The 64640-nt window shown below is 33.4% G+C and overlaps 3 protein-coding genes across 3 annotated transcripts in view; all 3 read right to left on the minus strand.

Moving 5' to 3' along the window:
* Window positions 1-3578: 3578 nt before the first annotated feature.
* Window positions 3579-30946, minus strand: LOC124359663 (post-GPI attachment to proteins factor 3). Its single transcript, XM_046812597.1, has 7 exons — window positions 30640-30946; window positions 23517-23668; window positions 22523-22675; window positions 21462-21586; window positions 20337-20473; window positions 13799-14003; window positions 3579-8757 (listed from the first exon to the last, which is right to left on the minus strand). Exons 1-7 carry the CDS (start codon window positions 30767-30769, stop codon window positions 8706-8708), a joined length of 954 nt encoding a protein of 317 aa, XP_046668553.1. The 5' UTR covers window positions 30770-30946; the 3' UTR covers window positions 3579-8705.
* Window positions 30947-40669: 9723 nt separating this feature from the next.
* On the minus strand, window positions 40670-44197 carry LOC124361070. The gene is made up of 2 exons (XM_046815105.1): window positions 43861-44197; window positions 40670-41019 (listed from the first exon to the last, which is right to left on the minus strand). Exons 1-2 carry the CDS (start codon window positions 44195-44197, stop codon window positions 40670-40672), a joined length of 687 nt encoding a protein of 228 aa, XP_046671061.1.
* Window positions 44198-53688: 9491 nt separating this feature from the next.
* Window positions 53689-64640, minus strand: part of LOC124361457 — a 13396-nt gene continuing 2444 nt past the window's right edge. The window contains exons 2-3 of the mRNA XM_046815507.1: window positions 59469-59884; window positions 53689-55046 (exon numbers count right to left, since the gene is read on the minus strand). Of these exons, the coding sequence (XP_046671463.1) occupies window positions 59475-59884 (410 nt within the window). The 3' untranslated portion in view covers window positions 53689-55046; window positions 59469-59474. The remainder of the gene's footprint in view (window positions 55047-59468; window positions 59885-64640) is intronic.

Here is a 64640-nt window from a genome sequence, read left to right on the forward strand (position 1 = left end):
TGATTCAGTTTCCCCTTCTTTAATTAGTAACCTGTCGGGAAACGGCACCGAGACTTTACCAACAGTTGTAGAGTAGCTCAAGTTAATATTAGATCACTGAATACAGGCTTTGAGGAGCTGTGTTCGGTGATTGAGGACTTCCAGTTTGACCTGTTGGGAATCACAGAGTCATGGTTATCTTCGGAGACCCTCTCTCATGTTTTTGATGTCCCTTGCTATTCACTCCATCGTTGTGATAGACCCACTGGTTTGGGAGATGGTGGTGGAGGTATAGTTCTCTATGTAAAACAAGAAATTAAGTTTGTTCGTCTTTATCTTCAAAATGTTGACAACCGTATTGAATACATCAGCGGTGTGGTTAATCTTAAAGGTTTGAAGCTACTTATCTGCATTGCATACAGGCCCCCAGACGTTCCTTATTCGACCTTGAGCTCCTTAATCCACGCTCTGTACATCGACGAGTCACCAGGTGTTGATTCAGTGATTTTGCTGGGTGATTTGAATGTGAATCTTCTGAACCAAAAGAGGGCAGATGTAAAATATCTCGAAAGAATTTTTCAATCAATGGGCCTTTCTCAGATTATTAAGGAGCCCACACGTGTCACAGAAAGTTCATTTTCTCTTATTGATTTGATAATTGTAGACAAGACCCTTTACCTTGACGTAGGAATGGTTGATACCTCCAACATTTTTACTCACAATGGTAGACGGATCACCGACCACAGGTTGACTTACTGTGACGTGCCTTGCAAAAAATCCAAATCCAAAGAAAAGTTTATTACATATAGGAATTTTAAAGATTTTGACGGTGATACGTTTATTGATGTTGCTTCCAATATACACTGGGATAACATAATGACTCATCGAAACGTGGATGATATCGCTAATGTGTTAACAACAAAAATAGTCCAAGTGTTTGATGAATGTGCACCCTTGGTGAGAAAAAGAATAACAAGAAAGAAAGCTCCTTGGAGAGATTCAAACATAGCATACCTTACCAAAAAGAAGAATAATAATTGTAAACATACTTATTTGTCTCTGAAAACACAGGTTTCTAGGAATGCATACTGCAGGGCTCGTAACGCACTCAATGTGGCCATACGATCAGCGAAAAGGAAGTATTTTACTGATACTTTGAATACAAAAAACTCTAAAACTTTCTGGGCTACTTTAAGAGATGGTGGTTTGATGAGGTCAGTTGAAGAAAAGGACCATTCTGTTGAACTAGAAGATTTAAATCATTACTTCTCAACTATGGGTTGTAACGGGACAGTGAGCACAGAAAAACTGAAATTCTTTAACAGTAACAAATGTGCAGGGATAGATTCTACTTTCACTTTTTCTCCTGTATCCGAAAGTAAGGTAAAGGAGTTGATGAACAGTATCACAAGTACTGCATTTGGTGTGGATGGAATATCCATAAAAATGGTTAGAGGCCTGAGTCCCTTTTGCATTGGAGCAGTTTCTCACCTGGTCAATGTATCATTGAAAACTGGCAACTTCCCTTCTAGTTGGAAGCAGAGCGTGGTGGTTCCTCTGCCAAAGAATCTCAATCCTACCTTAGTTTCAGACTTTCGACCTATCTCAATCCTTCCTGTCATCTCCAAAATACTGGAAAAAGTTGTGGCAGAACAACTAGTCTTATATTTAGAATCTGAAGGATTACTTCCTGAAACACAGTCAGGATTTAGGCAGGGTTTTAGCACTTGCTCAGCACTTCTCAATGTCATTGATGAAATTATTTCAGCTAAAGATAAGGGCCTAGAGAGTGTGATTACTTCCCTTGACTTCTCCCAAGCCTTTGACTCGGTGAATTTTGATTTGTTGCTAGCAAAGCTAAGATTTTACCAGTTTGATGATATCTCAGTTAGATGGTTTTCATCTTATTTGTCTGGGCGTACGCAACGTACAAAGGTAAACGGGAAGTTATCGACAGCACTTCCTAGGTTCGTCGGTGTTCCTCAAGGCAGTTGCTTAGGACCGATTCTCTTTCTTATATACACAGCAGATTTGAAAGATCACTTGTCACTGTTCTTTGCATTCCTACGCGGATGATTCACAGCTATTGATTTCTTTTAAACCCTCTGAAACGGCTGAGGCTGTCCGTCATGTCAATACTGATTTAGTGAGTGTAAAGAAATGGTCAGACGATCATGGTTTGCTATTGAATTCTAATAAATGTTCTGTGATGCTTGTAGACCGGTTATCTTCGAGTAGTCAGTCTGTGAATAGCTGCGCTGAACGGTGTATATTTGTGGACGGTAAGCTTTTGATGGCAAGTAATAGTCTAAAGATTCTTGGTGTTACTATTGACCCCCAACTCGATTTTTCCAATCATGTCAAAGCTATATGTAAAACAGTGACAATGAGATTAAAGGCCCTTTACAGATTAAGCACAATTTTGCCAGAATCTTCCAAGCTGGAAATTGTTCGGTCAACAATATTTCCTGCTATACATTATGATCTTCCAGCTTTTGCTTGTTGTCTGACTCAGGAAAACTTGATGATACTTACTCGTCTGCAGAACAGAGCACTGAGATTCGTTTACAATCTGAAAAAATTCGACCACATCAGCGAGTACAGATTAAATGCTAAGGTGTTGTCTATCATGGATGTCTCCGACTTGCAAACCGTCAATCTGGTCCACAAAATTCTTCAGACGGGAAAACCTGAATACCTCAGGAATAAGCTGGTATTCAGGCAAGAAATTAATGTGCGTAGTACCCGTCAGAACAGCCTATTGCACCTACCAAAGACAAAGCTGGAAACGGGGAAAAAGGGTTTTAGTTACTTTGGACCAAAGAAATACAATGCTTTGCCACCCACTTTAAAAAGTTATAGCAAGAAATTTAAGGGGAATGTGAAGGTGGTGTTTGCCTGACCCATGCATATGCATCAGGTTAGTTTAGTTTTACGTTTATTTTATGGTTTACGTTATTGTTCTCCATGTATTCTATATGTCTGACAAGAGTTTTCATGAAAAACAGTTTTTGTACTGATGGACGCTTGCTAAATAAAGACCTTATTTATTTATTTATTTTAACTTTAACAAGTTGGACCCAAAGCTTGTCCTTATATTACATCGTCAAAAAAAGATGAGAGGTGAAGAGTTACGTATAGTTCTTTAGATTTACTAGAGCGAACAAAATGCACATAACATCTTTTAGCCACACTAAGATAATAGACAAATTTAATCATTAGATTCTCATTTAATGAGGAAGATGTCATATGTGTCATCTCTTACTACCCCTTTGATAAATAACATGTTATTTCTTTTACTCAGTTCTATTGTAGTCTCTGTTCAGTGTATGATGGTTTGTGAAGTAAGTACCTTTACAGCTGTCTGCCTTTCCTACCTGCTGGTACTTCATCTAGTCATCATCTGGTACCATGTTGTACATATATTAATTAATTGAATTAACGTTATTCAATATATTACCTCTATGAATAAATAAAAAGCATTAAGCTACCTAATGCTGATCATAAAGTAAATATACATAATGAGAAACAGGATCAAAAACTTATATTATTTGCAATACTAATTTATAGGGTAAGAAGGATAAGAATTTGCACCTTTATAAAATATCAGACATGTATTTTATTACAAAAAATAAGATTGAAGGAGAGAAACACTATAATCACTTTAACAGTATGTACATGAAGTTGGTCTTTAAAATATTCATATATTCAAGAATAGATCATTACAATGTACAGTCAGACAGTATTGAACATCTTTTTATATTTCTAACAGAGGAAGTTTAAAAGTAACAATAAAAATACAGAAACATTACAACTCTATAAATATCTTAATAAATAACACACACTAACTTTTCGTGACAACAACAGGATTAAACAACCAGGATATCACTTACAAACACCAACTTGTTTATCTCATACACATTTTTATTAGAACTAGTCATTGAACAGTAAACAGTCAATAGAGAATAACAAGATTAAACATGGAAGAAAAGGATATTTAGGAAGTTTACAGTTTGCGTTTGGTAACATTTAGGGCACCAAACTGAGCCAGCTCCTTACTATTCTGCCAGTTTTGGTAATGTTTAAACAAATGTTTAGTACTTTCATTTTTTGGCAAAGATAAATTTAAGAGCGTTAATCAATTTTGCCAATTAATATTAAATGAAGGGGTTAGAGAAAAATAATGTCAAACATATTTTTTTTTAGCTTTGATGTGTTGAATATTTTAAGTTTGACTAAATCCATAAACCATGATGTTGGCAAAGAAATTAAGATTAGTTTAAAAGTATTTAGGTTAGGTATATTTGTGCAATAATCTATTAAGATAACCTTTTAAAATGCAATAATATTCTTTTTATATGCATAATTATATTACAAAACGGGTCTTCAGGGATATAGAGAGCCTACCAACATAGACTAATTCGGGAGAATATAGTGCGAAGCATTAAAATACCTTTTCACGTTTCTCATTAAAGGACATGTGAACAAAATCATTTGACATGGTTTAAGCCTCAAACCACACAATTTTTATTGGTTCAGCATTTAATTTCATGTTAACATTACTTGGTAAAAATGTATTGGCTCTAATACTAACTCAAAATAACTGGCTCTAATGCTAACTCAAAATAACAAACACTATAGTTTAGGATAAATATAATTATTCCAAGCAACATTGAACTCAAACTGTGGAAACCTGTTTAAAGGCTATTCTGAATCAATATCCGAGTCATCAATATTTTCCTCCTAAGAGGTTCCACAGAGTAATAATAAAAGCAAGAAATACACAGAGCAATCCAGTGGAGATTTTGCAAACTGTTCAGTGATGCTTGGAATTTATGGCTTTCACATAAAAACAGGCAGCTCAGTTTAGCTAAGAACGATGGTTGGCACTAATTTCCCTCCCTTCAAATTACTTATAAGTGTTAGGATATTGTCATGATTACATAGACATACTAAAAAAGCAAAAATATAGAAATGAACACAGGACTCACATTTCTTACCTAGCCAATAGTAACACTCAGATCTGGTCTTTATCTCTAACAATCTATATCTTATGAATGAGATGTCCGTAACCTATGTGAATAACCAAATGAAATGAAACAACAAAAGCATCATCCATGAACGTTTACTAATTGTTTTGTGAATTACCCTACAACCAGAGCTTTTATAAGACAAGACATCGTCCTTATTTTCTTCATCTTGTCTATAAATTCTATTCACTTATTCTAAGAATATTTATTGATAGAGAATCTTTACAATTTCAGTAGCAGCTTCTCTAAACTATAGCAATAATCACACAATGAGAATGACCCTGATTTTTAAAAATCCTGTAGTGGCAAATTTCTTCCCCAATGATTCACTTACACTCAAACTGTTCTCTCACTCTAAAAAAATTAGCTTTCATAAGCTGTATGGTTTTATTTAATAGTATCTGTGGAATTTGAAAACATGAAATATTATATTAATATATATTTTATAAGCGTTAAAGCAATTGGATAAATAAATTATACAATTTATATGGTAACATATATATTATAAATGAAGTTCGGAATTATAAGATGGTCAAAACACGACCACAGTTGTCTATTTTTGAAAATATATGGTTTATGAGGAAATAATAACCAGCAGTAAGCCATTTTACTACAAATACAAAATCAAAGATGGATTAGGCTACACTTATCGGCTGACCACAAAAGCTAACTTTTAAATTACAAACTAAAATATTATTACAATTGCAAAATATTTTAAGATATTGGTTTTTGTTAATTTTTAATATAGTAATTACGTTATTACAATTTGTTAATTAATATAACTCTTGCACTTTCTACGTAACAAGAAATAAACTGTATTTAATCTATGCAAATAATCCAATTTATTATTACATCATGATAGCACAGAGCACAAGGTAGCCAAGTTGACTGTTCTCAAAAGTATACAGCGAGCATAAATGAGTTACAGAACTATATTTTGTTTTCCGAAACGTACCTAACTATTATCGTAAAACACAATATTCAGTACAGTTATAAGTCAATCATTTTACCAAACCATGATATTATTTGGATCACTACTACTGCAGGGATTGTCATTAAAATACTGCCAGTGCCAAAGTTAAAAGAAGGCATGTACCATTCGTAACAGCATATGTATTATTATGATTAATACAGTTTCAACCCTTGGGAGTGATGTGTCTATTTTGGTCACATGTACAAAACCAAATACTAAATTTATAAAAACTCAGTATAAACTAAGCTATGAAATAACATATTGAAAATATTTTCACATTGACAATGGAATCTATAGAACATAGTAATATGTTTAAATAACTGGAATAACAGAATATGATGTTAAATATTAGCAGAATACAAACTATAAAAAGTCAATATCGGAAATTTATATACTTTTTGTACAATAGTTGATGACGCAGGAATCAAAGGGTTAAAGAAACATTAGTTTGAACTATTTTGAAAAAAATTAATATGTCCTTAAAAATGTTAGTACTCTGTCACATTAACTCATATGCGCCCATAGTTTTAAAATTGGGATAGCAGGAAAGTACATTAAGTTGCTGGAGGCAAGTAAAAAACCTCTGGATCTTAGGGTTATGTAAGTTGAGTTGAGTATAATACATCAATTCTGTCTTAATTCTAAAACTAAGTATCTATTTACACAGAACACAGATGCATGGCTATCAATAATTACAAACTATTATAGTTTTAGTTTATTTGAGGGGCAAGATTCACTAACTTAAACTTTAATGTTATAGTATAATATAATATTGAACACAATAATAATAAATTTATAAAAATAGTGTACACGTATACATGAAGATCAGCATTTTGAAGTAATATAAAATTAGATTCATAATAGTCATGAGTTTGATATATACAATATATTTGAAGAAACTATTACTAATTATAAGTTCTTTTGATCCCCGACAGGAATTTTCTGTGGTACTTATATACATACATAATTTATACATTTTCAAATACATTGAACTGCAATCTTGATTAAAAATAAATTGTAACTACACCAACATTTCCATAAAATTCTAAAAAATATATTGTTTGATACAAAATACAGAGTACCAAATTAAAGCAGCCTAGATCTTATATAGTAAGAAGTTTTTAATTAGAAAACTAAAAGAACCTCAAAATGTTGTGGGCATACTAAGTTTTCACAGTTTTTAGGCTTTCCTAAACTGAATACAATGTATTTTTGGTAAGAGCCGTGCCTATTAGAAAATATGAACAATACATAACTGCTTCTAAATGAGATAAATTTATTTTGATCTGTGATTTCTATATAGCTAACATGTAATTCTCACTTATTGATGTGGGTGTACTTTGATTACTGATATCGCTAAAATTATTTTCTTTATGGCAGCAGTGGTTCAAAATGTACTTTAAAATGACATATCACTAGTTGAACATACTGGAGTTGAGCGATATTACTGGATAATATCAATCCTTGACATTGCTCTTTGTTTGTTTAAATAGTATAAAACCTGCTTGACATAAAACAATAACATCCAATATTTGGAATACTTTTATCATAATTTGTTAAACATTTTTGACATTTCTAGTAAATTTCATATTCTGTACCATTTAACACAACAACAATTCAGCCCCAACAGATGCCTAAACAGTAGGAAAAATAGCAAAATATGTGTAGTACGTTAAGATTGTGTTATAATATTTTTGTTTTTCAAGCATCTATATCTACATGAAAGAACTTGAGTATTACCAACATTAAGGACTATTGCATTATTATGTTGATCGTAATCGTACAGAAGCAGAGCTTCAAAATATGACACAATAAAAATTAACATAGTCTTATCTTACCTTATGTTAAAAATTAACATTTAACTTTTACCATTACAAAATGGTCAAACTAACAAATAAAAATGAACACATGTGTACTTAAATAATTTAAAAGTAAAATAAAAAATATCTTTAAACGTTTAACTTAAGCCAGACCCATTGATAAATATAAAGAACTGTTGTCATAAAAATTCAGATCAAAATTAATTAAAAACAACTAACTAATAATTAGTTCCTGATATTCACAGTGTAGGGAAATATGCTCTTGGGCATCCTGTCACCACTTGTAGGAAAAAACTAACTCTTTTATTAAAAATTCTAAAGACTTCCTTGAGAGGTCAAAAACGTTGAAACTGAAACCATTGCTGAATCATGCAATATCTTTAACTTAAAACCCTGTGGTTAAATGAATTGCTTCTTCCTACAGATTTTAATATCTATTTCACAGACTATAGTGGGTAATACATTACACATAACATCAATAAATATAGTAGATCTCTTGTGGCATAAAAGCCAATATCACAATTGTTAAAGTTAACTCATCATCATCATAAATGATCCCAAGAAAGAAATCAGTCAAATTGTCGATTAAAATATAATAATGTAGCAGCAGCAAAAGATGGTATTATTTTCAATGAATGGATTCATTCACGATTTTTGTACACCAACTGCTGCTTCACCACAAGGAAAGGAAGTTAGAATAGAGCTAGTCTTGAATCTAATTTACTTATCACATAAGACGGCTAAAAGTTACTGATGTGTAATTTGTACTGCTTAAGTCTAGACTCGTTTACAGGTGGAAACGTTGGGCTAGGAGGGATTCTCTTTGCATCGTAACAATTTGATGTAGTTGCTCGGAAGACTGCTGCGACGCACCCACTTGTTCAAGATGCAGTTCAGGTTTTGTCATCTCTCCTTTAGAGTTTTCCTCAGGTGCTTGCAATCTTCTATTACAAACCTTGAACAAGTTATTCTTTTGATTAGCATAGACTGTTAGCTAAGGTTTTAACATATGTACATTTTAAAAATATGTTAAGCTACTGACAAATTTCAAACTAAAATTTAAATAATTCAATTATATTTTATAGTAGTTTATTTATTTTTCATGTATTCAAAGTTGTTAATAAATTCCTGTAATAGCAAAAAAACAAATCTCTGTCTTGAGAGTTTGAGGCTTCTTAAACTTCTTTAATGCACTCTATAAATTGTATTGTGCAAAATAATTTACCACTTATCATAGCGCATTATAAAACAAAAACCATGTACTCAACTTGTTTTAAAACTATTACGTTGCAGTTTTGCAGGTACAGTAAGAATCAGCACATGATGAAATGACAAGTAACCCGAGAATTTACACACACAAATTGTGTTGTGTTGTGTGCACACTCAATTAAAGCTCAATTAGATCTTATACTATACAAATAAAACACTGAGTTATACTATCAACTCTGAGTCTGTCAATGTACGTGTGTAATCTGACATAAGCAATAGGTAAAACTTGGAGTTGGCTCCATATTTAACACTGGAATATTGGAGTGGATTGGATTCAAAATTGTATGTGAAGAGTTGAACATTTTCATAGTGTAGTTTGTTTATTTTTATCTTTATAGTCACTCTGGAATGACTTGATGTTTTTGAAACTCACCCAGCTGTTAGTTGTTTATAACACGTTATGATACCACGTTGAACATGAGTTCTCGACAGTGATATAGTTCAATATCTTTCTAATGATTGACTTTTGGATTTATTGATGTTTAGTGAAAGTGAACACACAGTGGTAAATAATAAGTGTTATTTTATGAAAATAAATTATATAGAAGTGCTGGAGTTTGTGGAATGCTAAAAACTACTAATTTGTAGGAAAGTACCCAGTTCAAATGCCAAAGTGGAACATTACTGCAATATAAACCTAGGATTTTCACAAAACTTTAAAATAAGCAAGTAAACAAACATTATAAATCCAGTATAAAAATCAACTGAACTGTCCAGCTTTTTATAAAACTGGGAAAACATTCCTAGGGGTTTACCTCATGACCCCAAAGGAAATTAGAGAACAAGAGGATACAAATGTAATTGTTTTTGCAGAAGCCTGAGATTTGAGAGTCAAATACAAGTAATGGAGGTGCAAAGGTCCTTTTAGGTCTAAGTGCAGGGTCCTAGACTATTCATTCTCTCATAATAAAATCCTTTGGGTCAAGTGAAAATGCTGATGTATGGACTCACTAGTAGCAGTTGGCATGCCAGCACATCTTACGTGTGAGATCTGTGAAATTAGCGTAGATTTAATACTTTCCAGCATGAAGAATCCAGCATTTTAAAAGTTCAAGTTTTTCCTGTCTTTACAGTCAATCTGTAGTTAACAGTATTTTTTTTTTTTTAACTGTTAATTGTTTGTAAACAAATATCTTCAAATCGGTGAAAATATAAAAAGTTGAATTTTTTTTTATAAACATATATGCTGGCAGCAACTTGAATCCTGGTGAATATACTACCCTTAAGAAAGATGCAATTGATAAAGAGCAAAATATCAATTGCAAAATAGCTTTTGTATGAGTGCAAAATAGCTAAAACCCTTGATAAATATATAAAGAACCTTATTTTCCAGATTTAGATCTAAATTAACTCCTCATCATTTCAAAGTTCCACACATGTATGGCCTTCCTAAAATCCACAAACCTGGCATTCCTCTCTGACTAATAATTAGTTCCCGATATTCAGAGTGTAAGGAAATATCCTCTTGGGCATCATAACATCACTTGTAGAAAATACCGACTCTTTTATTAAAAATTCCAAACACTTCCTCAAGAGGTCAAAAACTTAGAAATTGGCTGAAATTGATAAGCTAGTTAACTTTGATGTTGAAAGTCTGTTTACTAATGTACCAGTTCCAGAAATATTCTAAATCACAGAAATTTGAATAACAGAAGAACAAACACTAACCAAGAGAATTACTATTCATGTAATTATGTAACTGTTAGAGGTGTGCCACTCAATAGAACTATTTTAATCTAGAGAATAAAATTTACAGTTAGGATGAGGGAATGGAATTGGGATCTCCTCTATCACCAATATCTTAATGGAAGAATTTGATAACAAATCCTTGAACTGAGTTCAAACTGAGGATAAATAAATAAATAAATAAATAAGGACTTTATTTTGGAGCGGTTTTCAACAATAATTGCTGGTTTACAAAACGACTCATGTCTTATTATAGTTCTTAAAAAATTAAAAGCTTATTTTATAGTTATTAATAAATAAAACATAATATTAGACATACAGTTATATATGGCTATATCACCTTGTATTGTACATTAAATACTTGTATATATTTTCTTTGTAGGTCGTTTCAGATACACCCTGGCCTGTTACGCTGGAGGACAGTTCATTATATAATTTGGGAGCAAAGTACGCAAATCGCTTTCTTTCAAATTCACGGCGAACGCGAGGCATCTCCAACACTTGATCCTGTCTAGTACTGCGAGATCGGACTTGAGACCTGCTTTTTAGTTATTCTCTCAGATATCCCGGCCTGCCAGTGGTCAGGATTCTGTAAACCAGGCATGAGGAGCGCAGGGTACAAGTATCAGCTACAGTCAACAAACCCAGCGATCGTCGAGCCTCCGAAACATGGTCAAACCTTCTTAAACCACATACATACCTTACACACATATATTTTGGACCCTCTGTAATTTTCCTAAATCTCCTTTAGACACAATGTTGCCATAGACAGGGAGGCAATAATCGATCACAGAGAGCACAAGAGCCCGGACAAGGCGAAGCCTGGTCTCTCTAGGAAACATGTGCCTATGCTTGTATAGCATTCTCAGTCGACCAAGTGTTCGCCGGCAAACAGCACTTACATGACCAGATAGTGTGAGGCCACTATCAAGCATGAGGCCCAAGAGCTTTGAGGATTCACACTCCTTCAGTCTGACACTGCCAAGCAACACCTCACCCACTGTCTCCGAACCCACATTGGAAGGAATCGACAACACACTACACTTTTCCTTGTTCAGTTTAATCCCATGCCTCTCAGACCAATCATGGACAATGCTTAAGTCAGCATTCAAAATGGAAACTGCTGAGTCAGCTCTTCCGGCTTCATATGAAACACACAGTTGAGCATCATCGGCGTATGAATACAAGCGACTATGTTGCAAGTCTGAACCCATAGTGGCGGAAAACAGGGTGAATAGAATGGGCCCAAGGCAACTTCCCTGTGGAACACCAGCAACTCTACTTAAAGATGAGGAGAAATCCATCCCAATTTTAACCTTTTGTCTCCTATTCACCAAATAGGAATCAAACCAAGAAACCACCTCTGGTCGAAAACCATAAAAATGCATGACAGCCAACAACATCCTGTGGTCTATTGAGTCGAATGCATGTGAAAAGTCCAGCATTGCAAGAAGAGATGCTTTCTTATCCGCCCTTGCGTGAAGCAACTCGTCACAAACGAGCAAAAGCGCAGTTGCAGTGCTATGGTCCTTCCTGAACCCAGACTGTAAGGCTGGAATGATATTCTCCGACTCCAGAAATTGTACCATTTGTGAAACAACCAGCTTCTCCATTATCTTCGACAGGGCAGGCAATACCGAAATTGGACGCAGCTCGGATACAGATGAAGGTGCTTTGACTTTGGGAAGAGGCACTACAATTGCCTCCTTCTGTGGATGTGGTGAAGATAAGTGCATAACACTTTCATCATATTCCCTCATAGAGACACTGAAATTAATGAATTTTTGTCCCAAATAAATAGCATTTCTCCTTCCAATCACCCAATAATGGAGGTAGAAGTCCAAAACAAACTATGAGTACCCTTTCTGGATGGGTGCGTAGTAAGAGTTAGGGACATCCTTAAGACTACAGCTTATCATAAGAGGACACATGTGCCAATATCTAAATCTACAATCGAACTATAAAAAATCTGTCAAAGAAGGAGTCACATACTTTTTGTTTGACAGAACAAAGAGCTTGTGCTCAGACAAAGATGCGTTAAAAGAAGAAATCAAAAACGTTGAATTGACCTCAAAATTGAATTGTGCAAAAGAAACAATAGAAAAAACCTAGAGTCAGAAAATAAAGATAGATTTATTGACATGTCAATCCCTGAAGTGATGGGATTATTGCAGAAAATTAGAAAAATTGGCAGAAAATATAATATTAGAACCGCTTTTAGAACATAAAACACTCTTAGTCTCGTAAACACCAAACCAAAAAAAATGAAACAGGACTCAAAAACTGTGTTTACTGTATAATATGTTCTTATAATAGGTAATACATACGCGAGACTAAAATATCACTAAATGTGATAATTAAAGAACATAAATAATACAAATAAGGGCCAATGAAAGTCTAGAATTGCTTAATATTGCTGATCTTAAAATCATCATGAAATGAGGTTAAGCTATAATAGACCATGAGGAGAATGTTTTCAAACACTAACTTATTAAGGTTTCATGCATAAAATTAGCAGACAAACCGCTAGGTCAGCCTCTGTTTGAGGTTAGGCCAATTTGGGTACAAATATTAAAAAAAGAACTAACTAGAAATCCAGAAAGATGTTACCAATCAAACCTCAACCAAGAAAATTACTACACACACCATGACATTAAGGACCAAAACATAGGGCTGTGGTGGCTACCTTTACCTTTCCCCTTGCTGTTTCATTATTTCAGATGCTAAGTTAAGTCATTGTTTTCTTGTTAAGTGTCTCACTTTTAACTGTGCTCGTGTGACGTGTATTGTGTACTCTTGACTTCTATTCAGTGAAAATGCCTGGGTTCATTTTCCACACAATTTTTGGGTATGATTATTTTATTTTCTTTTTTTTTCGCTTTTAGAATTAGTTTATTGCCGCATGCTGTAGGTTTTAAGTACATGTATAATTGTTGGTTTTCACGCCTGACAGAGAATATAGATTTCAATCTCAAAACTTATTGTTATGCATTTTTTAACGATTAGCGATAGCAAATGTAGAAATCCTTATATTAACAGACCTCCAAAAGAAATAAGGTATCGGTGTGGTGGAGAGGTGCCACAGAGCGTGAGCGTCGAATGCCCAGAGGTAGGGTGGAAAGTCAGAGACCTCTAGGAGTGTGGTGAGCAGGCCCAGGACCACTACAGTGGCCAGGTACTTGGAGTGGTTCACCTGCCTCCATGATGCCAGACTCCATACAGCCGAAACACCAGCACTTAGGATACCTGAAGAATATCCAACCACAGGTGGTATTAGTCCTACTGAGTGTACAAAAAATTGTATACACTGTTTTAATGATTATAGAAATTAGAAACTTTCACTGATTGCTTGAAAACTGACATCAGTCACCATTATGTAATTTAATCTGTAATCAACTTGATTAATGTTCAGTTGTCACTTGATCTGAGTAATTTGGCGATCGAAATTGTTGGAGAGGACTAGAGACATTGAAAAATGAAATTTGGAACACAATGATTAGTCATTGCCAGAAAATTTGAAACAGGTTTGAGATGCAAGGAATAGTGAAAATGTGACTAAGAAAGTGAATGAGACAAAGAAACTCCTTATAGTTAATAAAAACAGCAATGCTTACTGTTACAAAACCTACAAAATTATGATTTTCTCAGACACACATTTAAAAAGTGTGTTCATTGACTTTTATAAGCTAACGTCATATATCTCATGATATCTATATGCATGAAATAATACAATTCAGAAAGATGTTCTGTGAGTAGTTTCAGAACAAAAAGTATAACAAATAAAATATGAAGTAATATTTGTTTTGTCAAATGAAGCCAAATTTGAACTCAATCGATTAATTAACAGCCTTAACTATATTTACTATACTAATGCTAATCAACAGATAATTAAGTTGCACTCCATACAATACCAGGTTTACCAGTACGATGCAGTTTATCTTCAGCTGAAGGTCGACCAATTTGCATTCTTATAGGTTATTTATAAATTATTCTAAATATAATATAATTACATGAGTGGATAATTTCAGGATTTTTACTTCCTGTGATATTACAAGGCTAGTTTAAACAAAGATCAGAAGATTGGGACTATCTTGGCAGGGAGCAGGATAGAGTTGCCATCTGGTAGTAAAAAGATTCATATACTCATTCATACTCAGTACGCATGAAAAACTATGATAGTAGGCACTATATATCTCTCCAAAAGTGTGCTACAATTAAAAATCCTACCACTTTTTAGTTGTAAAGTAGGCTTCATAATTATTTTTTTAACAAAGAACTACAAACTGATTGAAATCCACCACCAACTTTCTGGGAATGCAATAAACTTTCTGGGAATGCAATAACGAATAAAAGCAGTGTAAGGCAGTAGTGTATTGATTTTAAAAATGACCACACCAATGTTCATGGCCAGAATTGCAATGGTTAGCCAAGCCGTTATTAAGACTCGTTGATTAAAATTAATGGAACATTCGTGAATATTGCTGCTTTACAATCACTCAACTTTCAGAACATTTCTCCCAAATTTTACAAACTATAGTTTATGAAATTGTTGTGGAGAAGCTTGTCAACCACAAATTTTGTGCCAGGTGAGTTCAAAAAGGATAAAAAATAAAAAGATCTGCTAGATTGTTATAATTCCTTGAAGAATAAACACGGGTGAAGCATATTAAATTATGAGATGAAAAGGCAATATGTGAAAAGGAAACACACATATTCTCCCAAAAAATCAAGAAAATGTCTCCAACTGTCAGCCAGTATAATAATGGTAAATATTTTTGGGACTATAAGGGTCTTATTCTGGTTGATTTCCTTGCTCAACAATCAATGCAGAAAAGTACTTAAACATTGGAGAAACTATGGCGGGTAATACGAAACAAATGTCGGGGAAAACTGAGCTCAAAACTTTTGTTTCACCTTGACAGCTCTTGGGTGATTTTGATGGGAGATGATTGATTATCATCCAAAACAGCCCAGATCTAGTATCATGTAGCTACCACCTATCAGCGATGAAGACCCGGAGACCATTGTTTACTTGCTATCAATTGGCAGATTTCTTTACAGTTGACTTGAAAAACTTGTGTCATGCTATGAAAAGTATCTCAATCTGAACAGGGATTACATATAAAATAGCTTATAAATGTAGGTAAAGGCATAGTGTAGCGGGTACAGCAGATTTTCACGGGGTACTCCCTGCCTGGCCATTGGTGGTGGTTCAGAAGTCACCTTTAAGCCGTTGGTTAAGTGTTAGAGAGGGCTTCTAAGTTATAACTTCACCTGGTAAAAAAGACATTCTTCACTTTACTTTATTTTTAATGCATATAATAATAGTTTTTCTTCTATATTGGTAATTTTTCAGAATAGAATCCATGCTACTCACAGATGTTTTTGTGAGTAAATCACACATAAATTCAATTCATTCACACGTAATTCATTGATTAATTCATTGTGTATTAGTCAAATACTTAAAGTTTCCATGAAGTTTGGTTTGTGAATAAACGTCACCATTTTGAAACTGAATATGGCATATTTTTATTCTTCACTATTATACTCAAGGATACTACTATATGTGTCCCAAATTTCAGTGATATAGCTTGAACCATTACAAATATAAAAATACAGCCTGAAAATACAACAATTTTGTATATACTGTATGTTTCCTTTGATTTTTTTTATCTTGATTCCTTGAATCCATTTCTGAAAAATTAGTTACTTATTATAGAAAACCTTGCACATGAAAAAATGTACATAACGTTCAGAATATCATGATGATAAAAACATAAAATATAGTTTGTAGCACATACTCCCAAAGAAGTATTATATATGTTATATATAAGCAAGCATTATTACAATGTGTATGTACATTCTATTCCGAAAATAATTGAATAGTAAGTAATTTATTATAAATGCATTTATTCCACCACAATGTATTTACAATATATACAAATGAAGAAGTAAGGTTCTATTCAAAGTCTTAAGAGTACCGTCTACCAATTTATAACAAAAGAACCAAAGATAAAAATAAATAAATAACTGGTTTTAATTTACAGCTATATGATTTTTGATATTATCAGAGAATCTCTTTGACAAATCATGCAAACAGGCACATACATATAAACCAGTTATCCTGCAGTTTTAATTAAATAATCACCTTCAAGCCAGATATTTGGCTACAATCACTTGGCTAGAATCATACAGGAATACTTGGCACAGTTACATAAAGCATAATTATGGAATAAAAGCATGATCAAGACGATAATGAACAAAATACAAAAGCTAAAAACATAAAAAATTGTGACCAGCAACTGAGCAGCACTAATGGCTTGAGGTTAACTTGACCAATACGACGACACATCTGTTAGTAGCTGTGACAAACAATGTGACGATAAAAATAGAGACAAGCATAATACATAAATAATTTTAACTTTAATGGCTGCTCAGTAATAGTAAAACTAATAAAAATGCATTTAAGTACTATAAATTAAAAGGGCAGAGATCCTTAGACCAAAACATTTTTATCATCATAATTATATTGCAGAAACAAAATGGATATTGATAAATGACAGAAACCATTAAAGAGTCTGTAGACAGTTTAATGTTGCTAACGTTCAATTTATTGATTTCTAAATTAAAACAGAAAAGGAAGAATATTAAAAAGTAAAATAAAAAGTTATACATAAAGTTTAAGATATTTCCTAATAATAGCAGTAATAAAAAGGACAAAAACCAAAAAGCCCCAGGTAGTAAAATTAAATAAACTATTTTACAAAACTTACAAACTTTTTGAGCCCTCAATGTATAACGATGTTAGCATGAATATTATCACTCTTGATGTAATTGCCTATACATCAATACACCTATAGAAACAATTGAAAATCAAGAATTGTAGCAAAATAAATCACTGAAAATTAAACAACAACAAATTTAATTATTAATAGTAACTAAATTTGATGAAACAATTAAAAAGATATAACAACAGGTATAGAGCAACTAATGAGTTAACTACACACAAAAAAACAAATAAACAACATGAGTATCATTCCAGAAAATGAAATAAATAAAATAGAAAATAGATGAATTGCAAATCTCTCTTGTTTGGCCTTGATGGGTTGGCCAGTCTGACAAGAGAAACGAGTCATTTGCCCGCAGAATAATTCATGGCAGAAATCAACAGGAGTCAACTTGTCTGTTTATAGTGTTTTATTCCGGACATTTGCACTGTATAGGAGGGTTGCTATTACATTTTTGGTCTAACAATAAAGAAAACCAGTATTTATAATCAAATCTAGTTTTATAATTTTTCAAAATATTCTCCCTAAAGATTAATACACTTTTCCATGTGTTTTAAACCAATTTTTTAAGCAATTTTTCCACTCCAACTGAGGAAGCTTCAAAATATTTATTTTGAACACAAAAATGACTTTCTTTTGTCCTGGAGTTAACATCAGCTATGTTGAACTCATTAAACCAGTTTTTTACAGTGCTGTAGGATGGGGGCTTTCTTGCTATATAATGTATTAAGTTCATTGATGCACTCTTGCTATAATAATCCACATCAAAAGTTATGAAAAATATCTCCATGAAAGTGTTTACGGGTCATTCCATTTTTGACAAGAGACTGCACTTTTTTGCATACAACCTCCCTAATCGCACTCAAATGACAAAATATAGTAGTTGAGGTTATGTTCAACAATGTAAAGTTTACACCGGAAATTTCAGATAATGCCCGGAACGGTCGATTTTGCCAAGGACAAAAATATAAATAGCAAACCTCGTATACACCATATTTATAATATGCTATCTGAGAATGTTATGACATAGCGATTGAACAAGTGCATGGAAACACATTTAGAGTGTGTAATCATTATTAATTGTTTGAACTATCTTAATAGTTGATTTTAATGTAGAAGTATATAAATAATTAAAAAGCAGTATCTTACATGTACAGAATACCTCAGGTTCTGGGGTATTCGTAATTAGTAGTCTGGTCAAGGGTTTATTTCCTAGGTTAGCAGACTAGAGAGAGTCCACTATATAAGAAAAAAAGATAGTTTCTGATTTGACCTTTTTTAATTGATAAAGCTTTTTAAAACCAGTATCGTTATTTCATGTCATGTCGGGTGAAATATCAAAATAACATTGTGTGCATATAATACTTGCCACACAGCAAAATCTATACCTTACATTTATGTTGCATTAGTCATGTTTTCAATTTAAATTTTTAACAAGACTTTTGCTATTCAATTTTAAACGTGATTGTTAGGAATTGACTTTGTTAAAGTCTTGTAAGAACACTGCTTACATTCTTTTGAATTTATCATCGTTTAATATACTTTACTTGATGTAATTTTAGAAATCTGTGAAGAAAATATTGCAGAGATTAGCCTTTTACCGCTATTAAGATAATCGTTGGCATTTTATTTAGAACTAGAACTACAACACTACATAATTTTTTTAAATATCAAAACAAAAACATGTATTGCATATGAATTTTATTACAATTTGTATGGCATATTATGCAGTATAACTAACAAATAATATATTTGTTCAAACATAAAATGTTACAAAAAAGGTAGTTTTTATTTATTTATGTGTTTATAAAAAAAACAAGATCAGTTACAACATATGTATCATGTTCTAGAAATTAATGTCCATAAAATGTTGGAAAAAATCAAACTAAATGAGAATCAAATAATTATTTTCCAAAATTTGTTATTAAAACCCTTGTATTTTGAAGTAAAAATTAACAACTTTCAATTGTTAATTCAATTGTCTTAGTATGTTATCTCTCATTTCACTTTTATAAAGTGTATGATAAAATTTGGCTATATTTTATAATATGGTATGGTAAGAAATCTTAAAAAAAATTAAATACACAAGATTTGGTTCAAACTCAATATTATGAAAAAAAGCATAAAAATATTTAGCTAAAGACTTATTTTTTCTTTTTTTGTTTGAAAAAATAATAGTATCTGTGTCACATTCTTTAAAAAAAGAAAAATTATAAAGCTTTGTTGGATAGTTGTAAAATAATCTTTCTCCAAATTCTTACAAATTACAGAATATGGCTCAGCAGTTAGATTACATGCAATAAGCTTAAAAAATAATATTTTAAGAAACAATTCAGTAATATATTAGTCTGTGCTGTATCCAGTCTTCAATTATTGCTAAGTTCAAAATATAGCAGATTTTATTACACATTATACCATGTTAAATACTTGTTAAATGTGTTTAGATAACTAAGACTTACAGCGAGAACAACGGGTCTTAATAATTAAGTTTTTTTTTAAATATTACTCAAAACTGTGGTGTGCTGTCATTCATACTGACTGATGACTTCTTACTTTGATTAGATCACAATGGACTCTTATCAACATCACTTTTGCTTTATAAACATAGTAAAAGCATTTTAACAGTGATGTTGTCAACTCTGGTTATTAAGGAAATAAACAAAGTCTAAGAATTTATGTGCACAAGGTGATAGGTTTACAATAAAAATATTCCAGCTGCCAATAATGTGCCTATATGTTGATAACTAGTTTTCCCAACACCACTACATTATGAGACATAAGATGAACTTACCCACGGCAATGTTGGCAGACATGTTGTACTGGTAGTCGAACTGGTCCAAGACTAGGTAGCCTGCATGGTTGATGAAGAAGGAGACACAGACTAGAGTAAATAACACCGAGAGAGGTCCTGGTGCTCTGATCAGTACCCTAAACACAATTAAATATATGAAGATCTTCATGTTTTATGTTGATAGTTTTACAAGTTTAACATTTCTGGTTTATTTTATTTTATGTGAGGTGTTGAAAAATTAAGTTTCCTTACATTTGCCCCACAATATAAATCAATACAAAGGATTACCCTAGAGCAGGGTAATTTGGTAAAGCTGTATTGGTATTGGTGATGACTGTCTCCTGGCCTTGAATTGGCCCACTTGTTATGTGCAAGCCGATAATAATGATGACATCAATCATGTTCGTGATATCGTCGATACAGATAAATGGTTGCATTCCTTTTGAAAAGCCACCAAACATTGAACAATCAGTCGTTCTTCACTTCACAACATAATAGCTCTTAAAAAATAGTTAAGCAAAAAATCCATTGACAAACTGGATACAGAGAACACAGCCGTTAGCACATCCCTTGATCTCAGTGAGACAATCAATGTTACAACCAAAAGTTTGGGATTGAAGGAATAACTCACAACTGGTACTAAAGCTGTTGAAATAATTGTAAACAGCCGGTGGAGTTGAGCGATACCACTAAAGGTGTTACAACTGTCACTAGATCCTAGCAACAGACTAAAAAGAAAGGAGTTCTCCAGGAGTTTGGTTTTGGTACTAGTGCTTTTCCCTCTGTTCATGACTGAACTTCCTAGTTACACCAGCAGTCATGTTCATTGATGACACCATTCTTCTGATAAAATATAAAGGACCAGAGGCATTGGAAGTGGATAATTCCATAACACTGAACTTAACACAAACCTATTCTTTCAGTAACGATCTGATCTTTAATAAAATAATAATGCATTTAGTCCAAAGAAAATTAAAATTTACTTCATAAATTCACTTGTCTTCCAAAAATTGAAACAAGCATCAATCAAGCCCTAAGGGACTGTTCTTAACGATAAACTAAATTGAAACCAAAATTATTGTGCATAAAATTTAGCTAACAATTTTCACTCTTGAATTTGCCTACCTCATTATCATACCATACAGAGAATAGAAGACCATTCCAAATGCTGACAAATAGTCCATCAATTCCGTGAGTGGCAGGTCTCGGGAATGGAAAATGGCAGACCATACCCAGCAGTTTATACAAACCTGAAAATGACAATAATTTTTGAGAATTTTTCTAACTAATTAAATGAGCCCAGTAATAATCAGATGTGATTTCTTCATTTTATTAAAGAACTACTTTTCTTTAAAAAAATAGTTTGCACATAAATAACATATCAATACTATCACCAATTAAATTTTGAAACAACAGAGGCAACAATAATTATTGAACTGGCAATTAATCCTACAACCCGTGGGCATGTCTTAATTAGCATATTCGCAAGGGAATTTTAAAAAAATTGGAAAAATACATTCACTACAAAATATACCACGCATTATATTATATTATTATTTTCACTAAATTACAAGAATAATAAGTAAAAACAAAACTTACAAAAAATTGTATGTATGTTAATAATCCAGTCTGCAAAATTCCAAAATTTGGAAAAATAATTTTTACATTGAAACCCATGTTTTTCTCCTTGAAGACAATATTAATTTTAAAACACTCTTAATATTCCAGATATAATGTAGATTCAGAATATATAAACTACAATTACTAAAAGACCTATAATAAAACAACTATAAATGCAAACGTTGCAATATTTATTTTTATAAATATATAAATGGCTGTTCAAAATTGAAAATTTTTAATTCAGAGATAGATCACATTGTTCCTATTTTTAAGTTAGGGTATCATACAATTTTGTAATATTTATGAGAAACATAAATTAGTGTTATTTTGAGAAAATTTCATTTAAATTCTCGTATTTATCCAAATTTACATAAGATACATTCTATTTTTAAAATTCCTGATTTTTCACCCCTGGCAGTGAAGAGTTAAATAGACAGTCAATACAAATAATCACTGTAGAACAAAATTGGTGAACTACAGGTGATCTGAGAATTAATCCTAGTATATATTAATAATGCACCAGAAACATAAAACTACTTTTATTGTACTATTGTTAGTTTACTTACACCAGCGTAAAGGAACCAGACTTTATACATGGGACTATTGGGTCTGACTTCATTTCTGAACTTGCGAAACATAACAATATGGATAGCCAGATTTAACAGAGAGAACACAACAGATGCTGGTTCTTGGAGACCCATCCATCGGATAAACGGCCACTAAAATTAGAAAAAGTAAAGTTGCATAGGATGTATAAATGGTGCGATAAGGTAAGTCCTAATCATTTTACTAAACAATGATTCACATTCTAATTGAAGAGGTGAATGAAATTTCCAAACCATTTATTTCACCACAATGTAAGGTAAAATTCTCCAGAGACCTACAATTAAACATACCTCTTAAGAAATGCATAGTTTAACACAAAACCTGAATCTTGATATTGAAACTGAATGTAATGTTTGCTAAGACTACTCATTTCTCAAAGTTCTCAGGTCAAGATGTCTTCGAGTTAATTTGTAAATCAAAACGCACCAGACGCCTGATTGTTGTGATTCTGACTTATGTGTGGTACAGTACTCTGGTCTGATTTGTTTACTTTAACTAAGATTACTTATGTGTTGGATTAGTTATTTACCTAAGGAAAAGACAATATTGCAAATATCTAAATGCACTGTTACTGATTTCTTGTATCACTAAACCATGGAAAGTGTTCGGAAAATTGTGTTTCTTTCACAATCCTTCGGTTGTCAAAATAAACGTTAAACAAAGAATTAATTTAATATACACATAGTAGAAATCCTCAAAAATTAAGATTTAATAAACAAGGGTTTACATGTTTACAATGTTAATTGTACTTAGTTTTATTTATTGCTCTCAGACCTTCTTTTTCTCTTTTTTGAAACAACAGAGCTTAACCACTCCTCACCAAACTAAAGCTGAAAAAACAAAATATTGATTTTATTATTACCACTCTTTTTAATAACAATAGAATTATTCTATACAATATTTTAACAGTACAGGGTCCAAGACAGTAAAAATATCAAATATTGTTTTCCTTACCTTCCCGTGGAACTGGGGTGGAGGCCATCCCTTCCTCTCAAAATTGTCGACAATGGCCCACATGCATCTATAGCGACAATCGTCTGAGCAACGCCACTGGATTAACCCAGCCCAGTTAAACTTGCCATCTGGCTGTTTGAAATAGTATCCGTCTGGAAAAATTAAGTGGACAGATCAATACTTGTCTTAGTTAGGCTAAGACTGAAGAATGCACATAAGAATGTGCATAAGTCAGCAACATCAATGCGCACACACATTTAACTAAAAAAAAGTAAGAAAACAAAATTTACTTATTGCAATTTTTTACTTAAAAATTAATTCTATATACAACAGCACAGCAAATAAATTCAACTTTTATATCTAATCAATTATCTTTATCAATTCAGAAAACAATTAGTGAGGAAAAATATAAATAAGCTATTGAGGAAAAAGTCATAAATGTACACTTAGGTTACATGTAATGAGATTAAGACAAGATATAAATATATTAAGTTTGGGTGAAAGTAAAGTTGGATTTAATAATAGTAAGTGTTTTAATTTTGAAATCCTAGATATTAAGTAATTTATAGTTTCAGAATGGTAGTTATATTAAGAAACAAGCCTAATTTTACTTTAAAATAGTATAACTTGAAAAGTGAGTATTATAGAGTTAGATATTATTTCTTTTCTTCTCAGCCAAACACGTTCCTGCCTATCATTATCACCATCCTGTTTCTTTAATTATTTTAATTTTTATTTCCACTTCTCAGTTGCTTGCTTGTGGTCAATGCCTGTGGCAGTACCTGTGCCGTGATGTTTTGTATTTGTTTGTTCCTAGTTTATCCAATTTTTCAGTTGACACTTTGTGTGGACTTAACATAAACTTCTTTGTAGTGTTCTCTTGCACTTGTGTGACACAGCTATGTGGTATAATTTTTAAAAACTTTTATTTGTGTTATTTTATCAGATTGCTCGTTTTAAAATGGAAGTTTCTAATTTTGTTGTGACAACACAGAAAAATATATACTGCAACACTGCTGTTACTTTTTAAAACAATTCATGATAAAAAAATACATGATAAACAAAAAGTAGATTATATATACAACCAAGATTTACAACTTTTGCAACAAAACAAAAATATGTTGTAAAAAAGAACAAATACAGCTCACCATGATCTTGTTGATACCCAATTAAGATAAAAGCTTTTCTGAGTAGCATTTTTCACTTGTTGAAGTTTTCACAAAGTAATTTCTGATGAACATGGCCTAAATATTGACACAAAAAAGATTGCATAATCTTATGCCTTGTTAAATTGTGGTCATTTTCTTAAATCTTAAATATCACAGTAAAATTGTTTTATTATCCTTAAAGGGAGTCCAAGTTGGGATCATATTAATGTTATAAATGTGAAAGTTTGTGAAGAATGATGTTTGGACCTTTGGGGATTTGTCTGTTTGGGTGTTTAGATGTTTACTACTTAATGACTCAAAATCTAATTGACAATTTTGACAAAATTTGGAATGTATATTGCTTAGATATAAGAATGACACATAGACATATTTTAAATCCGAAATACTACTTATTATAACATATTTTAACTGTTTAATATAGCCTACTTTTCAAATTAAATTGTCATTCTTAATTATAATTAGAGTGTAGTATCTGTCTAATGAGCGTATGTTTTTAAAGGTTGAATAGCTAAAATCACAAATTTTAGTATGCTATTAATTAGCTAATAATTCCTAATGCTAAGATAGTATATTCAAAGTGGTAACTGATTATTTATTTACATAAGACTAAGTTTCATACTACTTGTATATATGTACACAAAGTATACTGATAATATACATGAAATGAAATTTCAAAAAAGGAAGTCATTCAAACCAAAACGACAACCAAAACTATTCAATTCAGTTCAATTCAAAATTCTTTATTCATTTTTATGCACATGTGATACAATGAATAGTGTCAAAGTTCTAGATACTATCTAAATAATATTTACAATGTACAGCTAGTACTTAATTGCAAGCATCTTGGAAACTATAAAGAGAGGTGGATAGTTCCTCAATGGAATAGAGGGCTTTGTTGATCATGTACTCTTATTGAATAAATGCTGTATTAAAGTAACTCTCAATTACTCTTGGTGGTTTATTCTTGCACCTATTATAATAAGACATCTAGGGTGGTTTTTAATAAAGGCATGTCAGTCAAAATGCTCTACCCCCTTCTAATCAACACCACTTTGTACAACATACATTCAATATTTCAAGAAATAAAAGAAAATGAATGCATTGCTTTATGAAAATTTGTTTGAATGAACTATAAACACAGCTAAATAAGAAGTGCTTTAACAAAAATAAACTAAAGCAAAATAAATATTTATAATTTACTTACTTTATAGTTCCTGTAATATACATAACTTATTAATAGTTATTTTTTAAAAGACTTCTTATTGTTTTTCAGGTATTATCTAATTTTGTGGAAGTGGAATCATTCTTAATTAAATCAGCAAGTAACTGAGAATGTACTGTGCTTATTTTACAAGGAACCAATCCTATTTTTCTTTACATTCAACATTTTATTATGACTATAACCAAGTTTGTAAATGGACTGTGACCTAAATCTTTAAGTGTGAAGTCTCTTTATTGGTGGAATTAGCATATTATTGAGTAGTAGGCAGTAAACATTGTCAAATTTAAAGAGATCTAATATTCCATAAGGATTCTATGGAGATTTGTGAAATTCATGACCTTCATAATAGGACTCGATACACAAAATAAAAATCAAATGTCAATAGTTGAGGATAGCTTGGGACTTCAGTCGTTTCAATGGAGAAGAAAATTCTTTGATCTTGTCTTTTGATACTTCTGATTGGACTGACTTCAATTTGGTTAATACATTACTTTCCATAGGGAAATAAAACAAAACTAGAGACTGCAATCATCAATTTAGTCTGCAGCAAGCGATTGATGTGGTTTGAATTCCACACAGCACATGATGCAGCATTATCTGCAAACCATATACGTGATCTATCTAGTTAAAAGTGTGTTTTCAAGTGCATATCAACATACTGTATCTCAGTGTATGGTTACCAAGCATAACTTCATAATGGTGAGCTGCTTATTTAATTAATTGATGCAATTCTTAACAAGGTCAGAATGCTAATATAGTCTTGGCATGAATTTAGGTAGCCTACTATATCAAGGGATGTTTTCCCTTTCTGCCAGAAGTGAGGGCAACGAAGGCCACACTGATAGGCAGCAACGTTTGAAAATAAATTTTTTCGTGCCCAATCATTCAACATGGGCATCGGAAAGAACTAATCGCAAATATCCCTGGCCATCAGCAGGGGCTTCCGTACAACACTTCTAGCAAAAATATTAAAAATATTCCTTGGGATAGTATTTAACAATTAAGCTGAAATCAAAATCTTTATTGTCTTTAGGCATAGGTCTTTAGTCATTGACATGGTCATCATTTTATGTTACAAATCATAACTTGTCATAGTTAATGTTTATACTACTTAAGTAGGACTAGACTAGTGTAATATTGATGATATAAAACATCATTTTTCCAATACGTAATTCTTAAATTATAATAACATTAATAAAATATAAAATAAAATAAATTGTCAGGAAATAAAATAAATAAATCTTACATATTTAACAGACGTATAAAACATTTATTTCTGAATTTGGCATGTTTAAAAATTCATCGATACTATAGAAGGGATGAGCAGCCAACCATCTATGTAACTTACATTTAAAGAGACAAAAAGATAAATCTTTGGTTGATAGTTGTTAAGCTAAATCACATGAGCACTTCAACTCCTCTTTAGGTCGGATAAGGTAAGATACAGTGCAACAATGAACAACTTATTTCAATTCAACCCCTATTCAGTATTTATTTTCTCATGGAACAATTAAACATGAAATAGTTTAATCACGTAGTTGGAATAGAAATTGAAAATTTTGGGTATTTATTTATTTTGGGACACTTAAAATACCTTAATTTAAAATGTTCATTTTGTAGAGTACTATAGTAAATGATATATATAAATTGTGTGTAAATAGTAAACACATTGAAGTTGATACCACAATTTCTCACAATCACTAATTTTTATTGATAGATTAGCCTATTAGTATTCAGTTTAAGGAAACTCAACTTTTTCTCTAAAAAATGAACAGAACTCCTGCTATATTGTGTATTACTGTATAAAGGGAACATTTAGGGTGGGAAATCACGAAATAAGAAAATTACTGTGGTTTGCTCGGATAGACAGATTGGCTCTGAGGTAGGACAGTTCGCCATCAGTTAGGTTGGACAGTCCTTGAGTAGGTCCAACAGTAGTTAGGATAAATGATTTTTTTTTCATTAGTTTATTTTCAATAGTAACACTCAAATTATAAACTATAGCCTATTTTTAGGTACGTCTTCGAATAGGTCCGACAGTCAGATATTTGTTAGCTTAGTATATTTTTTGTGTTGGCTAACCTTTCATATCGGTCACCCTGATGCCTCTCCTCCTATCCTGTTAATCCTCCACCCAGAATCCTATTACCTCTTGGTGCCCTAGTTTGTTGATGTTAATCCTATAAGCAGCAGTCAAAAACTTAATAAATGGCAGGCTGATTTTGGTCTTATTGTAAAGGTTGGGGAGACTTTAATAAGCAGCCCACACTCATTATTCAATTGGTTATTATCGAACTATTCAATATATTATCCAAATGTGATATTATATATTAATTGTACAAAACGAGAATTATAATACATTTACAACAAGAATAATACATTTTACCAACATAAATTTAACAATAACATTACAAAATAAAAAATCCAATTATGGCCTAGACCAACATATCAGAAATCATTACAGTATTTATAGATTATACGGATAGCAGTGAGCAACTGTTTTGTGAAGACAACTTACATGCATATCTAAAAATTTATCACATAATTTCTACATATTCATTGTCATTTTCAAATTTTAAACAAATTACTGTGGTATCTTCTTGCAGTTTATTGTTTACATAACAAATGACTGTAACTAATGTGTAGGACTCACATGTTTTGTTAAATAAAGTGTAATATTGAGTTATTCATTCAGATAAAAACAACCGAATAAAGAATGCAGGCCACTTATTAGTCTACCTCAGGGATGTATCAATTCTATTAGAGAATATACAAATGGCCAGACTTTCACCAGATATTATGAATGGAAGTCTGAATGTAGAGAATTAATAGATAGGGACATGGTACTTTGGAAATATCTGGAAACCTCTATTTTTAGTAGAGTTATTCTTACCGGAGACCTAAAATAATTATTAGAAAGAACAGACTTTATTTGAAATACTACGAAATTATATGTCCTTATGATGATTTCTGCCTGGTCTCCAAAAAGGAAGCGATGTCGGCAAAAAGGAGGCCACTCTGTCTCTATGTAGTATTTGTTGTAAGTTATAAAGTAGATAAATACATATCCGTATTGTAAATAAGTTTATGAGCGGTAACATGACCTGGTCTTGAATTTAGGTACTATCATATCCTCTATTACTTGAGGTCGGGAAAGTACCGATTGGAAATGACCTTGCAGATCAATGCAGGCTTCTGTGGTGCCTTTCCGCACTTCTGGCAAAAGAAAAACATCCTTCGAGATAGTACCCAAATTCTAACTCATATCACATGAGAGCTCATTAAAATGATCTTAAACTTGGTAACTACTAGTCACATATTTATGATAACCTAAACTAAAACTGTATAGGCTAATAAAACATAGTCTACTAGGAACAAAATGGACTCCATTACGCCCACATCGCTTCCTTTTGAAAAGTAGAAAACAAGAACTGATCCGTAGTCAAGTTTAGTTTCCTACTCTGGCTAGGATGATTCTCTGGAAGATCCTAACCAGAGTAGGAAGCTAAACTTCGGTAGACTTTAAAAAGCGGCCTTAACTAGTTATTCAGTTATTTATATTGAATGATCCGATTTGAGACTTTTAAAAATGGCGATGAATATGAGGAAAATATGTATGATATTTCTCACAAGTGACGAGTTTTATTTAAGTTGCTTCTACATGTGGTTTGTCTCCTAATAACCCATAAGAAGAATTCTTTCCTCCATTTCACAAAAGCGGTGACACATTGATATCAAGCTGTGCAAGTTATAAATATTAAGTTTCTTTGATATCTAAGTCTAGGCCATAGTTGGTTTTGAAATGTAAGTGTTAAATTTACGTTTTTAAAATTGTCATGTGCGAGATTCTTCTTGTTACGGTAATTTATTATAACTTTCATTGTGTACGATTTTTATATATCGAATTGATTGATAAAAACAATCAAATAATGAGTGTAGCCCGCTTATTAGTCTCCCTCTAAGCTTGACAACAGAAAATTTTCCTAGGGAAATTTGACTCTTCTGTCTCTTTAAAAACGATCATCATGACATGTCATTTTCATAGTTAAGTCAAATAGTCTATATATGGTGGCCACTCTGTCCCTATATACTACTTGTTAATACACGATATAAATAAATTAGGTTATTATAAATATGTTATTAGTTACCAAAGTTAAAGTTAAACTGTGCGAGTGCTCACGTAATCTAAGCTTGAATTTGGGTACTGTCTCGAGGGATGTTTTTCTTTTCTCGCCACATAATGTTTTATATGTAAAAATGAAAGCTTAAAATCTCCATTTGCCATGATATACAGTTTGTTTTCGTTTAAACTGTATTTGAACATTAAATCTTGAAAAGAACTACAGCCTATACTGCGTCAACAGACAATATTTGTAGTTTACTATTTCCACTGCACCAACTGTTTTACTGCTTATTAGGAGTTATTATTAATATTTCGATACTTTGTAATAGTTTCTTCAATAAAATCAGTTATCAATGAAAGTTTATATAGTCAAGAATATTTTTGAGCCATGGTTGTAGATCATTTTAGTGGGTCATAATAAAACCAATATTTATCCAAATATAAATTATATAACTAAGATTTTACACTAGGCCTAGTACTCCTAATTATCTATTAGGCTTCTACAGTACTGGGTTCAAAGGCAAGAAACTTTAGCCTTTTGGATGGAGATAATTGAAAATTTAATGAATATCCTCTGTCAATAAGAGTGTAATGTATTGACAAACTTACCTGTTTGACAATATTCCATTTTACACGTATCTACACATGATTTGTACGAGGGGAAGCTATCGCCCAGTGAAGCATCAGCTTCCAATCCTGTTAAAAGAAAAATAAAACCCAATGTAAATAATTTATTCATTTTACATTCTTGATTGTAACATTTCTATTCTACCATTTTCTAAACTGGAATACTTTGAATAAGTATTCCAGTTGAATAAATAACTTTAGTGATTAAATTCTTCCCACACTCAACAGTTCCTCTTAATGTTGTCATTATCTTGATGTCCTCTTCCAACAGCTGTTTGGAAAAACAAAACATCATTGACATAAATCTAACATCCTTAAAGCCAAGACAGATGACCAACCGTAATGGCCTTTGGTATTAAAATTTATGTCCTATGCCATGGGACTTTTTTGCAGTATAATTCTTCTCAGTCACTGATACTACATAGCTCCATCTTAATTTGAGTGGTTAAATCGTGTGTGTTGTGGTCAGGTTAAATTTAAATAAAGAATGTCTTCTTTAACCAGCCGATGTGGTTAGATTTTGTCTACCATTAAAAGAAAAAAATATTAGTAGAATGTTTCAATTTTATAATCCGTTGGAAGTCTTGATACAGAATTTACGTATATGCAACTGCATAGGATTGATCGGTAATTGTAAATATATCTAAAATATATACATGTGTGTGTGTTAAAAGAAATTTTATTTCTTGTGTTCGTGAGTATGTCACTGAACTCCTCCTAAACCCCTGGGCCGATCTGAATGAAATATTTTGTGTGTCTTCAGGTGAATTCGAGAATAGTTTGGTTAGATTTACAAATTTAAGTAGTTAAAAATTAAATTTAGACGATAAAAGGTTTTCAAAACGCCTGCACATTATAAACTGCAATCGCGAGAGTTACGTATATTAAATAGCCAAACACTATTTGAAGTTATGATGTACCTATATTTGTTTTAACATAAATTTGTATTTAAACTCAAAGCTTGAGTGTCAGTCAACTTTATAATAAAGTAAATGTACGTGTGGCATGCTTCGTTTTACAATTTAGTTATAGTTCGCAGGACACCTCAGCCTACAAAAAATTTTAAAATCGTCCATACCTAATTCAATTTATAAATTTGTGCAGTAATGACCATCACGAAGTAATTTTCAAAATGTCACTATCTAACAAAGTAAATTAGAATAGCCATAAATATTAACTTTTTGAGATACCTATTTTCTTGATTGTAGCAACAAGGCAAACTCAAAATTGACGTCGTAAATATAATTCACCCGAACCAACTTAATACTCGTGTAACGCCTACCAAATTGAGTGCAAAAAAGCGGGTACAGATATAAGATACAATCTAATCTAACTTTTACTTTACATTTAAAGGCTGTTATCAAACCTAAATTAGTTGTCTTGACAAAAGTAGGGTTCTTAGAGCTGTGTATGTATATATTTTCTTGATCAGGAAAGAGGCAAAATCAGCAATGGAAAAAACACTATCATCGAATTAACTACAATGACCATAAATATACATTTTAAACACATTTCTTGATCATTGGAAGAAGGAAAACTTAAACTTAACGTCGGAAATATAATTCACTCCATTCAGAAATACTCATACAGATACAACATTGCGAAATTGCGTGCGAAGCTGCGGGTATTTTATATATTACCCGTATAACATATTAAAATTGTATAGTATTAAACTTTTCGTGTTATTACAACAACACAATTACAATTCATAAAAGTACTGAAATAGATTAATTTTAAAATCAAGGCAAGTGCGACGTAGAGCCAAATTATAAGATAGCTGCTAGAGTATATTTACTGTGCACTAATTTTATAAACCTAACTATTTTATGTAGTTGTTTTAGATTAAAACAAATCTGATAAACTGCATAAGCATTTACCTTGGAGGAAAGGCTGTAATTCCACTTTGTAAATCTATTACTTTTTGTATGTAGTTTATTTTGATAATTAATTTACTTATTTGGGTTTCGTATATAATCTAAGAAATTAATTTAGAATTTTCAATATAGGAGTTATTTTAGCTACATACCGGTATAGAACGGAATTATGGTTTGCCGGAAGGGAAAAGATCTCAAGTAATGGGACACAGAGAGTTTCAAACAGCTTGTATCACAAGAAGAAAACTTTCGTTCGTGGAAGGACAACAAACCAACAACTATCATAAATTTCTTTTCTAATACGTACCCAACCCCTAAAGTGGTATTCTAGGCTAAGATAAGAAGAGAGTTGATGTAGAATGGCCAAGTGTTATTAAAGGGTGTAATACCCATTTGGAAGGGGCAGTTTTGTCAGGTATGGTTTTTTTTCTTGTGCATGATGGTACCATTAGCATTTTACTAAAATGGTTGACATTGATTTGATCTGAACAATACTTGGCTCCTACAAAGCTGAGAAGTCTCTTACTTAAAAAACATGATCGACATAAAATGCCCCTAAAATAATTTTATAATCAAATCTTTGAAGATCTCACAAAGAGTAGCCTAACAGGAAAAGTCGGTCAAAAAGGATGTGTGTTCACCAAATGAAGTAATCAAGAAGCATACAGCAAAACCCCAACCCGACCAAACCAACCCCCAAACCCCCTCAAACCCAACCAAATACCCCCCCGACCAAGTGAGACCGCCAGGGTCTTCACGGAACACACAGAAGTAAACACTTGGGACGCCACCACAAGACGCCAAACATTGCAAAGCGTTATTGAGTGTGTCAAATGGAATGTAGGTTGAGTTAGAAAAATATCAATTGCTTTTACCTATTTCATTGCAAATAGGTAAAAGAAATTAAACTATTTCAAAACTTATTACATATGTTTTACTTGTAATAAGTTCTTTAAAATTCGATTGTATAGAAAGAAAAAAATCGTTATTTTATAACTAATAATTTGATGAGAGGTAAATAGAGTAGGTATTTGATTTCAAAGGTTGTTGTACTATTATTTTGTCATTTATTTGGCAACATATCAAAAATTACGTGCACGCTTTTACATGTCTAACAGCGTTTCCAAAATGGGACACTATAATGATTATTATTTAAAATTGCTTGAATATGTTATGGCCTTTGTGAATTCACTTAACACAAAAACAAAAAATAAATTTTTAATAATATTTTGTTGTGTGCCAAATTAAAAGTGATCTTTGATTCAGATAAAATGATATATTTTATTTCAAAGTATTAATGTTAAATGTTGTTCATGGAATGGGAGAAATCGGAAAAAACATAAAACAAATTGTTTACCACAAATTTAAATTGCTACTTGTTCATACTCACAGAAAGAAGACTTTGAGATATTACCCAGCACTTTTCTCACAAGCACGCATTGTCAGTCCTTCAAGAATCACTCCCGAGCACACTCAGTTTATCGTAATATTCATCGTACCCAGGAACTTACGAACATTCACTTCACGCTGACACAACCTCACGGCAATGCCAACCCAGCGCATTACGGAATACTATTATGGATTTAGAACATTAAACGAATCACATAAACGTGTAACGATCTTATTTCATTGTTTCAATATTGTAGAGTGAGTGCAAAGTATCTTGAAGACTCAAATAAAGTGCAGAGGCCGTTGCGGCACATCAGTCCTACCAAAACCCGATACCGACGCAACATGACGTCTCTCCTATTCGCTAATCAATCGCAGACTACTACATTCTACCCAGTACACCAATTCGAGCAACAGTATTAGTTGGTCACTTTCCAGAAAATTCCAGTTACCTCCATTTATTACTATTTTTACTGCTTTTTGGTTCATCACGTATGAAGCGCGTGTGCCTACCTCTAGAATTATAACAAATTAAGTAAGTTTCAAATTTACACATTAATTTATTATACTATTCTGTATATCAGAGCGATTGGTATAATAATACAGATCACAATACGTCTGTTCGCTACAACCAACCACGTGACCAATTGCCAATAGCAAATGGCGATCGTCACGCTAGTAACAGTATGGCGGTAATTTAGGGGAATTTTTTTGTTATTGATTCATTATAGTTGAAATCTATAAGGTATTTTTGTTGTTTAAATCTTTAAATTTTATTTTTAAATCGCTTTTCGCTATTTACAATATCGGGTAACCCATATATCTCACACTAGTGTGGGTGACATCAAATGAAGAGCTTACTATGGTGGGGACAAAAAACCATGATAGCGTTCCTTTTGTTCTCTGTTTATATCTTTTCTCACTTTCCAAGCAAAATTGCCAGTCGGGACTAAAGTAAAAATTATGGTTGCCTGTAAAGTCGGTTTTACGGGCGAAGATTTTACGTGACAACGTCTTTTTCTCGGTAGAATATTTATTGATATGAATATTATTAAATTGCACAATAGGAACAAGGAATTGAATGAAAATAAGAATTGCACAAATTTTAACTATAGAAATATATTTTGTTTACTAAAACATTGTACATAATTTGAAATTAATTAAAATTTGTTATTGTAAATGGTAAAGTTGAATAAAACATTTACTAAAATTGGAATTTGAAATTCTTGCTAAACACAGTTAAATTCTAACTTCGCGCGTGGTGATTGGTCGGTTTAGTTCGTTTGTTTGGTCGCACTGTTATGACAGGTTAGAGGTTATAGTTTGTTATTTTAAATGTTTGGCTAGCAATACGCGCTGTTTCTTCTCAATCGACTGAATTACGATTGATTGCAGAGTGATTTAAACTAATAATTTACTTAACACTATCAACATTTGTCAATAGTATGACATAACCTATAAACTCAGTTTCTCAACTTTTGTGTCAATCTAACAATTAATCAATCAATCATAGTTTACGATAGTGAAATATCAGTGTACAATTATTTACCTTTATTGTTGTAGTTGTTGTAAATGACGAATCTAAGCACTCCACATTTTCACGAATAAACATAGTTATCTGCTTTATCCCGTGCGGCGGACCCACAGTTATCTGCTTTATCCCGTGCGGATCCCGTGCGGCGGACCCACTGGACGGGCATCGTAACGTTACCGGGCGTTACACTTTTTCATGAGTGACTCCGAGCCGCAACCTAATTTAAGACGTTGTCACGTCAAAACATTGGCTATTTTCAGAGTAAATTCAGTAGTCTGCCTGGTGAAACCTGCTCTATCTGATCCATATTTGTCTGAAACTCCTATTTGGATTTCGCAAAGAAGAGAATATCGCAAATGGATACATTAATACATTTGTCGTATAAAAATTGATATTTGTAACAACGTAAAAGTACTATTTGTGTAAATGTTGGGGACTTTATTTTTCAATAAAGCATGCATCAATGAGAGCACTAGGTCCATTTGTATTCGAGATAATGCTATGTGAACAATATTAAACGCATTTCTTATAAAATAACGTGTTTCCCCTTTCTTACTCATACATTTTTAAAAAGCCCTAATTTGATAATGTTTGGAAAATCGGCAGAGATCTACCTAGTGACTCATCATCTATTAAAATCAGTCCAAGCACATTTGAGACTTAGTTGGATAATATATTTCATTGCGTTTCTTGTGGACAAATTGTTTTAAAACTTAGTTAGATAATTTCTAAAACAGTTTTGTTTTAAAACTTTGGGATATTTGTGAAGAAATGTTACCAACGACATAGTAACTTTAGAACCAACTCAGTAAACTAGGGATGGAAAAATTAGTCTAAAACATTCTAAACTCAATTATTTATACAAGTATAATATTGATGGTAACTTACTACAAACTACTGTTATGAAAAAAAATTATATCTCACTACCGGCATGAATAAAAACATCCATGAATACAGATAAAAATATGCAATCTTCGATTCTTTTTAAACAATGCTTATTAGGAATCATATTGTACAAAGTAAAAAACTGAAATTGAGGAAAATAATAAATTTATTTCCGGCATTTATGATTAAAATGGAGTTAAGTATCAATTAAATCTCTAAATATAAAGAATTTACAATAATTTGTTTTATTAAACATCAAATAATATATAGCGCCTTTCATTTAAGTAAAATCGGATAATGGAAAAGGGAGGAACTCAAACAATCAAAGTAATTTATTGCAATTATTAAACTATAATCAAGTCCTAATATCGTATGCTGTACAAACTATCATAGTTAACAAAGTAGAACATAAGTGAAGCGAATAAATTATTTCATATTTACACATCTAAGACCGTATCATTTCATATCTGCGGACCTCCAGAAGTGTTATATAAACCGCGCGGTAAACACAGTACTATCCAACAATACTGTAAGTAATGCTATCGAGCTGGTTATTGTCATAAGCCAGCGAGGAACCTGAGAACGAAAATATTATACAGAATTAATAACGTCTCGTAAAGCAAAGAGCCCAAATCCAGACTACTCACGAAGGTCACTGCCGTCTACATTTGCTCTACTGAACTGAAGAAAGTCAACAGAATTTAATAGTGATGCGCTACGCTTGGAATTCTATTACAAATTTAAACTGTAATGACAGGTCTGGCTATCGGAATGCACTGTGAACTGTGTTCCAGTGAGACTTCTGTGTTACATCTTTTCTGGGCCTAGTATCTGTTAAGGTTATTTCATGTGACCAGTAAAACGTCTCATTAATTGCAGTGATAGGTCTGGTTACTGGATCGCGATGTGAACAGTTTGGACAGCTATTCCCGAAAGAGTTTCTTTTAATCTGTTCTCTGCTGAGGTTAACGTGAGAAAACAAAAAGTTTGATATTTACATGCTTACAAACAAACATAACTGTGATATTTATATAGTTAATAACCCATGTTTTATCGCATTATTAGGACGCAGACGTTAAGAGTTGAGTATTGGTGAGATACGTCAAAAAGAAGCATCTAGGTTACTTAAATTGAAATATGCTTTAAACAACCTGTATATACGATTGGTAAAATTTTGTACGCAATTCCCCACATAACAACTCTAAAAAGCAATCGAGTGGTTGTTGCGAATCGGTTTCACCGTCGCATAACCTTTCCTCACTTTAAAAGTTGTAAAAATGGCCTTTAAACAAATTTTGAAAAAAGATTTTAAGAAAGCGATGTTTTGGAAAAATACCAGAGTTTGCCCTTTTTTACTTATCTTTGTTGTCTCTATTTCACCATCTATACTTTTTCAGTGTCTTATCTTTTGGTTATTGCTATTTCAAACAAGGTGTAAATTATGAATTATTGTTCTTATCACTTTGAAGAGCCGAAATTGTCTTTAATCCTCTCAATTCCTCTTAATACTTTACTACAATCCATCTAATACCTACATCACAAGCTATTCCAACTTTACTCGTTATAATATCCTATTACAGACAGTATCCTACAATTACAAAATGTTTTAATTGGAATTACCGTGGGTATAAATAAATAAACTACTTTTGATGTTAAATTTATCACAGAGTAACATCTAGTAAAGAAAGACTAGTAGCTAATTAAATTTATTAGTAGGGTATTGTATTATAGTGTTATGTCTTGATTCGTGAACAGAAAAAACTAAAAAAAACTGCTAATTAGTAAAATGTTTATAACACGAAATTTATGAGAAAAAAATAACATATTAAGAATGTACATAAGTTTTGTGTGTTTGAAGTAAGTCAGCTATGCTATACGTATACAACTGTAAAATATAAAATAATGTAAATGTGCCTAAATAGTTACATCTATAGTTGTACGGTATCTATTTACAATACATACAAAAACTACTTTTAATACAATTATAATTGTGAAGATAACGATATACGAGGGGTATTAGAAAAATAAGGTTCCCAATGCCGCCGAGACAGAATGCGATATGTTGGGAGAAATCTGGCAACACTGTTTTACTCATCAAATGTCCCTCTCTCTATCCATACCACTCGCGCCTCGCTACGTCCAACAGCGCCGGCCTAGCTGCCTTCGAAGATGTAGCTCCCTGTCGTTGTTACCGCCAGATGCAAAATTCGTGCTGTGATACGTTTTTTAAATGCAAAACAGATTTCATCTATTGAAATTCATCGTCAGTTAATCAAAGTTTATGGGGAAAACGGCATATCTGTTTAACATGTTCGGAAATGGTGTAGAGAATTCAGTGAAGGCCGTATTAAAATTCACAATGAAAACCGAAGTGGACGGCCTTCAGTTTCAGATGGAGTTGTTGAAAAAGTTGAGACAATACTGCATGAAGATCGGAGAATCACCATTCAGAGGAACAACAGTAAACTCTGACAGATTTTGCGACACATTACGAAAACTGAGGCGCGTGATCCAGAACCGCCGGAGAGGAAGATTGTCCAGTGGTGTGAGGCTTCTCCATGACAACGCTCGACCTCATGTCTCACGTCGAACTCAAGAACTGCTGACAAATTTTGGCTAGAATATTGTGCCCTATCCCCCCTACAGCCCAGACCTAGCCCCAAGTGATTATCACTTATTCCCAAAATTAAAGGAACACTTGGGTGGCCAACGCTTCATTACCGATGATGAAGTCAAGGAAGAGGTTACTCAAAGGATTGGCGGCAGAATTCTACACATGGGGATAGAAAAGTTGGAGCATCGTCTACAAAAGTGTTTGGACAGAAACGGTGATTATGTGGAAAAATAGCTAAACTTTTACGTGTTAAATTGATGTATAACACTAAGTAGAAATATAGAGCTGTCTATTTAAAAAAATCATGGGAACCTTATTTTTCTAATACCCCTCGTATTATAGTTTGAACACAATAATTTATATAGTCTAATATTTACTATAAATATACATTTTATTAAGTAAATCCATATAAAATAAACAAGTTTTAAAACTTGAACCAGTGAAATGAAAAGATATATAAGCTTATATATAAAATACATCTTTAGTATATAAGCACTTTTAAGTACATTGATAGATAAGGCTATATCTGAACATTTATAAGACATTATAAAGGTGATTTCATACAGCAAGATTAACTATCAACATCTAAGAAATAATAAATAAATAACAATATGTAATATAAATTATTTGTACATAAGTCGTATTCTAGAATCAGCGATTCGCCAGGAATCTGCAACAAAGGTAAATAGTTAATGAATAAATCATTAAAATAATAACGTAATACTTGCCGAGATCTGCACAGTACAATATAAAAAGACATGACCTTACATATGTTAAATTAGAATTCGATGTGTATCTAGTTTGAACTTAGTGATAACGTTCTCTCACCAAGGTTAAAACTACTTGCCGAAATTTTTAACACTGTATTTTTAAGGTGTAGTTCCAACATATTCTCATAGAAACAATAAGTCCGATTGGAAGTCTGTACACAGGCCGATTCAGCGGCGTGAAACTACAATTTATTGATGGGACATCACTAGCGAAATCTGTTGATTGGTTTAATTTCAACAGGTACGACATCTTAGCTTGTAATATCTTTGCCACTTATATTGTAACATTTGTGTGGAATCTGAAAAAAATTTCATCCAGTTTTGAAAAATAATGTATTTAAATGTACAATAGTCTTAAGAAGATTATTGTAATAAAAAAATTACTGTATTCCTAAATTTACATTTCTTACAGAACCGGAAACTAATAAATAAATAAATAATCTAAGATAGTAATTTACATTGGGCAAGGTGAATTAAATCTAGTACGTGGAAAAACTGACCTGTTTCCAAGTTAGTTTTAGCTTTTAGGTGAATAATGTTAGAAAATACTAGTAAATTCTAATAATTTCCGAATGGCTAGTATTTACTAAACAGGAGATAAACGTTAGTTTGAACTAGAGGCGCTTGTGATATTCTTAATCTTATCTAGCCTGTAAAAAGGATGTATATTTTAGTTGCTAAGATGACATGTTCATGGCGGTTCGCAAAAGGAAAACGTATTCCGAAAGTAAGGTAATTGACAATTGCAAACAATTACTAAGGTTTGACGGCCATAATATTGATTTTTTGGCCGACGAGTGTTTGCCTGAGGATGGAATGGAGACTCGAGGAGAGGCACTCATCACGACAGAAAATGGAACTTCTATTATGCTACTTTGCTGATCCAAGTAAGGCTAAAACCACTTTCATTATTTTTCGATGACCCTGTATTTGTTACCTGTCGCTCCTATCTGCCTCCCACAGGTTTCTGGCTGCTGTAAGCCATGTTGTGGGCGTACTGCTTGTGGTGGTCGGCGTGTGCAGAGGCATAGCTGTCCCAACCCGCTCCGTGGCCACCTCCCGCTCCCCCACCCGACCCGTGCACCTTGACCTCATGCCTCGTCAGCAGCGGACCATGGGGCGACAGCAGCTTCCTCAGCAGGAACAGCCCGGCCAGCACTAGTGCCAGCGAGCTCTTGATCAGCGCGGCCTTGGCTATCAGCGCCACCACCACGTAGGCGATCACTCCGTAGATAAAGTACTGTACCTTTAGTACCAGCAAGAGCGGTAACAACTTCTTCAGCTTCTTTCCTCTGCCTGCAAAAAGGAACAGAGAAATGGGGATGAAGAATCTAGATAAAAATAGTTTAAACTTCTTGAAGGAGTTTTCTTACAACAAACCAGTGTGATGTTATTAGTTCCAAAGAACACCCGAATACTAGATAAACTAGAAATGTCCAAATTGTTGTACAAACATGTAGAGCGAAACATAATTATTTACAGGAATTTAATTTTTCGCCATTAAAAGGCAGATGATTAAAAAAAAAGTCTTCAATTATAATATAGTATGATACTGCGGATACGAAGAGAGTACGTTTCAAGCTGCCTATTTCGCTCATATAAACCGTATCAGGTTTAGCTTTGCTTACTGCAATTAAAGAAAATGTAAAACTCGTCACATTGTGCAAAATCCGTTGCGGCAGAAGTACGCCAAATTACAATAGGAAATGGTATATGAAATATGCTTATTGAAGCGACGAAGTGACAGTTTGTATTGGTCTTTTAACACTGAGATAGTATATTTGCGTATTCATATTTAGGGGATACATGTGTTACATCTGTGCCACGCGCCCAGAATTTAAAATTATATCAATTGTAAAATAATACAAACGCATATAGTAATATGAACAAAAGAGTTCTACTAGCAACAAATTTTTAAATTGCTAAAGCTACAGATTAGAGAACATATATGAGCATATGAGAACATGTGTGTCCCCATGGTGAACAAACAATTGGCTTAGAAATTTCAATAGGCACAATCTATCCTGAAATGTGACCACGTGTGCTGATTATGTCATTAACACAGACATTCCTCTGCCTCAGAGACCAACACAACGCTGAAAATTCGACCAAGCACCGAAAATAACTTGAATAAAAAACACAAAAAAATAAAGCAGAATTAAAAGAAAGATTTTTAGGGAGGCCATCTTTTTAATGAAATTGGTTACTGCACAGAGTAATTAAAAACTATTTACGGCACGCTTACTTAAAACAATTAAATTAAAACAACTATTTTTCTACTCGAATAATCAATTAAATACCAGAAGAAATTTTAATGATGGTGGTAATGCCGCAGCGTGACATACTTTAGAATTTAAGTTGTATATATGGGTTTAAATATTCCAGAAAAAAGACTACTTACATTCCTGTAAAGAAACGAAGCTATCTACTTATTGAGCAATGTTAGTGATAATCAAAAAGTAATAAAATCTAGCGATAAGTAAGATATGAAAGCGTGTCATTGAATTTAAGTGATTTTTTAATCAACACTAACTCATACGTAGTACAATAATTACTCATATATTGAACTTTTCCAGTTTAATTAAACTTAAACAAATCCTGTGCGATAATCCGTACACATTGTTTCTTAAGATTATTATAAATGTATCTCAATTATTTATCAACAAATCATAACAAATTAATCACTAAATTTCAGTGTTTTGATGACCTAGTTTTGACGCGTTTTAACACTCTTTGCTCTTTATATTCTTTTTGTGGAAGTTGTGACAAGTTTTAAACGCGCACAATTTTGAAATATATTGGAAATCTATGGTTGAATAATTAGTCTGTTTGGCTATAGAAATGTAAATATTCATATCGAATTGTAATTCAATAATCTAACCCGTTTTAGAGCTAAGGATATTTCAAGGAAGAACACACACAGCCAGAGAGACCGAAAACTAAGCAAGATATGACCAAACATTATGCATGACGTCATGTACATTTTTAGTTAACAAATCATTTGATGAAGTTTGATGCGGAAATTACTTAACACCCTCTATGTTATAAATTTGTATCAAAACACGCTTTATACGTATTAACAATTTTGACATGAATTGTGCATAGTTCATGGATATTTGGGTTTCTAACAACAACGAAATAATAACGTGGTGGGAAGGGTTGAATCAATATGGTTGAATTTAGCTTCGGTTCACCTTCCTTTTAGTGCAGCGTCTGAAATTTGAAGCTGTCACAGACTTGACTCCTGGGATCTGGAGTCATGTTCGAATGAAGAGACCCAAAAACAGTTAGCGACAAAGAAGCTAAAAATGAACTACTTAATGAATCGTTTCTACATCAGAGACATCCAGAATATAAAATGTAGTGTAATCTAGGCGAAGAGGTATTCTCATTGTCTCATCAGGTGCACATTGGGATACTAAGAAGAAGGCAAATTGGAGTTAAACTAAACATTCACAACGAAATAATAGTATAAGATTTATCTATGAACCTTCACCTACCGATTACTTTTATAAGAACTAGTAAATTCAGGAACCAACATAAAAAGAGCTGTTCCTACCATTTTGCTTTCTTACACGATGAAGAGACAAATTAATTTATAGCCTATTTAAATTGTTATTAATTAAATATGATTCCTAATGACGATTAGTAAGTGTTCTAAAAAGGTAAAAAACCAAAAGTAAACCTGAAACCGTTCAACAAATCAAGTCAACTCGGAGTATTCATCGAAACAAAAAGACAAATGTAAGAAAAATTGTATTTTGTAAAATGTCAAAAGGGCACACCATTTAACATATAATTTAATACATAAATGTTAACAAATTGATTGGATTATTAAAATGTTTTTCTTATTAGTTATTATTACTAATGTCATACGTTTCAAACAGTTTTATAATTTGTTGGAATATTTACGTTATATGTTTATTATTGATAAAGTGTGTATGAAGATGTTAAAAAATAAAATATATATAGAATTTGTTAAACTCAGTGTTATTCTCAAATATGTAAGCAGCCACTATAATTCTTGAATACTTAGTAATATCAGAAGCTGTACAGAGTGGAAATTGTATTAAATATTCAAATTACAAAAACGCGTTTAACAAGATGAAAATCGTATTTCATTGTTTAATTGTGTACCTTCAAACACAGCATCATACGTGTCGGGTCTGCCTCCGGGCTCGGGACTTTGGTTGCCGTTTATACCCGGGGGCTCAGCCCCCTCGGCTCCGGCGCCGTGCATCGCACGCATTCGTCTCTCTGCACTTTCAGCTTCCTCGTCCAACTCACTCGACACATTCTGCATAAACTCCGCACTGTCCTCGCCGAAGAGAGAGCTCAAACTCCTGAACACTTCGTCCCGAACACAAGACACCGGGTCTGTCTGCAGACAACCGTCCAGCCCCGGGTCCGCTGTCGGGGTGGCTCCGACCATAGATGCAAAGGAGACCAAGTACAGCACACCTAGTGGGACCATCGTGGCACTGACCGAACCTCTGGACCTACAGTCTCGGTGAGTATGAGGATTGTCCACATTCCAGTTTCTTTTTAAGTGACATCGATGGGTGGTGGGAAAAGCAGCTCTTTTTTATTTCTTAATGCTAACGTGAGGCGAATTCAGGAGTTTCTAAATTAATTGGGACCGACGCCCCACATATGGGAAAATGCGAACGAGCGGACAAAAAACGTGAGCATTTCTAGTTTTGGCGGCAGCTCGTTATGTAAATGCCCTGCCCGCGATCACTCGCGAAAGGCTTTTTGCCGAACACACTGAAAAGAGAGGATTTTGATCCAATTTTTTGACTGCCACATCCGTCCCGCAGACGCGAGTGGTTTTACCGGTTGTGGGCAGAAAGCCGAATCGATTACTGGTAGAACAGCGCGACGGATATTAGCACATACAGATGACTTACGAATATTTTAATTTACGAAATACACTTCACTGCACATATGATTAAAATAAGTTTTTTAATCTTCTTTAAGCCTCAGTGTCTTAGCTATGCCGGCTTCGATGTTCACTGGTTTTTATTGTCAAAGTACATGATTGGACCTCCCCGGGATTTGAACTCGTGTTCTCTCGGTTAGAGAGCCGAGACCTTAACTTAATATTTCACCATCAAGCAGCAACTATGAATGTGAGGTTAGTTCATACTATTTCTTGTCGCTTCTCCATGTACTCTGTACTAGTAAAAGAGTACAAAATGTACTCGTACTGATGTAAAATCATACGTTACAGAGTACTCCTAAAATGTTCCAGTTACTGTTACTGCTAAACGAGTCCGAGTAGGCCCCTACTTTGTACCTGGAACGGCGGTAAAGGTGTAAAGTATCTGTATTGTAAAAGTAACCTGTACTTTCAGTTTGCGATGACTTGTACTCTTAGGACGACGAGTACTCGGTTCAAAGTATATTTTGGATTAGTCCCGATATGGTCAGTTGTCACAGTAGTGAGTGTGTTGCCAAGCTCTGAGCAGTTCTGAACTGTGTTAATTTGTTGTCATGCGTTTTTACTACGAGGCAACACCGCCCTTGACAGTGTGACGATTTGCGCGTTAAAACGAACAGTTGCCGGTTTGCGGTAAATGAACAACACGTGCTCAATGTAATCTGTGATAAAAATTGTAAAATCTTTAATAGTGGCGTAAACAATTAGGATCTCAATAACGAGCTCCATGACGTGACCAATGCTGGATTTTGTGAATCATCCAATCAAGAATAAAAGTTAAGATGGTATTTTAATAACAACTTATTCCTATACTATTCTAAGATTCTAAAACATTACATACTCAATTACAGTACTCATACACATATCTTGTATAATGATTTAATCATTATGAAATCGCAAGTTTTCGAGTTATGAATGTTCCAAATTTGTTGAAAAGTGCCAACAAATCTGGTAGGTACTAGTGCCAAATACTCGTTGGTAGTAAACAGTTTTACATGCAGAAATGCAGAAATGAGCAAGCTAAAATGTACTATAATGCCTGTTATTGGAGCTCTATTAGTTTGTGATCCGAGGGTAGAAATGAAGATTTATCTTTGGTCTTGATTGTGATTTAAACTTAATCATTTCGTTTAGTATTTTGGTAATATTATGATTAAGTTGTATTTTAGTTAAGTAGAGTCCGGCGTCATTATAAAAATATATTTTATATTTTTTTCTTGATTTTGATTTTTTTATGATTAGTTAGATAAACAAAACACGTATATTTCAATTTGTTTAGCCACCCAATTAAATTCTACAACGTTATATGGCACAAGGTTATTTTTTTATATTTTTGATTCTTATACTAATATAACTTTTGAAGTAGTATTGGGTTTTTGCTTCATATTTTGTGGATACACTGCTCTTTACTGTCTTTGGCAGTTATGAATAAAATCAAGCTTATCTACTGAGATCTATAGGATTCTATTAGTAATTTAAAGCCCAGACTACTTAAGTAGATTAAAGGTGTTCCAAGAACTCCTTGGTAAGGCTGGTGGAACTCTGGAAGAATAATAAGGGCTTTATACGACTGGAATTTATGATGTCTGTATAAACACAATATTTCCTCTTTTAGCTTGATTTCCCAAAAACTTCGAAATTTAAACTTTAGGTGCAGTTTTTTTTTTCAAACAGTGCTTAATTTTCACCACATACCTTTTTCAACCTCCTTTGTATGATATATCTGTTACTCAATAATAATCATTAAAAAAGTATAATTTAAAAAAATATTTAAGTTTTTTGTGTTATTTTTTATTCATTCGTATATTTGAGGTACAACAGTTAGTTAATGAGTCATTACAACAAGCTTTGCTTTCCTGGCTACAATAGTTTTTAAATAACTGGTACCGATATATGACAAATTTAACATTAGGTTAAATAAGACGAAAGATTTCCCTTAAACAAACTTCATATAAACCGAGTTTATTGCAGAAGATTTTAATTATCCTAGTATAAACTTACTGGTGATTGTTGGTACAGTGATTTTACTGCGAACTTTATACACTTTGACACTCCACTTTGCCTCCTTTTATTAGTTCAAAAGTTCTATAAAATAACCATTTTAGGACCTAATATTTCAATGATTTCCTGGGGGAGTGCCCCCGGCCCCCCTACTGGACTGGGGGGTGTGTCCATACCCCGACTCAACAGTGTACCGGACACTCCCCAGAGAAGATTTCTGGGTGCGCCACTGCCATACATATAAAATACTAGCGAACCTGACCAGAACAAATATTATTGTGAGACCCTTGGTACAAGAAGAAGAGGTAAAAAGTCAAATACGCGATAGCTGTTGCCATAAATAAATTGGATCTAGATCCGTCTATGCATAACCGTGTAATTGGTTGACCGTTACTCGAGAGGCTGGGAAATTGTAATTTCTTTTTGTCCGCACGATATCTAAAAAGACGAACTGATCTATAGACTTTAAATTTTGCATGAAGCTTAAATTTCTATACAGGAAACATCGAGTTCAGCGATGTCACTCCATAGGATGTGGCTGAGAGACAGTGATAATTTTTTCATTGGTCTTATGGAACAAAAATCCCAGCATAAATACATTTTAAAATAAACTGAGTGCAGCCATATGCCATTTTAATATGTGACACAGTAACATACTTTTATGTACATGTCTATAGAGAATGCCTGTTACGCAACACATGGTGTTGTACTCCTACCTCGTAAATAATACAATTAAACCATTAAAGTTTAAAAAAATGTACACAGACCCAAGTTGGACGTTAAATTTAAAATAGTGGGAAACATAGGAAGAGTGACGAAGCTACTCACCATTAAAAATATAAGACGCATACTTCCATATAATGTAGTTAATATGGCTCCACTCTCCTAAGCTATATCTGCCAAAAAACAACTCAATTTTTGATTGTAGCAGACCGCCATCATGCTTGTCATGAGAAGTGGCTAATCTTACAATATCTTTACAAGGGGGACTTTTTAATGCGATTTCGGCAATAATCTGCTCAACATGACTGTGCTAATGAAACCTAGCTCGAAGAAGGAATGAAGATTGTTAATTAAATCCTGCCAGAATATAAGTGAATTTTTTATGAAGTATCTTTTTTTGTATATAACATTTAGAAATATGAACTTCTAAGAATTGGATTTCTATTCTAATATTTAGATAATAACATGTTTTGGAGTTTCTTCTTATGTTGTAGTGTGTAAGTCTGTAGTAGTAAATGACAATGACGAACAACTCAAAAACAAAATAGATATTTAATTTTGTTGTTTTCAAATATTACTACAATTTCAACTAAAAATATTCTTTAAAAGTATCGCGTCTAAAATGTCAGGTTTGATTTGATCAATACAAACCAGAGATAAGAGATCAAGCGGTTAAAAGAGAATCCTTTAACGCCACTTTGAAAATACAAGTCTGTAATCCAAGTCGGTAACATCAAGTTAATTATCCTGATGAAACCTAAGATTTCATCATTGGCTAATGTTGAAAAATATTGCATAAGCTATGAGTATAAGCAAACATGAAAATAAATATCCTATTGAACATTTTTATGAATATTCCGTAATAGTTAAGTGTTGGAGAGTTAAAGTGAATCCTGGGGAAAAACAGAACCATAGTGAGTTGCAAAGAGATCTATAATAATAATAATAATAATTCTTTTATTGCATTTTGGCAATAACACATTTACATTGCAAAAGTCAGGTTTATGTTATTAGTTAAAATCCCTACTATACACATTCGTACTTACAATACTCATTCAAACATACATTTCTTGCCCATTCACGCCAACATTCATTCAACGTGAGGCTCGGGACTCTGACTAATTAATTTTTATTTAAATTTTGATTCTAATTCTCTCAGCAGCCAGCCATGAACTCTTCGACAGAATAAAACGCATTCGCGACACCAGTAGGCGCTTCAGAAGAGCTTTAAACTGGTTTAAATTATCCGACTGTATAAAACTCTCAGGGAGCCGAATAAGAAATTTGACTTCAGCCTGTGACGGCAAGCGTTCGAAAGCCACCGTTCTACGCTGTTGTACACGGTAACTCTCCTTGCCTCTAGTTTCATGGGAGTGAATGTCACTACCCCGAATCAGAACACACTTTGATCGACAATACAGAGCAACCTCCAATATATAGAGGCAGGGCAGAGTCAGCATTTCAAGCTCCCTGAAAGCATCCCTACATGACTCTCTTATGTTTAATTGGGAAATTATTCTGACAGCTTTTTTTGTAGTCTGAATACTCTTACTAGATTGGATTTGGCACAGCTGCCCCAAAGTCTTAAATCATATGTCAGGTATGGATAAAAATCAGGCCTAAATTAGCCATTCTTAAGACTTTTTTTGGACAATAGTTGCCAAGGTTACGCAGGGCGTAGATGCCTGAAGTACCACGAGCACAGATTTAGTCCACATGATTGTTCCAGGCTAGACCTTTGTCGAGGTACATCCCTAGGAACTTGGTGGAGTCAGTATTCTCTAAGAGCTCATTTTCTACCAAAACTGCCGGGTGGCTTACATCTTCATTTTGTCAGAGACAAAAGTTGATGACATTAGATTTCGTACTGTTTGTTCTTAAGTTGATCTCAGAAAAATTTTGAATGCAGCAATTGACAAAAATGAAGGATTCAATTTCAAGATTTTCTTTCGGAGTTGATTTTATGCAGAGAGTCGTATCATCGACATATTGAATTATCTTTCCATTTTGGATCGATGAATTTATTCGATTTACATATAGAAGAAAAAGAACCGGCCCAAGAATAGATCCCTGTAGGACTCCATGAACCAGTTTATTATTTCTCTTCGACATGACACCTGAGATCTGCACACACTGGTATCTGTCTCTGGGATAAGACGAGATCCATTTATGAGAAAGACCCCGAATGCCACAAAGCTCTAACTGGTGCATCAGTGTCTCATGATGCACGCAGTCAAACGCCTTGGAAGGGTTGAGAAATACGCTGAGCACATGTTCTCGCCTCTCCAACTCATCGACAACATTATCCAGAAGATTCGAAATTGCAACGATTGTGGATTTGTTTTTCCTGAATCCAAACTGATTTGGACTCAACATCTCAAAACGCTCCAGAAATGTATTTAGCCGAATCAGGAAGGCAGCCTCAAAGACTTTTGCTCATTTGAATGGAATCACATTTCTTAAAGATCGGTATTAATTTATCAGTCTTTAAAATTGAAGGGAAAGAGCCTTGAATGAAAAAAGTTTATTCATTTGGTTACATTTCTGAGTTAGAGATGTAGCCTCAAAAAGTGTTTTATAATAATTAACATAATATAAATAAACTTTTAACACTTTTTAACTTTTTATTTTTATTACACTATGTACATTTCGGAATCATTGATTCCATCTTCAGGTACGAATGAGGTTAAGTTAATTATAATTAACTTAACCTCATTCGTACCTGAAGATGGAATCAATGATTCCGAAATGTACATAGTGTAATAAAAATAAAAAGTTAAAAAGTGTTAAAAGTTTATTTATATTATGTTAATTATTTCTGAGTTACTTGAGGATTCTTGATTTTCCAGGCGCACCAATGAAGGCATATCAGAAAGTTAAGATCGTGCGAAGTTTAAGAAAACTCGTGGATTGTTTCCAGTGGCCACCTCTGGAAAAAGATTTACAAATAAACCGTAGTTGGGAAAACTGATAGTATTAAGCCATATCAAATGTGAGCTTTTATTTGTTGTGTTAAATTTTATTTTGGATAGTAAGATTTATTATCTCTTTTGAAAACCATTTAGGGAATGCTCTTTTCCCAAGTTGCAAGACTGGGCTGAACTATACTTACTGCCCAAGAAAGAAATAAATCAGTCGAACGTTTGGTTCATATCCACTGATAAAGAGTTCATGTCCAAATTTGTTTGTTGGTGTTTATTATTATACAACGTGTATGTCACACTTCATTATGGGTCACAAGAGGTTCCGAGGAGTGTTACAATTGTATTCGGAGGACAGTCAGTAGGCCTATTGCTGTTGTTGCTTATTAGTTTTCTTTGCCAATTCTTGGAACTCCTTGATCGTGTTTAATTTTTAGACACGCTCACCCGCTTCTTGTTGCCGCTTGAGTGCATCTCGAAACCGATTTAAGGCCGCCTCATACCGAACACACCTTACATACGGTATTACCTACCACAGTGTATAGTTGGGTAAATGACTAATAATGCATTAGTTGTGACAAATAGAAACGACACCTTTTTCAATATAACAAAAAATGTAAATGTACAAAGTCATTCTATCAAACTGAGGTTATGTTTTCGCATTAAGTTAATTAAAATTTCAAAAATACTGCACTGAAAAAACATTATTCTAAATACAATGTTAATAACTTCAATTTGCATATGTTTAAAACTAAAACCACAGAAAACATATTGAAAATTAAAAAGGATAATGAAAAGAAAGAAACTTCTTCCTTCTTCTAATAAAAGACGTGGTGTCAACAATGAATATTACGTTAGTGTAGGGGCTGACCTTGCAGGTGCTGCACCTCCCTCACCGTGTGTGAGATTGTTTTGAGTGATGACTAATATAGAGTGGATGCTCAATTCCAGCTGGAACATGTAACAGAGATTGTATCGTTGTACTTTCACAAGTACGAGGAGTGGTTCCGCTACTGGCGTAGATAACATACCGGGTTTGTTAAGACAATTTTCTTTCAATGTTTAAAGATAACGTTACTTTATGTAATCAACCAAAGCATAAGTTCATATTTTTTTTAAACATTTTTAAGTCATACAAAGTAATTCCCATTTACAAATCTTCTAGTTTGAGACCAAGTTCTTTAGTTAAAGAGTAGTCCAAATTACTTGGGTAATATACAAGATTTCAACACAAATACAAAAACATTTATCAAATCAGGTTTTCTAAAAAGATACAAATTTAAATGACGACCTGTTTTTACTAACAAATGGCACTGTATAATGGCACTGTTGAAAGGAATAAAAAGCCATTAGTAGTTTTCTTAGATCTTGCTGAAGCATTTGGTTTTCGTGAACTGAAAAATTATTGTTGGGTAAACTGGAATATGTCGGGGTCCGGGGCGTTTAGTAACAAAGCTACCTCACTAATCGACCCTAGTTGGTATCAATCTTAGATCAGATCAATTCCCCCAGGATAATCGACTACGGGGTTTTGCAGGGGAGTTTGTTGGCCCCCTTCCATCCTTATGTTTTATTAAATGTATTTCTAACAATTTAGGTAAACTCAATATGATAGAATGCAAGATGAAATGTAAGCGACGACATGGCATTGCTGTTTGAGGGCAACAGCTGGGAGGAATCTTTTGGTTTGACGGATTACGATCTGTGATCCGTAAAGGGTTGGTTTGATCAAAGTTGGCTCACTAGTAAGATTTCTAATAAAATTACTTGTCATTGTACATAAGAGTCAATTGCAATTTCGTCAACATTTGCTTTTGTTTTCGTGAATGTGGTGGCAGTCAGGGTTGTGAATGTGTTGAAATTGTTTCAGAATTCAATATTTAGGTGTTATTATAGACATTGGCATTAAGTGTAACAGAAACATCATCTATGAAAAGAATAAAACTTGAAAGAACAACTACATTATTTATTCCCTCGCCAGAATACTTTCACGTAATTACTAAAAACCGTATATAGGCTTGCATGCGATTATTATTATAGTACGGTAATTTGGTATGTGGAAGTCGAATTTAAATTATTATTCTCTTGTAGTAGTATAATAAAAAACTCAATAACTGAAGCTGGCTTGGATAAACGCCTTGGATTCTTTTTCTGAAAATCTCACAATTATTCATGAGAATCCAAGTATTTTCTTTTTACATTTACATAAAATAACATTTACAAAACAACATTTAAAATATTTATATAAAACTAAAATAAAATAAAATTTTATCAAACATCGCACTCATACTCAACCAGAGCTTCGGTTAATATTTGAATTCATTCATCGAGGCGAATAAACAGTTGCTTCCTGATTTTCCTTAAATGTGTAATGTAGGCTATAACACATGTATATAACACACATTTATAACACAGACTAGGCAATCTGAAAAATACCATCATGAAATGACTGAGTTTTGTGGGTGTTTTTGTGTATGAATGTTTTGTGGTGCAGGACAGGAGCTTCTATGTGAGAGTTGGGCTATGGACTGTCAGATCTTTTGCATGAGTACTCTTGTTGCATGGGGGCGTGATAGTGTATGTGCATGTATCTATGTATGCGAGAGTATGTGAGAAGTAATTTTTTTTAACATATTCACAACACTGTTGGCATTCGATTTGTTTAAACTTTGACATTTATTTATTTATTTTTCACTTAACCCATTTCAAAACGTGCATATGAATTTGTTTTGTTACGGTAATTGTTGTATTACAATATATTGTATAACAACTTTTTTGGTTTCTACACTTTGTATACTAATAATGCGACAAACAATGAGGAAAATAACTATTTTTATTATTTTAGCTAGTATTGTAACTTTTTAGGTCACAATATGTACTCATTTTAATTTATTCTAGAAGAACTTTTATTTCCCAGAAAGATTTAAAATGAATAATTAAATTGTTTTGTTATTTTATCATGATAATTTTGTATTAAAGGGTGGACTGTATGACTCCTTTCCCCTCAGGCATTTGCTCCTTTGGGAAAAATTGCCTGAGGAGCAATGTTTCTTAATGTTCATTAATATTTCTTGATGTTTTCTTAATGTCCTCAATGTTTCTTAATGTTTTATAAAACTAAATAATTTAGTTTTATAAAAAAAATAAGCATTGGTTGTGACAGCAAAGGGTAATCGGTCGGACCAATTATTATATTCTTACTAATGACTATTATAATATGCATCGTTATCACATTACGACGCATATTTAGTTTAATGTTATTATTTTTCAGATTGTAAGTGTAATAAGTTTTCCAAAATATAATTGTTGATAACAAATACAGTATCTGCCGTTTACATATGCGGAAATTGTGACAAGCGAACAAAAACACACAAAATACTAAACAAACTTTATTAAAGAAAATACTTTCTTTGGTAAATACAAAAATTGGTTAATTAATTACTAAAACTCTCAGAACAATACAACGTATTAATTACAAACAGACATAAAAACTGTAACACCACAAGAAGTACGAAACATGTCCTTAATAAATAAAACTAGCACTAAGTAAGATCTAGGTTACAAAATGATACAAGAAACTAAAATCAGTCCATATAAAGCGGTTAATTGTAAATATTTACATAGAGAACAAGATTTAAGTCTATTGGTTACTACAACTTGTAAAGCAGATCTAAATTAAAGATATCACAGAGAATTAGGTCGAATCAAGTCTTTGAATGATAGAAAAGAGATTAAAGGTGCAATAAGTGGAAAGGAATACACCGCTTTACGAAAAGAAAATTGAAATATATGTGCTAAAGTTATATTACTATTAAATTAAATTGTTTACGTAGTACTTATAAATTATAAAAAATGAAAACAGTTAGTACGCCTCTGAAGTGAAGAAAAGAAGTGTTATGATATTGACCACAGATTTAAGTTGCAAGAACTGTATGAAAGGAAATCAGATATTAGTTTGAGAAAATGTAATGAAAAACTGTGTTCAAAAGAAAGAGAAAGAAGAAAAATTAATCTAGAAAGAATGTGATTCTAGTTCAAAATGATTCATTGATCAGTGAAAAAATAAGGCTCAAAAGATGAAAGATGAAAAATATAAAATGTAGAATTATTCCACATAATTTTAAGAGTTAAACTCTAAACACTCTAATGTGTCATACTTTAGAAATTACTTAAATTTAAGACTCAAATAATCTCAAAATGCAACTGCCTTTTTAAAGATGGTAGTATTCAAGGCGTACTAAAAGCAAAGATTGAGGTAACAAATTTCATACAGAAACGTGTTATTCTTGAGAAGGTGACGGATCCGGCAATTGATAAAATAACCGGGTTTATTTCAGGTAATGGAACTATCAGACTAAGTGACGGCAGGTTTTACAGAGAATATTGAGAACTACTGAAAGAATCAGTGGAAACGAACTTTGTACTTCTACCGTAGAGGACTTGATGGTTACTAGGAGGGGTATATGTGCAGTCCCGACAAAACTCGGAAATGGTGTGCTGACTATTCACAGTTATATGGCCGTCGTTATAGTACTAATTATAATTGTCAAAGTTCTTTGTTAAAGAACAAAGGCCTTTGTTAGAGGACAATGCCGGACTATTCTACGGTGGCATGCAACAGGTAGCTTTTAGAGTTTGATAAATTAGGTTATTATAAATGAAATAAATATTTGATATTAACACTATTTACAAACTCTTCACGAAGTCTCCAAGATTCCATGGACTCTCCAAGATTCCTGCAAAAAAGGAATTAATGTGATATTATTCAACTTCAATACAAATACAAACTATAATTATATATGATAATATGTACTGTAATCATATTACATTAAATGCCTAAGTTTGTCGGATGGTTTCATCCAAAGAACTGTATTCTTCATATTTATTTTACCTGCCCAATTAAAAATGAGATTTGTTTTGACTAGAGTTTAATTTTCCCTGTGAAGACGAAGAAGAATATTAACACTCAAAATCAAATAACTGACAAAAAAGTATAACTTTGACCAACACACTCGAATGAAGATGAGTCCTTTGAAAATGACATTTAAAATCGTGGAGAGTAGAAAAGTACATAACATAATCAAATGATCCATTTTACTAAAATGGGATAATGACTAGAAAGCAAGCCAAGAGGAACAAGAACACTTAAGATTCTACCAAGAGTAACTTGAAGAAGAAAGTCCGGTGAAAGATGAAGAAGGACAAGGAGAGAAGAATTGACCTACATTGACATATGGTGCGTGTAGAGAGGTCGACTACAAAAATGCTCAAGGTCCAATTAATCGGTGCAGGTCTCTCATCACAGATTCTACCGGCGGCACGGCACTGGGACTCGCTCCACTTTCTTCTGTGTCCGTAACAAATGGGATTCATATCGACTTTCATCCGGGGAATGTCCATGATCGAGCAGGTAATGATGGTTGGGTGGGTCAGCCTAGCTTCAGACCGGTTTGAGCGTCTGTTGCTGTGGGGTTTAACATTTTTGAAATACCTTTTCAGGAATTTCGGTGCTCTAAGGCGTGCAAGAACTAACCACCCGCAATGTTACAACGGTGGCGTTGGAAATAATGGCTGATAATATGGAATCGTTGAGAGCTTTGTACGAGTTACAATTAACTCGTAGATTTATCATGACCAACAGAGCTCTTGATAAATCAAGAGTCCAAAACAGGGCAAAGGCTTCCAATATACGAGCATAAGGAGTTACAACTTTCTTTTCTATAACTCGTCGTATCGTGGTAAATCATATTTCTCGGTATACGAGGATAAAATTATAGTTTCGAAGTATATTTTGTTTCATGTGAGAGATCAGTTTGTAATTCGCTATGTTGTAGAATGTAACCCGGTATTCAATGTGTTACCGCTGTAAACTTTTATGAATTTATGTTTTTTTTTGTTAGCAACTTGAACAATGCTTCATGAGCTGTAAAATAATATATGAGTTGTAATTGTGTGATGCATTCTCACTTATTTTGTTCAAGTAGGGCCTTAGGGCCGTTTTGTTACCCGATGTTTGAAAGTTGTACTTGTTGAATACAATATTGATATCCTCTAGTGAGATCTGTGAGATGTAAGAAGCTTCATTTTTTAAAAATCATTAAAAAAACCTCACAACAAATTGAGAAATGCATAATGATTTAGGACTATGTAGTGTATTGGTTAGACGCACTGTAGTTAAAAATAACTGCAGTGATAGGAGAGCGTTATATAAGATGTATAGCTTAGTAATTTTATGTTCTTAATATTTATAACAATAACCATGCATAAGTAGTTGAATATCTCCTTCCTAAGGAATATGCAAGAGAAGGGCAACATCATAATACATACGACAGTGATAAGTGACATTCTTAAATTTTAGAGAGAGTGAAAATATTACGCATATAAATGACCGTTTATACGTAAGCATATACTCTGCTCTCAACAGTTAGCGATATAAATGATCACAACAAAAGAGAGGGATGGTTGTCCGTCCAAGTTGAAAACTTTCTCCGGAGCAATTGACAGGCCGCAAGTCGGAACGAGGTCGATCATAAAATTATCCGTCAGCCCGATGGTATTAATGATGATGAGAGTCCTGATCCTGTGGAAGACAATAGTCGGGAGCGGCAGGACCGGTGATGACGGGAAAGTGGCCAAGGCCCAAGGACGAGGCTGAGGGAGGTCATCAAACCTGCTGCAGACGCAACCGGTCTAAGTGATTGACCCACTCACACATCGGGGTCAGTAACGGGTAACCGGGAGCAGTGATCCTGGGAGGTGTTTCAAAGTCAGAGTCAAAAGGTTGTTACGAAGGCCAGGGTAGGATTGGCCTGCGGGCCGTCACAAGAAACCTGTTCGGTGGATTCTAATAGGTACACACTTTCTTGAATGTTCGGGAAACGTAGAAAATTGAAATTCCATTCCATTGAATACATTAATCTAATCGACCCAAATCCTCCAAGCACGTTTCTCCCAACTTAAGTTATGTATACGATAACTGCAAAATGTCCTGAAAATGGATAAACAGGCATAGCCTATGTTTACAATAGTTTTATTGATTTAATATATAGCTTTTCTTGTATCAGCGAATTTCAAGTTTGAAATTTTAAATACTATAGAACAATTCAAACTCACGGCAGAGCAATTAAAATTAAATAACTACTTTCCGAACTTAAAACACACTAGTATATTTTAATTACTAGTATAGAGACAATTATAAAAACACAACCTTTACCAATAAATCAAAGGTGGAATAAAACCCCTAGATTTCGTACCGCAACTGAAGAGTTTCTTCTTAATATCAATATTAAACTGTACAACGTGCAATAAATGGGAGATCGATTTACTTGTTAGTTTAGAGAACAAAACATGACTTTATATTTACTCGTGTAGAATTTAGAAAACAAAATGTAATAAAGAATTTAAACGTCATATGAGTATGTATTGTTTATCCACAGTGGTTACACACTTAGTAGAAGTACAGGGTGTAAAACTGTAACTTAGTGAAGTTATTTATCTGGTCAGTAACGTCGTGACGTCACAATAGTACTGTACATCGCGGAAACCAATAAGAAAATTACAGAGCGGTCTTCACGCTAACAGAGGGTACTCTGCTAAATGGGCGGGAGACTACCGAGACTTGTTATTTGGTGAACACAGCTGTCTAGAAAACGATATTGTCGTAACTATTACTACCTTTATAAGCACCTATATACTACAATACGTCATTAAAAAGTTTATGGATATCGTACAATACTCGTTTTACAAATAAATTTACTATGTCTCGACTGCTACTGAGATGTTATATTTAACCAATTAATACGCGGTTAGATGGAAAGCTTTAATTGCGACGTGTGCCAAGTTATCAGCAGTTTTTAAAATGTTAATAATACGAGAAAGCAGATTTAAAAAACAAGTTAAACTTGTTGGTAGTCAAAAGATTTCGATTTTGAGACTGAAAAGTCAATACCGATTTGTGCATAGGCTTTATAAAACATTGTTCAAAAATAACATTAATATTAAAGAAAATAATTTAAAATGATACCACAAGGTATTAGTATTTTACTTATTCTAGATGAGCCTAAAGAATCGGAACAATTGCCATTGTTTTATCAGGAAATTTAAAACAATATGGAAACATTGTCAATGATTGGGTTCTAGTCTCCACCAGCTACTAGGGAATATTTTCTGAGAATCTAAACGTTAATAGCAAAAATTTAGTCCCATTTCTAAGTAAACTCTTTCATTGATGAGTCGAATAATTTTCATGTAAATAAGCTAATTTACGCATATTAAATGGGTGAATACAGTAAATGATAGTTGTGTGTTTCAGTAAAAGTACGAGATCGTCTAAGTAGGATTTAATGACGGTCGTTTCAGAAAGAGAAAAGGACTAGAGACATGTGGAGAAAGAGTGGGCAGTGACCACGCCTTACCGGTCCAGATGCAAGTACAAGGGCAAGGCTGCTTTCTCGCGCACAGGGGGGCACCGAGGAGGCGGCGAGCGTCTGGGCGTGAAAGTGCCTGCTTGGGGACAACTTGACTGCCTTCTGACCCACATGCGACCATAACAGAATCGTTTGTGTACCGGTTTAATACCGGACTCGACAGGTTTTCACGGATCTGAACTTGAATTGGTTTAGAAAACTCCGACTCATAATTTTTTAGAGGATCGGAATGAGGGACTTTCCAAAATGTCCTCCATACAGAGAGAATTTGATTTTGTGGAATGTCAAAAAGTGACAACTCTTTTCTGTGTTGTTAACTCAAAAGGAGCTGTACGATTACTTTATTTAGTGTTACGCTATTGTGTATGTTAATTCGTCAGGCGTGTTTCAAGCGGATTAGAAAAGTGACTTTATTTAACATTGGAAACTGAGTGGGAGGTTTTCAAGATTACGGTTTTGTAACATATACGTTGTTATTTGTAACAATAGATTGCATTTGATACCAATTAGATTCATTCAGAAAATGTAAAATACATGAATTATTCTTGAAATAATACATTTGTACGATTTTGATTAACAATATTCACACGACATTCAAAACTAAAGTTACCACAGAATATACAGGTTTTCTGCGTAACACGCTATCTATACTGTACGTGTGAAATTTGAGGTGATCGGCAGAAACAATAGTGTAATCGTAATTTACATTCGTGTTCTGTTGTCAAAACTGACCTTTCTCTACCTCCTACGGACCGGCTTCTGGGCGCTGTAGGCGATGGAATGGGCCACGTTGTTGGAGTAGGCTCCGTGTGAGTCACCGTGGCCGCTGTAGCTGTCCCAGCCGCCGCCACCGCCGCCTCCACCGCCGCTGCTGCTGTAGCCGCCCCCGCTCCAGCCGCCCCCGTGGCTGCTGTACTCAACAGGGTGAGCAACCTCGTGGTGGACGGGCGCGTGATGGTGCTGAGACAAGAGCTTTCTGATGGCGACGAATCCGGACAGGGCCAGTGAAATGAGGGATGCTAGCAGAGCCTTCTTGGCAATGAGGGCGATCACGATGTATGCTAAACCGGCGAAGGCGGCTAACTTGACCTTCAACCCGAGCAGCAGAGGGAGCAGCAACTTGGTCAGCTTCTTCTTCTTGCCTCGTCCTGAAATATTTTTAGTTAGAACGGAAGACAAACAGAGTTTTATTAATGTTTAGTACTGGAAGTGGGTATATATTCCCGTTGTACATTTATGGAATGGGACAAGAAAATCTTATATGTCAAGGTAGGGGCAAAAGATCTTATGGATAATGTCTTTCGTGTGTGTAAGAAAATTGTCAGTCTATGAATAAGTTCAACTCTTAGATTATACTACGCCGTGTACACACCAGATAACTTAGGACCTGAAGATTTATAAATTCCACTAGCAGTTACCCTGCTAAACAAGTGGGACATCATAGGCAACTTTCTTTACATGACATAGCAAACACTCCTGTAATACATTTTAGAATGACTGGGACTTGCGTGTAAAGAACAGTCAGTATTTTGAGGCTCTGAAGTCAAAGATTGAATAAAGTTTTTCTGCAACATTTATCTGAATAGTAATAGAATAGTTCTAATGATTTTAGTTGAAGTATTTTAGGCAAGTGTGGAGGAATAATAAAAATCAAGTCCGTAGGCTTTTAAGCACTTAAAATGTAATATGATGGAGCCCTATGATTGTTCATAGCAGAATGGACCGACTACCACATCTATGGGTTTCTCCTATCAAAATTTAACTATGTGTCAGGTGCATTGTTTTGTGATTCAATTTGCAATGATCATGGGCTCACTGTGCTCCTTTGCTTCCTCATATTGTAGTAACAGAGCGAATGGTTCGTTGACTTATTTATAGTAGTGTTCAGTTCTTAATATTTGTTCCCTAAACAACTTAAATATACCGTCCGAAAATTTCAAAGGACGTAAATTTCGAGTATATGATATAAACGAAATGGTTTGAATTCTTCACTGCTGCCATCCTTAATCAAAAATTAGATAATGCTACTGCCATACTATTTGCAACACACTACGTTTTGACATACTTTGTTCATGAAATACAAAATTCTGGAATACATATTTTATAATAGCAATATACGTATCAACAATAACGAATATCAACTAAATCTCTCCAACATATTTCCTGTGATTGAGTATCAAGCATACAAACATTTCACCATTTCACCCAAATATTCATAGGATATCTGTAATACCTTAAGATATGTTTTAAAGAAGAAAGAATTAAACACAAAGGCATGTATATAGAGGAATATAAAAACGCGTGATCTAATTAATTGTAAAGCTAATGTGGTCTGCTGCATTTCTTGGAAATCCAAGATTCATGTAAGTTACTTTGATGTCAGCTTAGCTATTGCATATAAGCTTCATTGCAAAGTGAATACTTTTACATCAGCCAAGTGTGAGATCTGCAACTACATCTCCGGTGAGTAGTTCAATCTCCCTCATCAACCTGCCTGGTCTGTCTTTATGGTCAAGAGTTTATGGGCCAGGATGCTTTTACGGCAGCACATTTAATTATAGACTCCAGGTAATAACGCTTCAGTACAACGAGGCACCTTCAGCGATCTGGAGAGCTGGATCGTAGCAGCCGCAAGCTCACTTGGTGACCTGGCTTAGATTTGGAGCACGCGATAGTTGTGTTATCATCTCGCAAATTTTAGCCGTTAGTCTTATTTATGCAAATTTATTACAAGGTCGACCACAGTTATGAAAAGAGCAGTACGCCTATTAAAACAGATGTCGTGTCTGAATTCAATTGCAGTTATGTTTTGGTATATCTGCATTAACAAAATTGCGTGGTTAGTGAGGTGGGTGCGGTTATCTTTTCAGCATCTCCGCATAAAAATAGATTCTGCACAACTAAAAACTTCTTTTACTTCAGTACTTTCAAACATAAGGAAGTCTAGATTTAGTTCAAAGAGTAATTTTGAAAACGAATGACTCTCAGGTGAGGATAATTTTTCCTTTTTTGGAGTATTTTCAGCAGATTTTGGGTTAAGTAAGTTCCCTAAGAAAGGCATGGGAATCATAAGATCAAAATGAAGCTAATATGGGCGTAAAGAGTAAAAACAAAATTGTATTATAAAAAGTTGTAGGTGTCTGATATGGACACAAAAAGGAAGGTCTGAATGGACCACTAAGTTGTTGCCAATAATCTCTAGCGGTGTCAGGAGGTGTGAATGAGACATTAGTGAATCACCTGTGAAAATGCCGCGCACGATAGGATTACACTGGCCACTTTTTTATAAACCACTCGGCTATCCAGCTGCCTGGTTTTTGCCGCTCATCTGATGACTACCGAATATAAGGATCAATTTACTGTTGTGACAAAACAAGACCAGTGAACAAGGCGTTCGATTACATATTTCGTGGTTAGTTTTTGTTATTAGATTTACGATACGTCGCCATCTTTATCTCAAAATTTACTCTCCCTGACTGCCGACTCTTCTCTCTGTGCGATAAGATAAGGTAATAACACCAGCCCTGAATGATTATATTTTGCAAACAGTGCCCTTCTGTAGCGTCTTTGTCATATCATGTTTAATTGCAATGCTATTTTGCTTCTGACATAACCTACACGTTTTTATAATATTCTTCAATGCAGTTTCAAGCTCCATTAAAATATTTAGATCTGCTTAATATTCAACATTACTTTTATCATTATAAACGACAGTGTATGCAAATATTGATAGATAAAAAATAAATAAAAGTGAGATATTTTAATGTTTATAGGAGGTAACAAAGCTAGAAAAGTTAAACATTAAAAGACACTAAACACCACAAATATCAACAATTAAAATCTAAAATTTTGTAGTGTTCTTCACATAGAAAAACGAGAAGAAAAATTAAATAAATAAACACCTAAAATGTATGGTTTCCAAGTATTTCAGTTTTTAAAGAGAAGTTTTTAGAATGTTATAATCATGCACCGAGTTTGATGAGGATTCAGTCCCAGTACTGTAATTGATTTGACGCTTTCTTCGAAATAGAATAAATCTTAAGAATCCTTCTATTATTTTCCGCTTGAAACAGTTGATTCTAATAAAATAATCAACACGCAAAAATCATTTTTTAATTATTCACTTTACACACGAGCCATATTTGGTTGAATAATTCATTAATATATTCTAGAACACCCTACTATTCACCAATGGTTCAATGAGCTTTGTTGCCCGTAACTTTCATAATTGTCATTTATCATCACAGATGTTTGTGGTAAATGGTACAAATAAATATCTCACTTTTAAACCAAAGATGACTCCGAAATAATAATATAATTCACGTAACTGGCAAACTGTGACAGTCCCTTCACGTCGTCGTTCACGGTTGTTGAGCACTATTTGACCGTGAAACCGTGAATGGCTCCTGGATGTACTCACGGCGGCGGGAGATGCACTTGCCAGGTTTGCCGTCATGGTTTGATAACATCTCCGGTTATCGCGACAATCTCCCGCCAATTACACACCTGACACGTAATCTGTTCCCGCGATTAGCTCAAAGGGAGACCACTCATTAATTTTTAATTATCCCTATTAATTTTAATTTACGTTGAGAAGTTTTAAAATTTACTACCGGACAAAATTATTAATTCTTAGAAACGTCTATAAGGAATACGAGATTATTCATAGAACAAATGTTTATTTTCATGAACATAAGCGTTTTCAATTTACATTTGTTTGGAATCGCTTATGATTGTAAGTAGTACATTTCTATGCAATGAGTTTTTCTTGGGAAGATTAGTATAAAATAGATACTTTACGGTAAAAATGTTGTAATATCTGATTTTTTGATTGTGGGCAGTGATAAAATTTCCTTTCTCAAAATGTTAAGTAAATGTATAAATTTAATTATAAAAACAAAATTTTTATTATAAAAAGTTATATTTTAAATGTCTTAGTGAAATCTAACTTTTACTAAAAATAAATAAAAAGTTCAGAACAAGCTTTAAGCATTCTATGTTCCATTAGACTGCCAAAATAAAAAAAGGTATAAAAGGCAATGAAATGCCTATAAAATATAGAACTTAAGTATATAATAGTGTGCAACATTCTTTAAATAATTATTTGAAATATTTATTTTTAACTACGCATATTAAACAAATGTTAGATTTAAAAAGTCACTGTAGCTTTTGAAGTCGGTTAAGATCGTAAAAACCAATCTTAATATGGAATGAGCGGAATTGGTATCAACACAGATTGAAAGCGGAGACCGAGAGAAAATCGAGAAAATCGATGGGGAGGAGGAAAGAGAAAAGATAAGAGAAAGGGGAGGAGGACGGAGTGTCCGCCTGATAACCTCAGTGACTTTCACACAATTAATGCATCCTCCAGGGCTACAAGTTCTGAGCACCGAACAAGAGGTCAGCAGGTAATGTTTCCTGGCTCTAGCCACCGTTCTTCAGCGGCGGTCACGGCAATTGCTCTCGTGATACTGGAGATATGTTGCTGGAAGAACACCTCTTACCTTCCCCGTATAGCGTTAATTAAGGGAAGGCGTTCTCTTGTCTCCAGTTCAAATTAACGAAGTGTGTCAAAGAATCAACACTTTCTACTTGTGTTGTTCGTAAAAGGTTTTTAGGAAGTGTTCAAATGACACGTTTTCGTATAAATCTAAATAATCAGTCCATGGCTTACTATATATTGTAAAAGTTGTATTTTTCTATTGGATTGTAACATTCCCATTTCTGTATCTATGGAATAAATGCATTGTTATTTTAAAGGACAGAAACATTATTATGCATAACAATTTTGAGGTATTTATTAAAAAAAAAATTGTAATGTATGGGTTAAAGTTACACTAACTTTAATGTATTATAAAAATTCCATATAAACACCGATATCAGCCTGTACAAATTGAAGTCATA

Source organism: Homalodisca vitripennis, chromosome 4 (assembly GCF_021130785.1).
Source record: "Homalodisca vitripennis isolate AUS2020 chromosome 4, UT_GWSS_2.1, whole genome shotgun sequence".
NCBI lineage: Eukaryota > Metazoa > Arthropoda > Insecta > Hemiptera > Cicadellidae > Homalodisca > Homalodisca vitripennis.

What these genes read in the sequence shown, in the direction of transcription:
- LOC124359663 (XM_046812597.1), bottom strand. Translation starts at nt 30,769, where the DNA reads ATGAATAAATTATTTACATTGGGTTTTATTTTTCTTTTAACAGGATTG. An exon ending in AATGGAATATTGTCAAACAG is followed by an intron (nt 23,669 to 30,639) that starts GTAAGTTTGTCA and finishes TAATTTTTCCAG; the next exon opens with ACGGATACTATTTCAAACAG. An exon ending in CTGTATGGTATGATAATGAG is followed by an intron (nt 20,474 to 21,461) that starts GTAGGCAAATTC and finishes AATTGTGTTTAG; the next exon opens with GGTACTGATCAGAGCACCAG.
- LOC124361070 (XM_046815105.1), bottom strand. Translation starts at nt 44,197, where the DNA reads ATGGTCCCACTAGGTGTGCTGTACTTGGTCTCCTTTGCATCTATGGTC. An exon ending in GTATGATGCTGTGTTTGAAG is followed by an intron (nt 41,020 to 43,860) that starts GTACACAATTAA and finishes TCCTTTTTGCAG; the next exon opens with GCAGAGGAAAGAAGCTGAAG.